Below are 72,089 nucleotides of genomic sequence, written 5' to 3' on the forward strand. Positions count from 1 at the left end.
ATGCCAGTGTGAAGACAGATTAGGTTAAAATCCATACCACATGCTGCAATAGATTTTTTTTAAGTTAGGTCATGTATGGATTATTTAAGGACCATTTTATTTTTCATTTCTCTTGAATTCATTTTTTTTCATTAAGGAAACATGTTCATGGTAACAGTACCATATTCATAAAGAATTTCCAATGTCACCCTGCTTGGCAGGAAATCTTACTACCTGAGGTGGGCCCAGTTTTTCAGTCATGGAAATATACTTCAGGACATCAAACTGAAGGGAAAGTATTTATGTATTTGAAAATATTTTTATACTAACTAACTAACATCACACCTAGTGGAAAATACAAAATATGGTTCTGACTAACCTGGAGAGAGAAAATGTTAATGGTGGTAAATTCAGGTTAAGAAAGTAAGAAATAATTTGTACTGAGTTCAAGCAGAAAAACTAAGAAAGAGGGCAGGTAGAAACATTCAGAGAGTGCAAGCTGTCCCTAACACCCATCTTTCCCCTTCTTTCAGACTACTCTACTTTTTAGCTGTGTATATGGATGGCCCCCTAGAATACACTACATTTCAAGAAGCTAGAGGTGGCTATGTGACCCTTATGCTCTACCCAATGAGACTGAAGTAGAAGTTCCTGTGACAGCTTTCAAGAATCTTCCTTAAGAAACTATTGGTATTATGGGGCACCTGGGTGGCTCAGTTGGTTAAGCATCTGACTTCAGCTCAGGTCAAGATCTCACGGTCCGTGAGTTCAGGCCCTGCATCGGGCTGATAGTTCAGATTCAGATTCTTTGTCTCCCTCTCTCTCTCCCCCTCCCCTTCTCTCTCTCTCTCTCTCAAAAACAAACATTAAAATGTTTTTAAAAAAAATAGAAACAACTGGTATTAGTTCCATCCTGCTGATGGTTAGTTCCATCCTGCTGATGGTTAGTACCATCCTGCTGATGGTTAGTACCATCCTGCTGATGGAATGCAGATGTAATGCTTTGATCTCCACTTCAAACTTTGAGGACAAGGAGCACAACCTCAGAACGGCAAAACAAAGGCTAGAGATCTCAGTCTTGAGGACTTTATGGAGCGGCACTGCCATACTAGCCATAGATTGCTGTACTCATTCCCTAAGGCTACCACCAACTGGGTGGTTTAGAACAACAAAAATTTATTCTCTCACGGCTCCAGAGGCCAGAAGTTGGAAATCCACATGTTAGCGAAGCATGCTCCTTCCTCCCAGAGCCTCTGGCTAGTTCTTCCTAGCTTTTGATAATTGCTCATACCGGGGAGATGTAATTAAAAACAAATTTTTTTCTCAAACCAGAAAACTTCTCCACAAAGGTAGAAGACAAAGGAAGAATTTTATTACTGAACAAGCACCAAACCAGAACGTGATGCACATCACAAGCTCCCTATGAGGCGGCAAAGACAAAGAAAGTGTACCCTTTCATGTAGCCAAGCAGACACAACTCATTCCATACATTGAGATCAACAGTGACTAGCTCTCAAGTAAGGGGACTTCACAACTCCATGTGTCACACGCAGCACACCCACCTGGGAGCTGAGGTGGCCATCTGTGTTTGCAAATTGTCTTTCTCCAAAGGAAAAATAAACTTCTCATATTTTTATGGCAGGAAGTGGTTTCAGAGGTGAGATGTCCATCTACCCAAGGAAACTGGGAAAAAGAGATGCTATCTTTCTTAATGATTGCATTTCAAAGAGATGGCACTCTAGTCTTTGGGAAAAACATTCCTGCCGGGCATAAAGCTGGCAAGAAGTTTATTTAGCTTTTACATACATTTAAAAGAGATAAAGAATTTATAATTAAAAGTTTTCTAGGGGCGCCTCGGTGGCTCAGTCGGTTAATCGTCCGACTTCAGCTCAGGTCATGATCTCACGGTTCGTGGGTTCGAGCCCCACATCAGGCTCTGTGCTGACAGCTAGTTCAGAGCCTGCGGCCTGCTTTGGATTCTGTGTCTTCCTCTCTCTCTGACCCTCCCCTGCTCATGCTGTCTCTCTCTCTCTCAAAAATAAATAAAATATTTTAAAAAAGTTTTCTAAAGTAAATACTGTACTATAAGAAAAAGGAGAAGGGGAAGTCTCTTATTTTCAAATGAGGCTTATTATTTTTAATTTATATCTTCCCTTACACTGGCAATCTTTGGCATTCCTTGGCTTGTAGACACATGGCTCCAATCTCTGTCTCCATCCTCACTTGGCATTTTCTTGTGTGTCTCTGTCTCCAAACTTCCCTCATCTCACAAGAACGTCAGTCATTGGACTGGGCACACCCTAATCTAGTGTGAACTCATCTTAACTTGGTCATATCCACAAAGACCATATTTCCAAGTAAGGTTACATTCACAGGTGCCAGGGGTTAGGACTTAAACATATCTTTTTGCGGGAGGTGGGGTGGGGGGGGAGAGATACAATTTAATGCATAATGATGGCCTAAAAAATTATATGTTGAAGAAATATTCTGACCTGGTTAAGGATAAGGTTGATTTGTGGTCTCTGTTACAGATAAATAGTTCTGGGTTCTGGAAGAATCTGGTGACAAAGTCAAGTCTCCCAGCATTCTCCACTAAAAACTAGGTCAGCTCCTCTCCCTTGGGATGCAGAGAACACTCTGGAGAAGAAGTCCTGGGCCATCTCTTGTGTCACTTATCCTTTACCATCCCAACCCCCACCCCAGTTACCCTTAAAGCACCAAATCAGTTGCAACCTTGATGTCTGCATTTCATCCCACCTAGCTGATACCTAAAATTAAGTGGAAAAATAAAACCTTTTCATTTCCTAATTAGCAGGAAAGCCCTAATAGACATATGCTAATGGTGGTAATGTTTTAAAGTGAATGAGCTTCGGTCAAAATGCAAGCAAGCTATCAATCAACAGATATCAATTACTGAAGTGAAAATCTTGGCACTTTTCCTGGGAAGAAGCAAGAATTGAGAGCAGGAAAGTTCTGTTTTCCAAAGGTCATATCCAGAATAATACGATTAAAGCAAAAAACATTTTTTAAAAGATAAAATGGAAAATAGATTTAAACTCCTAAAATATTTAAATATTTAAAATTTACTGCTAGACCAACTAGTGAAATCCTGAACATGCCTTAACTACCAAACAAAAAGCCCCTTTGTTTTGGTCCTGTGGTAATTCCAAATGGCCCGAGGCACACGTACTCTTCTTTGTTGCTCTAAGATTGCAGAACAAAATTCACGCCAGGGAAGAAAAGTGAAGAACTCAGAATGAAAGCAGAGCTGCAGAGGTAAAGCGTGTGCACAGATGATCCAGCAGGAGGGGGCCTACAGGACTGTGAGATGGAGCATCTGCACTGCTGGTCTGTTGCTCAAAGGCCCAAATGTTTAAAGAAAATGAATCTCAGAATTCTAGATTTGCACTGGATTAAGCATCACCTGGGAAAGGCCCAAAGTGGTACAAGTAATCCTTGAGAAATCGTTTATCCCAAATGCAAAGGGATGTGAGAGAGCAAGTGGCTGGTCATCAACTCATGAGCAATAATACAAAACATCATGACAGCAACAGTGAAACGACATACCCACCAAGTAATCTTTTATAAGTTTTTATTGAAATTCCAGTTAGTCAACATACAGTATAATATTAGTTTCAGTTGTATAATATAGTGATTCAGCACTTCCGTACAACACCCAGTGCTCATCCCAAGTACACTCCTTAATCCCCATCACCTATTTCACCCACCCCACCCCCATCCCAAGAATCTTCATTTTAACAAGCACCCTCAAGTAATCTGCTGCAAGGGACCAACAGACTATATTTAGAAAAACAATGCTTTAAACTTTAAAATGGAAAGGTTGTAGTTTATTTGTAACATGTAGGCCTCACATTGTGTCCCACAACCATCCCAGCATCCCAGCTGCCATTCACTTACCACCACTACCACTCTTACCTGCCCCCTCTCTGGTCAACACACACACATACACACACCAATGACTTTGAGTTCATCCAATAAATCAAACTCCTCCTTCCATTTGGAGCAATCTGCCATCTGGTGGTAGAGATAATCTGGTGATTTCTCTTCTCTAATAGACTTGCTATTTAATAAATGTCTGTAAGGAGCGCCTAAGTAGCTCAGTCACTTAGGCGTCCAATTCTTGATTTCAGCCCAGACTATGACCTCATGGTTCATAACATCAAGCCTCGGTTGGGCTCTGCACTGACAGTGCAGAGCTTGCTTGGAATTCTCCCTTTCCCCATTTTTCTGCCCCTCCCCTGTGCATACCTGTTTGCTCGCTCTCACTCTTTCTTTCTCTCTCTCTTTCAAAATAAATAAATAAAATTAAAAAAAATAAATATCCTTAAAATCTGTTCCACTTACTCCAGTAGCTTTGATTCAAAAATTTAACCAATAATTTGGCCAAATAGGTACCCATGTATAAAGTGGTCCAGTAGTACTCTAAGCCACAGAAACTCTTCGTGACAAACAACATTAGCAAATGAGCTCCAAGAGCTTTGAGATCCACACACTCCCTTTGAAATCTTTGAGCCCTGAGTTGGAACATTAATTAGAAATTAATTGTATGGGAGAGGAGGCAAGATGGCGGAGAAGTAGGGAGCTCCATACATTTCACCTGCACCCATCTCTCAAACAGAGAAGGCCCAAAGTCGTAGGACACTGAGCCACAGGAGTTTGGGAAGAGAAAGAGACAGAGTACACTGGGAAGGAAACCTCATAAGTGCGTGAGTGCGAACTGGGGAAGATAAAAGCGGGACGGGACCCAGAAATACAGAGGGAGGGGAGGGAACCCGGCTTGTGTGCAACTACGGTGAGTAATTAACCAGCAAGTGGTGGCAAGCTGCCGTGAGTCCAGGGGAAAGGAAGGAAAAGCTGAGATTGCTCGATTGCTCATAGAACTGTCCCTGGAGAAGAGGGGGAAAAAAACCTCGGCTTGGAAAGACAGTGTTTTTTAGCTCTGGCTGGGGTGCTAGCTTTAAACTACGTGCCCTGGTCCCAGAAGGCGCCAGGAGAAACTAAACTGCCATGCGCCCAGCACCATCCATGGCGGCAGCGGCCCAGTGAAGCGGCAGCAATGCCTGCGGCCGCAGCACCAGCACCCAGTGAAACGGCAGAGGCGGGCACGACAGCGGCCTGCTGAAGAGGCGGNAAGTTGCTATGTTCGCCTAACGCACTCAGGTTGTATCGCTGCTTGACCCCCGCGGATCTGAGGCTGTGGCACTTCCCCCGCCCCCCGCTCAACCCCTGGCAACAGGGGAGCAGTGACCTGCGGGACTGTTCAGAGCAGAATAACAAAGCCCACGGACTGGGACCTGGAAATGAGGAGGGGTGTGGGGCATAGAACTCAGCCCACCTTGGCCACATACTCAGCACAGGGAGATCAGACCGAAGAAGTGATTTGCAACGCTTGGTTGAGAAGGGACTGGGGTGACACCATTCTTCTCACCACAACCACCAAGGAGGGGCCTCAGGGAGGCCAGTGGATTAAGTGGAGACAAGACCTGCCTACATCAAACCACGCCCATCCCCTCCAGATAACTGTTTTGTTGTTGTTGTAGCTGTTTTTACCTGAGCCTGGGTTTGTGTGTTTATTGGTTTTGTCTGTGTGTTTGTGTACCTGTGTTCCCTCCGTGGTTGTCTGTTTTCTTTTTCCAGGGCTGCCTCAAGAAACAAGCCAAACTACACATGGTGGAGAGTGCCAAATACCACTACCAGTAGGGAAAGAAAATGACCAAACGTTCAACAAGAGAAACCAAGAGACACCACCAAAGAACACTTCCTGAACAGACAGGCCCTGAACAGTCAAAAGAGCGCTCTCTAGTACAGCAGAACTCGCAGGGGCCGAGAGTACAACAAGCTTTTAAAAGTAACAAGAGATAGAAAGCTAACCAAAATGACAAAACGGAAGAACTCTCCTCCAAAGAAACTCCAGGAAGAAATGACAGCTACAGAAGTGCTCAAAAACAGATATAAGCAACATAACTGAACAAGAATTTAGAACAATAATCATAAAATTAATCGCCGGGCTTGAAAAAAGCATGAAGGACATCAAAGAGACTATGGCTACAAACAATATGGAGCTTAAAAATAGTTATGGTGAATTAAAAAATGGGATAAATGAGATACATAATAAACTGGAGGCATCCAATGCACGGACTGAAGAGGCAGAAAGGAGAATAAGTGATTTAGAAGACACTATTATAGAAAAGAAACTGATGAAAAGAGAGATAAACTGATTCAGGAACATGAAAGGAGAGTTCGAGAGCTCAGTGATACAATCAAACGGAATAATATCCATATCATAGGAATTCCAGAAGAGGAAGAAGAGGGAGAGGTGCTGAAGGAGTCCTTGAACAAATTATAGCAGAGAACTTACCCAAACTGGAGAGGAAAGTAGAAGTTGAAATTCAAGAGGCACAGAGAACTCCCCTCAGACGTAAATTGAATCGATCATCTGCACGACATATCATAGTGAAACTGGTGAAATATAAGGACAAAGAGAGAATTTTGAAAGCAGCTAGGGAGAAAAGAGCCCNAAAGAAATTAATGGTGAAATTATTATAGATTTTTGATCAAAGGATCACCTTAGAAATCTGCAGAAATTGGAAATCAATTCCCAAACCGCCTTTGTGGTACCAAAATATAAAGTAAAGATACCGAAGGAAGCAGGTGGGAGAGTTTCCAGGTCAATGTTTTAAGCAAAACTACACTTACCCAATCAGTTATACTGAAAGAGGTTGACAACCAAATCAAAACCAAAAATACTACCAACTAGATTAACTTTTGGTATCAGAACATGAGAAAACCAACATGTGCTGAATTCCACAAAGGAATAAGGTATATGCAGAAGTTTCAATTCTTTAAAAACGGTATCCAAAACAACCAACTTCACTGAGCTTTTAAACTCTTAATTCATATTAGCTGGATGAACAAAATTGGGTTCCTACACATTTCTGTTGAGTAAAGTTCATAAGACCATTTTAAACATCTAATATGAAGTGGTAAAGTAATAGAATATCTAGAAATTTAATCCTTAAATCTATATATATTTAGACTGCATTAATCATAATCAAACACATTATTGCCAAAATATAGATTAAAAATCCTGCTCAGAGAGGGGCGCCTGGGTGGCTTAGCCGGTTAAGCGTCCGACTTTCGCTTAGGTCATGATCTCGCAGTTCGTGGGTTCGAGACCCGCGTCGGGCTGTGTGCTGACTGCCAGCTCAGAGCCTGAAGCCTGTTTCAGAGTCTGTATCTCCCTCTCTCTCTGACCCTCCCCTGCTCACGCTGTCTCTCTCTCTCTCTCCTAGAAGTAAATAAAACATTAAAAAAAAAATCCTGCTCAGAGAATGACTATGAAATATAAAAATAATACACAATAAATCTAAAGCTTCTAGCTTGATTTCAAACATCTTGATAATGCTGAGTAAGGTCCCAAAGACACTCCTGAAATACAAAATCCCTGAAATATAAAATAAGAATCCCTGCAATATAAATTAAGAATAAGGAATATGCAAGAATATGAATGAAATAACTTGGACACTTCTGCAACTTATAGAAAATATGTATGAAGGCACCAAAAAATGTTATCATGTAGAAAATAAAGTATATTTAAAAAGACAGGAAGGACTGCATGACCTCTATTCATGCTATTAAAATGTCTTCTGGTCTTCAGTTTATAGAATATCATTACTGGAAATCATGTTTATTTAAAGCATCTCTAAAATATGGATATCCATTTTAACAGAAAAGAGTACTAACATTCTATTGAACTCCTCATGCCATTTCTATTGCTACAAATATATAAACTGGAAAAAAGAAGAACTCTTATTACGAGAGACTATAGTACAGATAGTGAAAACACTGTGGAATGAATTCTCTCTTACCAAAACAGCAGGTGCTATTCTACATATGGCACAGGTAAACAGGCAAAAACCTTGTTAGAAATCTTTCAGTAGTATTCTCCTTTCTGGACCACAATACTTTTAATATAAACTTTGATTTACTCATTTTGGTGACCTCTCTTTGGATGTCTAAAGGTATGCTTATAACTCCAAGCCTTATAAAGAAAACAAAAGGATTGCTTGAGAATTACAGAACCCACACTACCGAATACCTTGTGAATATTTTCCAAATATTTGATACTTAAGCAAATACTGTAAAAGACAACAAAAGCAATATTTGCATATGCCTATTGAAGCCTGATGTTACTAATTCTTTATAGCTGGAATATCAATGGAATCCTCATAATAAAATAAGTAAAGAATGTCCTAGACCTGTTCAGAACTTCTTCTCACATGATCTAGGCCATTAACATCCTCAGAGGAGAGGTCAGTGGAAACACATTTGCCAAAACGAATAAGCAAAATATCAAAAACTGGAAAAGGAGCCAAAGAAACTGCAAGCTATAGAAACTAAGCCAAGTAAAGACAAAATAGTATCAGAAGGTCAAGTGTAGGGGAAACCGAAAGCCAGAGAAAGTAAGGTGGAGATTGGAGATGAAGACTAGCTGGTGGCAAACACGTGAATGGCAATCGTGTGGGTGGTATGTGTGGGTCAGCGTGTAGCACTGGAATAAAGCTTGACTCTCTAAGGAGCTAAACTTCCTCAGCCACCACCTTTGTCCTCAGACTTCCTACCACCATCCAAACTGCCACACAGACAACAGAAAGATGCTGATGCCTTCCAAAACTGTCTTGTAGTCCAGGGCTCATTTAAGTTCAGCCAGAGGCGACTCCCAGACATGCTTCTTCAGTCTGCATCTCTGTGGGCCCACAAGCCCAGCTGGACCAGTTCTCTCCAAACCACTGCTCCCAACCAGCCCATCTCTTAGATCCCTGAGGAACTCTGTGGCCAAGAGGCCATTGCCAGCCTCTCCAATTCTGGCTTCTCCACCCTGATGATGGGAGTGGATGGAGATGGGGCAAGAATCTGCTTGTTGGCCCTGGCTAAAGGCAAGAGAAATATGAATAGAGAAGCTGAAGATCATAAGCTGTAAGAATGACTCCTGGTTCTATGGGACCAAGTGCAAGAATTGTCCTCTCAACCACAAAGGGCAGGGGGATGGAGATATGAGGCAGAAAAAAACCCTAACCTGGCTCTACTCCCAATTAATTCCCTATTTTCCAGGATTGATGGCCAAGGCTTAATGCCAAAAATATTTCATGGAAATATGAATTTTTCCTAAGTTACCCTACTTTCCACTCTTTTTTTTCAATTATAAATTTAGGTATAACAATCAATAATGATGACAATCACAAACACTTGAACAAATCACAAGTCTCTGCTATAAGAACCCTCATGACTTTTGCACATTCTTAGCTTCACTTAACTTTTTTACTTCTTTCTTGGGTAGACAATAAGGAATACCATTTGCTTTATCTGATATGCAAAATAAAAAGGTTGGAAGAACATAAACTTTCCTATCACCTCTAGGTCATTTATTCATTCAACAAAGATTTATTGAGCACTAAAAATGCCCCAGGCAATGTGCTGTGCACTGGAGATTCAAGACATGAATAAGTAACAAATTTATGCTTGGGCAATATTTGGCAAAGCAGCTCATTATTTTCTGGGCAACATCAAGGCTATATGGCATCCTGCTGGTCATTATCCTGAAGGCTTTCAGTACCTGGCAGGCCCTCCCAACCTCTTCTTTCTATCAGCCTTCTTTCTTGATAGCTTTCATTTCCACCCATCCTCCCCCATTTCCTCCCTTGACCACTGCCAGGCACTCTGCCCTCGCCTAACCATACCCCAGCCACGAGTGGTTACATTTCGGTGCTCTTCTCTCTTATCTACCTTGTGTCACATTGTCTTATACTGCTGTGCTTATTCTTCAGTCTCGCTGAGCCCTCCAATACGGTTTATTCCTCCACTTTCCATTTGTCTTCTCTACTAACTATAACCATCACTTAAAACATACCTTTCTTTACTGAAACCCCAAATCCCTTGCCATTTGCTATTCCTTTTCGATTTTCTAGAAATACTCAAATTCTGGACCAATCCAGCTATTCATCTTCTTTCTTCCATATATAAATTGTTAAGTGCCATTAGATGAAAAGACTTCACAAATGAATTATGAGAGAATTTTAACACCTACATATTTATGATCTAGAAGCCTAGTTGGATTTTCAATGCTGACAGACAATTCTCTGTCCTTGAGAGGCTTTTTTCGTATTCTATTGAGGCTATTCCAGACCTTTATCAGTCTCAATATTCATTCCTGCTACAGATATCTCCCTTTCTTTCCTAGTTGATGGTCTTACCTACTTCTCAAAGAAAATAAGTCACTAACATCAGCTGTTGCCAATAGGTTTTCTGATTCTATCCAAGTCGATGCCTATGCACAAGCAAGACAGATTGGAGGAATATCCCAGTCCATGACTTTGCTCTGCATGGCCAGTGTTTGCAGTGAGAAAATTCAAATTCATTTCTCTACCTCTAGCCTATTTTTTCCCCTTCACTCTATATAACAATTGTCTTTCCTTCTGTTTATGATGAATCCCTCTGCTTTATTCTATATTCCCACCCCCTCTTTCCTCTTCAGGAGCCCTATCACCTCTAGACAATCTCATACTTCTCCCTCACCACTGCCTTTTTTTTTTTTCTCAGCCTATACCCACAAGTAAGGCCACTCTATGTTTAAGACTCTCCCCTTGACCCTAATCTCTCTCTAAGTACAGCCCATCTATTCCTTTCCCTTCTTAGACAAGTTCTAAAAAGAGAAACCAGGAAAAAATATTTATCATATTTTTACCCTAATAGTAAAAGTAATGTCTTCATTTTAGAAACTCTGGAAGCTAGAAGAAAATAAAAATCACTCTTAACCAACCACACAGAGAAAACAACATTTATTTAATAATTTTATGGGGTCCTCACCAGTTTTTTATATCTCTACATTCCCAACATGCAATCCTATGCCAGGTGCCCAAAGAATATTTGAAGAACAAATCAATAAATAAATGAATAAACTCTTTTTATTATTGAAAGCAAGTAGAGTAAGTCTGTATTGTTCAAAATTCATAACACATCCTCACGGTGGTTGATTGTCCTTCTGCTCAGTCGGAAAAACATGTCTTCAGTAGTCACAACAAAGACCACCCATGGGCCTGTTGCTGCCAGGAAAAAAAAAAAAAATCCTTGTACCTCCCCTTTCCCTCAGACTCTGCAAATGGTGGAAGATGAAGCAATCTGGAGTTTGAGGGCAGTTGAGGCCTCTTCAGAATGATAGAAGTAGGGTTGTCTTGGGAGTAGGACAGCAATTTATTTCCACAAAACTTCTAGAAGAGAGCCCTTCAGGCCCACTTGGTAGTTATATTCCTGTCCATGATGGCCCTCAAGAAGTAGAAAGTAGAGGTCATAGAATGAAAATGGAGAATTTTATGAAACAGGACATTGTCAAGAAACTTGACTGTCACAGAATGGTATTCACTCCACTGAGGAGAGTCACTCATCTTAAATTTCTTATCTTGCGTTGCCCAGAGTGATTGAGCAGCCACCTATTGAACACTAAGCATTACAAAATTCAAATGGACGGGCACCTGGGGGGCTCAGTCAGTTAGGCATCTGACTTCAGCTCAGGTCATGATGTCACTTATGAATTCAACCCCTACATTGGGCTCCCTGCTGTCAGCACAGAGCCCACTTTGGATCCTCTGCCTCCTTCTCTCTCTGCTCTTCCCTGACTCCCATCTCAGAAATAAATAAACATTTAAGAAAAATAATATAAATTTGGGACACCTGGGTGGCTTGGTTGGTTGAGCATCCAACTTCAGCTCTGGTCATGATCTCACAGTTCATGAGTTCAAGCCCCGCGTTGGGCTCTGTGCTGACAGCTCAGCCTAGAGTCTGCTTCGGATTCTAAGTCTCCTTCTCTCTCTGTTCCTCCCCAGCTCATTCTCTCTCTCTCTAAATAAATAAATAAATAAATCTCAATAAATAAATAAACCTTTTTAGAAAAGAAAATAATTTTTTTTAAAAATTCAAACGGAATAGGATTGCTTTCACCACACTAAACGTGATACCTGACATGGCATCTTCTGTCTTCCTTCCCAACGACTGCCCTGCATAAGCTGCTGGGGATAAAGAACTACAGTATAAAATGTTGCTTTCATACAACACAATGAGAGGTTTAGGAGAGGTATGCAAACCCATAAAATGGGGCTGCCCCCCTGCTGTTAGAGGAGATATAAAACATATGAGAGAGGAGTCAGGGAACTTTTAGAAGAGTGTCAGAAGTGTGAAGGGTTTGTCCCTGTTGCCACTAATCATCTCCACCCCACCCCCACTTCTGAAGCCGAGTGAGAGGTGAAGGGATTCAGAAAAGAGAGAAGTAGGCACAAGTCTATCTCCTTTGAAGTTTGGGGCTCCAAGGAACAAGGGGAGCATTATTCTAAAATAGCCCCCCAAGAGTTTCTCCCATAGTCAAATTTGGTGTACGGGAACCTGTGCATCTCTTGTGGGTCCAGAATTTACTGAGAATAAGCCAACAATACACCAGCAATCCCCTCAGCAAAGTGGTAGGCAGCCTAGTTTTTAAGGCTGGGGGGATCGGGAATGATGCATCAGTGGGAATTAACCTAACATATATCAGGAAACCACGCAGGGGTGCCAGACGAAACTCCCAGACCACCTAATGACCACCTGATGGAGCCTATATTGAACATCATAATCCACTTGAGAGATCCTAGCATATGGAGACACAAACAGTAGACAACAGCAGGAAAACAAACACAGACCAAACAAGTGATAAGCCTGTGAGACCAGATACCACCAATGTGTAGCCAGTCATGAAAGTGGGTTCCTGCTTAACATACATTCACACATGTACCCACACAAGCACACATAAATACACACCCACACCCACACCCACACAATCTCCATCAGACAACAGGCAGGACCAGGAAGACAGAAAGAACAGCCTCATTGATCCTATGAGTTGAAATGTAACTAGGAAAATAATCCTGAATTTCAGTGAAATAACTAAATTGGGCAGGATTTTTTTGGAAGAGTCTGAATAAGCTTCCCACAATTCAGGGAAACTTAGCTCAACATCTAGAAAAGTACATTCTACAATTTTTGTGCACAAGTTTAACACAGTACATAACTAATTTATATCCTTTAAATTTAAATTTATATCCTATTTTTTCCTTTAAACAGGAAAGTCATGTGTCAAATTTTAAATTTCTTACAAAGAAAACTGAGGAGATAAATCAAAACCTACCAGAATGGGATTTCAAATCATGAAGGCACAGCTCCTCGAGTACTTTACTATAAATCTAAGTATATTAAATTGGATTAACAATTAGATTACTAAAGATTTTTAAGCCAGTCATATTAAATGTGATCAAATTGTAAAAAGAAAACTTAATGGAACTAAAAAATCAATCTACCTACTTATCCAGCATATTTATTATGTTAGTTGACTATATTGTTCATTGACAGGGTGGACAAGACAAAGTCCCCAAATTCCAGTAGATTATATTTCACCTTATAGCACAAGCATGCACGGAAATTGCAAACAACACCACAATCTGCCAAAGTTAGGAATTATGGAAGAAATGCAGACAAGGGATACATTAATAAGGTCTAATTAGCAAGGCAAAACTTCATAAAGGACACAATAAACAGGCTGAATCTTGAAGGAGTAGCTTAGGATAGTTTTGGTACAGCTAACACACTACAGAGAAAAAATTAAAATTAAGGATCTCATTTTGCTGCTTTTAACTTTATCATGTGGGGCAATTTTTATGTAAATAGGTAAAAAATAATAAATAAAATACTATGGATATATTTGACATTTTAGCTCCTACCATGGTTCCATAGACGTTGAATAAAAAAGAAAAGAAAAAAGCAAAGAGAGAGAAAAGGAGGGTAGCTGCTCTGATTTCAAGACAGAAAAGCTCTAATTTCAAGAGCATTTATAGAAGGGAGCTTGTTTAATTTCAAGTCTTACAATAAGAAAATTCTTAAAATAGGAACCAAGTCAAAATATTACTATCTGTATCCATTTATAAATTTTTTGTATTAGGGGTTAAGTATATCTTGGAAAGGAAGATATGGGAAAAGAGGAGAATTTTCCTAAATGAAGCCTCTTACTCTGTATCATACCCCAAGGGACTATTATAAATGCTAGTGTTTGAAATATTTTAAAAAACCAAGATTATCACTGGCAAATGCATCGTGGGGGGCAACTCTAGCACTAGGGACAAGGATGAACCAGATGATCTAATGGCGGGTCTTTTCCTGTCCAAAAATGATAAGCCTATAAAGTGGGTTATTCATCTTTAAATGAACTTTTAAAAATAAAGTGGAAAAAAAAGTGGAGAAAGAAGAATGAAAGTAGATGTGTTGCATTTGAATGCCGCTGACTTTGAACTGTACACAGGGAGAATTATACTCCAATAAAGGCAAGGGGCCACAAGTATTTTTTTTTCTTTTTGTCTGAGAAAGAAAACATCCAAAAGTGGTCTGGTTTACATGCTGTCTGCTAAGATTTCCACTAGGATGGAGACAGGAAGGAGGCAGGTGTGGGGGAAGATCAAACCATGAAGAACATAGGAAATAAAAGAAAAATTCCAGGGATATTTTACTGTCAGTAACAGATAAGTGGATCTAACAGAAAGTGAAGTTGTAAGGCTTATTGTGCAGATGAATACAGTACAAGAAATGTAAGTTAGCCTTTCTGTATTTGAACCTGGTCCATATAACTATTCATGGTTGAAGTATTCTAAAGAGAGCATTCTAGCAACAGAAACCTTCCTAAAACAGAATGGGACAAGGGTCAGTGGGTACTGCAGCACTATGTTGAAAATGACTATAAGATCAGGGGTTTTTGGTTTGGTTTGGTTTTCCACTACTTGCCTTTTTCATAGAAATATGGTATAAAGTATGTGCAGCAATGTGACTTTTGAAGCATACTTCATCTGGAAATTGTACTCTGTCATATCTGATAGTTGATCATTTTATTACATGACCCTGAATTAGTTTCAGCTTCCCCACTTGAGTATTTAACATCCAGGCAGTACTAGCTATCTGTGCCCATGGACGCAGCTTGCCCTCCCAGGACTGAGGAGACCCGCCATTCCTTGCTTGAAGCTCATATAATGCTTCACTTCACATAGGGCAGATGTCCTCTTGCAAGGGGTGTCCATTCTTATCAAGACCCACCCCAACTATCCTTCATTCCCATTAGTCACGTAAGTAGGATCATATCTCATCATGTTCCAGGAAGAGAAAGACAAAGTTTGATCTAGAAGCAAATAGCTTTATATAACAAAGGAGTGCAAAATTTTACTAATCTACACACACACACCCACCCATACATATATATGCCTAAGATCAAAGAAAAGAGACTGATCTTGGATCAGTCTAAATATATTAACACGGATGCGCTTACCTAGGAGTTTGGGTTTAAGGCTGTAACTTACACAGCTGGAAGCAGTTCCAACAGCACACTATTGGCTAAAACCTTATTCTCCAGCACTCATAATCACAAGGTCAATCAAGTCAATTAAGGTCTGAGTCTAAGGCTTCTTCGTGGACAAAGTCTAATGCTTCTTCTGAATCACTTCTGATTACCACTCTTTTGCATAACACCATGGCTTACCTCTGCTCTTTATTATCTAAGATGATGATTTTAGCTTTTTAGCATCCTTAGGACAATAGGATTTCAAAGCATGGTGAAGATACTGGTTATATTTCCTGTTTATTTTTTCCTTAATTGATTTTCACATCAAGTGAAATTAAATAATCTTTTCTTAAATCCAGACAAGCTTTTGACAGGAAAGTGTTACCTAACTGTGTAATAATCCCCCATAAGACATGAAAACATCATAGAAAGCTCTTCTAGTTTTGAAAACTCTGTGACCTATTCGGAGATACTTGGCAATCTCTACTATTTCCCATTGCATTACCTACATCCATTCTTTGGCAAAAACAACTGTTTGTTTTACTGCTACATTATGGTATTATCTTCTTTCAATATGTTTTATGTGACAATTAAGGATCCAGATTTAAAGCCCAACCATGTGTGGAGATAATAATGGCATAACGGTGCTGAGGTGACAATCGTAAGAATTGATGACATCTTTGCTTAGCACAGTGCCTGCATATACAATGATAACTAGGTCATAAATTCTTATTCCCTGCAGACAACATTTCCCACATTGCATTCCAACTGCAGATAGAAGAAGAGGGCAATGCACATCTTACAACTATGGGAATTTGATATCAATATATATTTTTTAGTCTAGATACAATCTATTATGGCATTATTCTTCTACTTCCTTTCTCAGGAGACAGTCGTTTTTTATCTGCATACATAGATCTACATATTTTTGTTCTAAAAGGTATTTTATAAAATGTATTTTATTTACTTAACAATATCCAAATGTATGTTCACATGAAAGGTTTCTTTTATTGTTTTAATTACAAATAATGCCAAAATGAACATCCTCATACAAATACCATAATACAAATTCCTAGAACTGAAATTACTGGTTTCAAGGACCTGTTTTTTATATAAATTGGTACTGCCAATTTGCCTTCCAAAGGTGCTGTATTAATTTACTCTCCCTCCAAAAGTCTATGAGAGTATACATTTCTCCATATGCTTGCTCCATAGCTATTATCATCAATCTTTCAAATCTATCAAGCCAGTCTTTAAAATGGTTACAATGAGGCAAAAGATATTACCTCATTTTATTTTAATTTACACATTTTTCAAGTTTTTTAGCCACTTATATTTCATCTGAATTGTCTCTTATATCTTTCACCATTTTGCTATTACATGGATAGCCTCTTTCTTTCTTCAATATGGCATCTCTATATCTTTTGCATATTAAACCTTTGTTTTATATGTTGCAAATATACAAAGTTGAATTTCTGTCAATTATTTAACATTAATTATGGTATTATTTCCTATAGTGAAGTTTTAAATTTTATGTAATTAAATCAATCAATATTTTTATTTGTGGCTTTCACTTATATAGCTTTCATTAAGACTTCCTTATCCAAAAATTATAAAAACGTTCATATCCTACTAAATCCCTTTAAGACTGAAACATTTAGTGCTATTTGGGCAATATCTTATAGATTTTTCTGAGGTATTAAAGGGTCTAATTTTCGTAAAAAAAAAAAGGGACTAATTTTCATTTATTTCTAATGGATAATTATTTTAATCTTTATAGAACTCTTTAGTACAAATGGCATTTAAAACATATTTTTAAATTTCCAAATGTATACGTTGTTACTTAAAATCTTTTTACATTAGTTTTTATTTTCCTTTCCTGTGTTCAGAAGATGTAGGATGTATTATTTTTACTTAATGGAAATCACTGAAATTTTTGTGTGACTAATACACACTCAAATCTGTTCTCTGATAAAATTGCATTCTGTTTGTTCTGAGGCAAAATTTTTCAAAGTACTTTTTAATTTGTATTAAAAGATTTATAAAGGCTCATTCTTAGAGTCTTTCTATATTCCCAAGTTAATAATTAATTGCTGAAAGTCACATCAGCTATTTTGAGAAATCAGGTAAATCTAAAAAATATATATTTTATCACTGTATACCAAGTCATTTATATTACCAAATTTTGTCAAAATTTTATAATCCCTCTTTGCCTATCCCTTAGCAGTAGTTTTCATGAAACCATGTTATCCCATGGGGCAAGATTAGTACGGTCAGAAGAACAGCGTTTCAGCCCTCGTTTGCCACAAATATTGCATGGGCTTAGGCAAATAATTTCATCCCCTCACGTGATATGGGGGAAATACCCACAAAGAATGCTTTGGTGATGATCCATGAGAAACTGTATTATTGTATAATTTAATGTACATCATGACAGTAAATTAGTAACTGATTAATTCTAACTGATTAATAATAAGGACCACCGACTAGACTAGTAATCAAGACTCTTATTTAAGTGAACCCAGAGATGACTCCTACCTGATTTCTTCTGACTCCGCAAAGTGATATCCTGTCACTCCCTTAATACATTAGTTTACCAACTGATGATTAAGACAAATGAGGAATAAATCATGGGTGCCATTTTATATCATTCTTTTGGAATAATTTTTATGTGGGCAAGAAGTCATCAAAATTACCAATCTTTACCTAAATATTGCTTTGTATATGTTATTTGGTTCCTTGATATGTCACTAAATCTGTCTAATGAGGGATCAACACACTTCAAATGATGAACTAACCACGAAAACAAACTAGTGTCTTGCAGTCTTGTCTTCTTGAAATCTTTATCAGTAGTCTGCATGAACTCTACTGATTCCATACAAGTCCATTAAATTCAGGAACCATGTCTCACTGATTTTGTATTTCCATCCCTACGCAGAATGCTCAGTACATTATACAATCCATTGGGATTGAGCAGCACCATAGCAGCATTTAACTTACACAGGTTTCAAGCATATGGTCTTTGGGAAAAAAAGAAGGAGAAGGAGAAGGATGAGGAGAGAATTAACAACTAATAGTGGAGGTAATTCTTCCACCCACTCTAGCATATATCTACATCTATCTATCCATCAAAATAAAGAAAGACACAGAGGGGGCGCCTGGGTGGCTCAGTCAGTTAAGCGTCCAACTTCGGCTCAGGTCATGATCTAACACAAGCCCTGCTCCGGGCTCTGTGCTGACAGCTCAGACCCTGGATCCTGTTTCAGATTCTGTATCTCCCCCTCTCTCTCTACCCCTCCCCCACTTGTGTTGTCTCTGTCTCAAAAATAAATAAACTATTAAAAAAAATTTAAGAAAGACACAGAGAAAGAGACAGAGAGATTGAGATTTCTGAGTATGAGATGGAAGGTGTGAAATGCTTTTACTCCTGTTCTCAGTTTCTGGCAACGTTTCAAGGTATGAGTATGTCACTGAGCTGAGTGATTTTACCATTGAAGTATTCATATTTTTCATACAAGATGACCCTAGAGCAAAGCCAAATATATCATTATTTCTCAATCAAAAAAAGAATATTCTGTTCCAACACCAGAGGTAAAACTGGCTCTGCTCAACTTCATAAAAGATGTGAGCTCATCTCCCAAGTGGCATTTTCCCAAGAGCTTTGGATCTTCACAGCCTAGTCTTGCCTGTTTTATAATCTATACCAGTTGGCTGCTTTTTTGCTCCACTCTTGTGTCCATCCTACCCCCACTTTCTACTGTGTTCTGTATCTCAGGGAACTACAGCTTCCAAAGTCTCTTGCTCTCTGCCTTCCAGGTGTGTGTGGCCAATGGGACGTCCTGGAAGAAGACCAGAGTGCTGGCCAGTTTTCTACTTCTATTTCTATTTCCATTTCTCTCTCTCTCTCTCTCTCTGTCTGTCTGTCTTTGGTGGTGCCGCTGGCAGGGGCTGTGTTTCCAATGTTGTTCTAGCTCCCATGAGACCTTCCACTATGGTTCAGAAAACCCCAAATTTAAGGATATGGAAACACCACTTATTTCTCCCCATTCCTCTGACACAATCGGGGGAGCAGTGTGCTATTGTTGCTGTTCTCTGGATTGCCTCCCTCTCCTCTCTTTGGTGGCTGAATTCTTTCATCTCCTATGTGACCAAAGCCTTTGTTAAATTTCTTGTGCTGAAAAAACTAGATTGTCTTCTAGCTGGATTCTGACTGATTCAGGACCTAAGTCACACACAAAGTGAGACTACCCTGCAAATTTTATTCCTCATTATGATTATTTTTAAGTAACTAGGAAAGAATAGATGCTGAGCGGAAGAGTGAAGAAAAAAATGAACAATAACACAGCAGCAGGAGTGACTCTACCTTTTTACTTTTGAGCATCTTATAATTATTAAGAATCTCATCTGGGGATAGAGAAACCCATATTGAAACCAGCTTCTCTCTAAAAGTTGAGTGCCCATGTATGGAGACGTGCTATTCTCTTTAAAGTCACTCCTTTCATACTAGATGGTTAATTTAACTTGGACCAAAAAAGTACTATAGGCTTAACTTTCACTAAAAATTGCATCATTTTATTATTAAATAAAGTCATTTGGCTTCTCAGAGACTCAGTTTCCTCGGCTCTGTAAGCTAGGAAAATCAAGCTAGATCAGTGGTTCTTAAATATGGGGGGAATATCAACTCATTTGAGAATCTGATGAAACCCATGAACTCCTTTCCCTAATGAATGGGCTTAGCCACAGAACTCTGCATACCATGTCAAGAGCTTTGACTCTTCAAAGCTCATCAGTAGTTCTTCAAATGGCCCATGGACAAATATTTGGAGCTTGTGGACATGATCCTAGACATCTCCAAAGGTCCACTTAAACATTAGGTTTTGTTAAAACATAAATTTATTGTCATACATTCTGGATGCTAGCAGTCTTGAATCAAGATGTTAATAGGGCCATGTGCCCCCTGAAACCTATAAGGGAAACTTCCATGTGAGTTTCCGAATATCAGGTCAGGAAGTGAAGACTGAAGGAAAATGACTTGAGAAGGCTTCCAAGATTATCTTGGATGTTTCATAACAGGCTGAGCTTACAAAGATTTTCCCAGTCCTAAACACACTCTTTCCCAAGTGTCTGAGATGAGATCAGTTTCTTGGAGTTATCAACTTGTCTGGCACACAAAGCAGGAGTGCAGAGATGCAGGCTCACTGGGATCGACAGTGGAGCAAGGCTGCTAGCCGCTGCCTCCCTAGTCTGTTAAAAGGCAAGGATAAACCCCTAGGGAAAGTGCAGAATGCTAACAGTTCCACATTTCAGGACAGAAACAGGAACCATTAACGAAGCTCAGATTTGACTTAGCTGGTTCTACATCATTCATTTAGAAAGCTCTTTCTCTGTTCCCACTCCTCCACTCTCCTCACTCCAAACCATAGACCTCCTGGTCCCCATCTGTTCTTGAATTGCCTCAGCATGGACAGAGAATGCCAAAATCTAATGGCAACACTTCCCTTTCATGAAAAACAGGCATAGTTCTGATCAAAAAGAAAATGCTAACAATTCTAGAGAGTGTTATTCCGATAACAGAAAGAGCACTGGTTTTATATTTAAACTTGAAAAATATAGGCTTACCTCCTTTGTTTTGGCACAATAAAAGTAAATAATCTTAAAAGCTTTATTTTTAACTATCAGTTGAACAATAACAGTATACAGTTAACTCTGCTTGGCTTCAGAAGACATGACATGAGCTTTAAGTTTCAGGTCTGTCTTCCATTATTTGTGTGACATCAAATAACTTAAAGTCTCAAGATTGGGATAAATCATCTCTGAAGTATATTCCAGCTCTGAAAGTCCTACCACTCAGCTATAATTTCTATAAATATGTTCTGGGGAACATTGGTCCTCAGGATTTTTCTCCAAAATAAAACGTGTAAGTAGGTAAATAACTTTGGGAGACCCTGTAAATCTCTCCCTATCCCCATCTTATCTCTTAGAAATTCCCTGGATCAAGAAGATGTGGTTTATCTATACAATGGATAAATGGATAAATGTGATTTATCTCATACATGGCAATGAGAAAGAATGAAATCTGGCCATGTGTAGCAACATGGATGGAACTTGAGGGTGTTATGCTGAGCGAAATAAGCCAGGCAGAGAAGGACAGATACCATATGTTTGCACGTATAGGTGGATTAGAAGGAACTTAACAGAGGACCATGGGGGAGGAGAATGGGGAAAATAGTTGGGGAGAGGGAGGGAGGCAAACTATGAGAGACTCTTGAATACTGAGAACAAACTGAGGGCTGATGGGTGTGGGGAAGAGGGGAAGAAGGGTGATGGGCATGGAGGAGGGCACTTGTTGGTATGAGCACTGGGTGTTATATGGAAGCCAACCTGACAACAAACTATTTAAGGAAAAAAAAAAAAGAAATTGCCTATACATGTGAACATATAAAGACTATGCAAAGTCTCGTAAGGAAGGAAGGGAGAGAGAAGCAAGCTTGGCTTTGTCTAATTCACCATATCCCAAATGTACTTGGCCTCAGAAATCTTTCAGTAAATCATACCTTTTGACAGTTCAAGGAACACACTTTCAGAAATACTGCTCATTATATTATCAAAATATTGGTGTTTGAAACCTGTTCTCAAGAAAGTAGAGTTATTAAAAAGTGGAAGGAGATAGATATTTTAGATAATGTGTAAATAAAATGGGAAAAGATCTATCATTTTGTGATCCACCGTCAATGCTAATCAATAAAGGTCTTTAATCAGGGTTAAGCTTTTTTGAAACTGGAAGGATTGGCTGGGAGGGAGAAGCATTTCCAAGAACAACCATGCTACCTCCCACTTTGCAGTCAGCAGCTAACTGAACTCTAGTATGACTGACCCCCAACATGTAATACCTTAGACTACCCAGAGCCATTTGCAAGTGGGGGAGATTTTCTTAACTCAGAAGAGGGCTAGCAGGGATAGTTTTCTACAGCTAATATAACAAAATATCCTAGATTCCATGGATTAAAACAACAGAAATTTATTGTGTCCCAGTTCTGGATGCTAGAAGTCTGAAATCAAGGTGTTGACAGGGTCATGCTCCCTCTAAAACCTGTAGGGGAACCTTCCCTGCCACCACCTACCATCTGGTGGTCTGATGGCAATTTTTGGGGTTTCTTGGCTTGTAAACTCCATTACTCCCATCCTCCATCTTCATGACATTCTCCCTGTATCTTCAAATAGCTGTCTTCTTATAAGTACATCTGTTATACTGGATTGGGGACCCATTCTACTCCAGCATAAGCTCATCTTAACTAGTTATAGTCACAACAACTCTTATTTCCAAATGAGTACACATTCTAAGGTATTAGAGTTTAGAAATTCAACAGATCTCTTGAGGGGGCACAACTCAATCTATAACAGCAAGACTCTAGGACTTGCTCATAAAGGCCTTAGATGTTCTTATGGAAGGCTTTCTCAAAATTTTTATTTGTGGTATTTATGGTCTTCTCAGCCAATTTATACATAATTACATTGCAAGTATTGACTTTGGACTCTCAACTAGAATATTATACACCTTAAATACTACTGGTTATGAGGGCAACTAAGTTTATCACATTTTTGTTCACTTAACACCTTATATTTCTCTTATTGACTTTCTCCACCTAGGAATTTTGAAGAGGCATGAAAGGAGTAGTAAGAAAGGGCATGGAATACTTTTGCCATGCACCTAAATAGCCATCTTCTTAATTATATCCATTATATAATGGATGAAGTTTGTGCTGCAAAACCTCAATAAGGATCCAAACAGAACAAAAAATTCTAAACAGCCTTCTAAATTGATTTTATCCATAGTTACAGGATGTGGACATCTAGCCTACAAAAGCCAACATTACTAAAAGGAACCGTGTGGGGGCGCTTGGGTGGCTGAGTCAGTTAAGCATCCGACTCTTGATTTTGGCTCAGGTCATGATCTCACAATTTGTGGGTTTGAGCCCTGCTTGGGATTCTCTCTCCCTCCCTCTCTCTCTCTGCCCCTCCCCTACTTGCTCTGTCTCTCAAAATAAATAAACGCAATAAAAAAAAGGAACCATATGAGCACAAAGCATTAGGATATCATTACCACAAGGCACATGCAGAACTGCCATTGCTCTTTTACTCTGAATGCCCTTTTCCCATTTATATTAGTTTCCCATTTCTCCTCCACTAATATAGTTGGCTTAAAACAACAAAAATTTATTCTCTTATAGCTTCTGTAGCTCAGGAATCCAGGAATGTCATGACTATCTTCTTTGCTCAGGGTCTCACTAGGTTGAAATCAAGGTGTCATCCAAACATAACAGACTTAAATACAGAGAACAGAGGGTTGCTGGAGAGGTTGGGGTGGGGGATGGGCTAAATAGATAACAGGCATTAAGGAAGACACTTGTTGGGATGAGCACTGGGTGTTATACATAGAGGATGAATCACTGTAATCTACTCCTGAAATCATTATGGCACTATATGCTAACTTAGATGTAAATTCATAAATAAATAATAGGTAGGTAGGTAGATAGATAAATGAAACTTTTTAAAAAGAAAGAAAGAAATCAAGGTGTCATCCAAGCCTACAGTTCACACCTGGAGCACAGGATCCTCTTCTAAGCTCACTGGTTGTTGGAAGGATTCATTTCCTTATGGCTTTGCAACAAAGGACCCCAATTTCCTGATCACTGTCAGCCAGGGACCATTCCCAGCTCCTAGATGCCACCTTCAGTTTCTCACCACATGGCCAGCACAGGCAATTCACAACACAGACGCTAACTTTCTTTCAAACCATCCAGAACATGTCTGACTTCCTCTTCTTTAGCAGTCAAAGTAACCACTGTGCTTTTAAAGGGCTCACATGATTAGGTCAGACCCATTCAGGATAATCACCACTACAGCATAAAATAATCATGAGAGAGATATCTCACTGTAGCCAGAGCTTCCACTCACACGCAGAGGGGAAAGATTATACAAGAGGCATCTTAGAACTCTGTCTTCCACATCATTCAAGGCTTCTCTTTTGTGTGTCCTGGACACTTTTATGGCACTGGTAGGAATTTATTTTATAAATAGGAACAATGTGAAAGTGGCAGAAGCCACATATTCATCAGCAAGGAAGTGTTCAAAATGTTTCTAAAAAGAAAAATGTTTCAGCTGTTCAAAGTTACCTGGAAATCTATCATTAGGGTGGTGCAGTGTCTCTGTGGGTCTTACCAAAACATAATTTGGAAGGGAGTATATTCAGAGAAACAGGTTCTGTCACAGTCAAATTATATAACACAGCATAAAGGGGGTAGCAGGGTAGGAAGAAAATTATTTATCTTTTTTTTTTTAGTACAGAAAATACCAAGTTGTAGCTTGGGCATAAATTTAAATACAGGAGGATGAAAATCATCTTGAGACTAAGAACATTTAGAGCCACATAAAAAGAGTTTAAATGACAGGAAACAACATTTTATGCTTACACACATCATATATATTTCCTTATTCCTAGGAATAAACACTCATCATGCACAGTGAGCATCTATGCTGCCTCTTGTTCCATGAAACCCCACCACCAAAGTCCTTATCTCACCAGACTTCTTATTCTTCTAGTTCAAAATTCCATCTTCCAGACTCTAGGCTCCTTCATCCCACCCAAAGCCCCAACATTCACAAATTTTGAAAGTGGAAGCTTAGCAGTAATGGGACTCAAAACCCATGATTCCAAGCCCTGTAACAGGGACTTTGAAACAAACATCTCACATCAGATTGAGAAAAAGTATTAGGGGCTGTACCCCATCTTGTGAAAATGTGTCAGAGAAAAATATAATTACTCTGGAAAAGATAATGATACAAATACCTTTTACTACGTATTTGAACATTTCATTCTGTTTATTTCAGCAACTGCTATGTGACATAAACAAGGTTTTGGAACACCATTCCAACTTGCATCACTCCGAGACAGAAGCTCTAACATACTGCCCAAGGCATTTTCCCACAAAAGCAGTCCTACGTAGAGCACAATGGAGTATCCAAAGGAGAAGTGAAAATACAATGAAAATGCATTAGTTCGTACATTTGGATTTGTGATGACCAGCTGATGTTTTATTTGTGATAAAAACTTAGTAAACATATTAAATCAAGATGGAGATTGACAGAAACAGCCTTTAATTTACTTATTAGATAGACTTTGTTTCATCTGGGATATGTTTGGCTACAGGTAACAGAATTCACAATTCATGATGGTTTAAACCTAAGGATATTTACTGATATGTGACAAGAAGTCCAGAGGTAGGTGGTCTCAAAGTAGATTCAGCAAGTCAATGACACTGACTAAGACTCTGGTTCTTTCCACCCTCCCCATCTGTCATCCCCAGTATGACAACAGTATCTTTGCTCATGACTAGAGTGGCTGCAACAGATCTGAACATCACTCCTCAGCATCCCAAGTAGGAAGGAGGAGAGCAGGTGGAAAGAGGCTCTCTCTCACACTAGTCTTCTTATCTTCTGCAGAAAACCTCAGCAGGTCCCCTAAATCTCAATGGCCAAAAGTGGCTTCCTCTGCAACCAAACTGCTTCACTTTTATCCACTTTTAAATGTACTTCCTAGGGGCGCCTGGGTGGCTCAGTCGGTTTAGTGTCCAACTTTGGCTCAGGTCATGATCTCACAGTTCATCGGTTCGAGCTCCGCATCGGGCTCGTGCTGACAGCTCAGAGTCTGGAGCCTGCTTCACAATCTGTGTCTCCCTCTCTCTGACCCGCCCCCCCCCCCCCCCGCTCACGCTGTCTCTCTCTCTCTCTCTCTCAGAAATAAATGAAACATTTAAAAAAAATAAATGTACTTCCTAAATATCCTTTGGGAAACTAAAAACAGATGGAGAACGTTTTGTTACTAAGTGCCACTGCCAAATTGAAGCTTTAAGTTCCTAATGGGGCTCCCATCTTCCTGAATGATTTACTTTTCACAGAATGAAAACAAACTGGCTTCTTAAATTTGCTCCCAAATATATGATTCTTTCCCTTCAAACATCTTTTAAGGAGGGCAAGGCTATGGGAGGAGAAATTGCAAGACAGCTCTGCTCCTGGCCAAGCATTGATCCAGAACAAGCTACTGGCTCCCTCCTCCAAAATCAACTCTAGAACAACTAGATGCTGGAGGTGAATGCAAGGTTGTAGCAATTAATTTAAAAAAAAACAAAATGATAAGAAAACCCCAGAGACTGAAGCCTGCCATGAACTGGTCTGTGGGAGAGCTGAGTGGCTGAAGCCCAGGAGCCAGCAGTGAGGGAATGGGCTAGAGGAAAGCCTTTTAATTCTGCTCTTGCCTTGGCCTACTCCTTTAGTCTTGAGATACTCCTTTCCTAACTCTGTAGCACAGGAATCGGTAGGCCATGTGTGACCACAAGAATGAAATATCAGAGAAGTGCACAAATACAGTTGGGGTGAAGAGGTTTAGAAAACAGATGGTGATCGACCACCCACCCTAAGCTCTCTCAGGGCTTAGGGTTATAATTTGGGAGGCTGTCTCCTCCAATGCTGCTTCTCCCCAAGGGCTCCAAGATAAGTTCCTGACCAGAAAGTGGGAGAGAGGAATTACCAACAAGGTTCTGTGACTCCTGGTTTTCTCTCCAACCTATTCCCTAATGTGCTGGTACTGACACTCACTAGTGACTGGTTCTCATCTCCTCCCCAACGTTCATTACCAGACAGAGCCCCAGAGAAAAAAGAAATCACAGGCTCAGGTAGCAGACGAGACATGTGAGGAGTATAACATCTATTTTTTTAAGTGAAAAAACTGGAAAGCATATACCATTTGAAGCAGAATTACTGGAAATCAAGATTTTAAATTAAGCATAATAGGTATCCTTTAGGAAATAAGTAGAGAATAAAATGAAACAAAGACATATATTTTTTAAATAGTCCAGTGCAAATATCAGACATAAACATAAAACAGTCAAAATAAAGAACATAAAGGACTGAGAATATTAGAGGGCAGATACTTTAAAGGAACTGTAAGAAGACTGGGTTAAGCAATCCCCCAAACAGCAGCAAAAAGAATAAAGTAAGAAACAGAGCTATCAAGGGCAAAAGCAGAAGTAGCAACATCCATATAATGAAAGTCCTAAAAGGAGACAAAATATATAGACGTGAATACATGCAGCAATACAGGAACAAATAAAGGAGATATATGTCTTAGTATTAAAGAAAGGTGAAAGATCTCATATTCAAAGCATCAATTCTGTGCCAAACAGAAAAAAAAATAGATGTTATTTCTTAAAGTATTAAGGAAGCAAAAGACCTGAACCTGGAATTTTACATCCAGTCAAAATATCATTCAAAATATTTTAGTATCAGCTTCACAGAGCTAGAACAAACAATCCTAAAATTTGTATGGAACCAGAAAAGACCCTGAATAGCCAATGCAATCTTGAAAAAGAAAACAAAAGCAGGAGGCATCACAATCCCAGACTTCAAGCTGTATTACAAAGCTATAATCATCAAGACAGTATGGTACTGGCACAAAAACAGACACCCAGATCAATGAAACAGAATAGAGAACCCAGAAATGGATCTACAAATGTATAGCTAACTAATCTTTGATGAAACAGGAAAGAATATCCCATGGAAAAAGGATAGTCTTTTCAGCAAACGGTGCTGGGAAAACTGGACAGTGCCACGCAGAAAAATAAACCTGGAGCACTCTCTTATACCACACACAAAAATAAACTCCAAATGGATGAAAGACTTAACGTACGACAGGAAGCCATCAAAATCCTAGAGAAGAAAGCAAGCAAAAACCTCTTTGACCTTGGCCACAGCAACTTCTTACTCAACACATCTTCAGAGGCAAGGGAAACAAAAGCAAACATGAACTATTGGGACCTCATCAAATAAAAAGCTTCTGCACAGCGAAGGAAACAATCAGCAAAACTAAAAGGCAACTAACAGAATGGGAGAAGATATTTGCAAACAACATATCAGATAAAGGGTTAGTATCCAAAATCTATAAAGAACTTCTCAAACTCAACACCCAAAAAACAAATAATCCAGTGAAGAAATGGGCAAAAGACATGAATAGACATTTCTCCAAAGAAGACATCCAGATGGCCAACTGACACATGAAAAAATGTTCAGCATCCCTCATCATCAGGAAAATACAAATCAAAACCACAATGCGATACCACCTCAGATATGTCACAATGGCTAACATTAACTGAGCCAACAACAGATGGTGGCAAGGATGCGTAGAAAGAGAGTATCTTTTGCACTGCTGGTGGGAATGCAAACTGGTACAGCCTCTCTGGAAAAGAGTACAGAGATTCCTCAAAAAAATAACAATAGAAATACCCTATGACTCAGCAATTTCACTACTAGGTAGTTATCTAAGGGATACAGGTGTGCTGTTTCAAAGGGACACGTGCACCCCAGTGTTTATAGCCAACAATAGCCAAAGTATGGAAAGAGCCCAGATGTCTATCGATGGATAAATGGATAAAGAAGATGTGGTATCCTCATGTCAGTCAGAGTGGCTAAAATGAGCAAATCAGAGAACTCTAGATGCTGACAAGGATGTGGAGAAACTGGCGCCCTCCTACACTGTTGGTGGGAATGTAAACTGGTGCAGCCCCTCTGGAAAACAGTGTGGAGGTTCCTCAAAAAATTAACACTAGAACTCCCCTATGACCCAGCAATAGCACTGCTAGGAATTTACNCTCCTGAAATCATTGATTATATGCTAACTTGGATGTAAATTTAATAAATAAATAAATAAATAAATAAATAAATAAATAAATAAATAAAATGTAAAAAAAATATTTTAGTATCAGCGCTCCTGTTTCAGCATCAGCATCGTAGGTGTACCGGATGTCCCTCCTTTTCATCTCTCCTTTTATCAACTAATTTTGCACCTGTCCTCAAATAAAAGTCTCTCCCTGGTCATTGTGGGATCCAGCATCATACTCCAAGGGACCAGAAGTAGTCTCTCCCACCTGCGCATTAGGTAATAGGCAGGCCAACCCCAGTTGAGGGCGCAGAACCAGAAGTAGCTTACAAATTGGCCACAGCCCCTCTCAGCTGCAGCTGGGGAAAACCAACAGAGTGTTGACTTGGGTAGACACCTATGGATGAGAAAGCCTTTATAGAAATCCAGCCTTCTCAAGGAGGGATAACAGCATTCTGATGGAGAAAAAATATATATGAGTTTGGACTCACTGGAGAGGGAAAGGGGAACTTTGCCAGCACTTGCCCCTCCTCCAAGACAGTATGGTACAGGGCTGAATTAGCCAGAGGCACCCTATTCTACAGGGGAAAGAGAGAGGGGTGAGTGAATGCCCAGCTCCCCAGCTCTGTAGGACACAAGTGGAAAACCCTGTATCTTTCCAGCACCCTGAGTATTTATGTGTGAACTCCACAATTGGGGAGAGGAAGGTCAGGAAAGAGAAGGACAAGAATTTAAAGAACATTAAAGGGACAAACTTCCTGCTAACTTTCAGGACTCCTGCAGAAAGCCTGTCCACAAGCCACTGGGATAACCTCACCGGAAGATCCCCTGACCTGTCCAATGGGCACCCGCAATGCCCTAAGAGCTAAACCCATACCTCCCCCACTATTCAGCCAGCCCCTTGTGTGTGCTCCCAAGTAAATAGGGAGTCCCCTTATAAAAACAGGCCACAATCTAGGGGCAAGGAAGAACCTACAACCTTCAGTGACACTTTCTGAAAAAGAGAGAGACAGAGAGATTCCCAGCACCATCCTGATGAGTTTTAAGAACCAGAAAACATATACAAGCTTAAAAATTCTGCAACAAGCAGGAGAATTACAGAGCAAGTATATCCATACAAAGTTGGAGATGATCTCAGATATAAATGGGACCAATGAAAAATATCTTTCACCCAAAAATGTTAAGAAAAGATTTGAGGAGTTGTCTAGTACTTAAAATAAGAAAACTTTGGGGTGCCTGGGTGGCTCAGTGGGTTAAGTGTCCAACTTTGGCTCAGGTCATGATCTCACAGTTCGGGAGTTTGAGCCCCACATCAGGCTCTGTGCTAACAGCTCAGAGCCTGGAGTCTGTCTCAGATTCTGTNTTCGTTAATTTAAGGAGAATGTCAGAAAATGTAAATACCAATAACCATTCATAGATGTAGGCAAATCATACAACTATGGTGCTTGATTTGATGGGCACTGAAATGACCTTACATAACAAATATCTTGGGGCGCCTGGGTGGCTCAGTTGGTTGACCATCCAACTTCGGCTCAGGTCACAATCTCACAGTTCGTAAGTTCGCGTCAGGCTCTGTACGTGCAGACAGTTCAGAGCCTGGAACCTGCTTCAGATTCTGTGTCTCACTCTCTCTCTGCTCCTCCCCCACTCACATTCTCTCTGTCTCTCTCTCTCACTTTTTCTTTCTCTCTCTCTCTCTCAAAAATAAACATTAAAAAAATTATTAAAATTGGGGTGGCCTGGGTGGCTCAGTCAGCTAAGCATCTGACTTTGTCTCAGGTCATGATCTCACAGTTTGTGGATTCTAGCTCCTCATGGGGCTCTGTGCTGATAGCTCAGAGCCTGGAGCCTGCTTCAGATTTTGTGTGTTCCTTTCTTTCTGCCCCTCCCTCCTTGTTCTCTCTCTCTCTCTCAAAAATAAACATTTAAAAAACATTTAAAATATTTTTAAAAAATTATTTAAAAATATAAGAAATATCTCCCCACCAACTTTGAAATTCTAGATAAATGCAATAATTGACAAGGCATTTTATTTCATAAAACTACAGCTAACATATCACATATAACATATATCACCCCTAATATATATGAGTGAAAAGAATGGTTTATTACATTCATTTCACTTATTTGAATACCATCCACTTTCTATTATGTAAGATCCAGAGAAACAAAATATAGAAGGGAAGTTGGTAGGTGTAGGCTTTGTTCCCAGCAAGACCGGATGCGGCAGGCAGGTCAGCAGGCCTGGACCAGGTCCTGGAGTGAGAGCTGCTGACTGACCCTGCTTACATTCCGGGAGTGTTAAGACATTAGAACGTGTTCATCACCTCTACCAAACATGGCTGCTAGGGGCCAGGGAGTGCTTACATGTCAGGACTGACTTTTTATTTTTCATCCTGGTCCGAGTTATTCTAGTTTTTAAAGACGCAAGAAAGCAGTTTTCTAAGAAGTTATTCCATAACAAAGAAGCAGTATGAGTCCTATCCCTGTGTCCAGAAAAAAGTGGAGCATGTACTTAAATATCAGACCACATCCTGTGTCATGTAGAGTGGGTATGGAGCAACACCTGGGCGCTGGCACCAAGTGGTAACTCTTTGGAAATAATATTCATTTATCCTTTTTTCAGGGGTAATTACTTTAAAATCTTAATGAAGCTAATTCTTCAAGAAAGAAGTCCAAACCAATCTAGCCTGCCAGGCAAACAAAGATGAATTCCTCAGCCTCTTTCCACCCTCCCTCTAAACACACCACACACACACACACACACACACACACACACACACACACACACACACACACACACACACACCCCAGACCAGCATCACACACCAGACCAAGATACCAAGGAAGCTGTAACAGAGCATGCTTCTGGCACAACACAGAATACAGAAGGCACCAAGATTTGGGGATGCCAAACCACAACTCAGGATTTTCTTAGCTTACCCTCCAGTTTCTTTCTGCCTTTCAGGTGGAGGCCAGAGGAAGAACAATCTTAGTTCAGTGATGTTTCCAGCTAGGTGTACTGTTACCAGGGTGAATCAACCCTACCCCTCACCTAAGTAGAAAAAAAACTTCTTCCCTTAAAGCTTAAAGGGAGTTTGTAGTCCCTTGTAAAAAGATGAGGCAAGAACTAGAAAATCCTGATTAAAAACAAATCAATGGCACTCTTAGGCCATTTAATATCAATTTCATTCTCATTTTCTCAAATTTGTTTTTACAAAGACCACTTTTACATAAATCATAAAATCCACAGGGTTGTATGACAGGAAGAAGTCCAAATCAGGTCATTTTATAAATAAAGAAGCTGCAGAAAGACTCAAAAAATCCCCTGGCTTTGGGGACAGGACCAGGACTTGAGTCCACATGTTCTGACCATCAGTCCAGAATTTTTTCCACCCTACAATTTGCTTTTCTGATAATGATGCATGTACCTATTTTTAAGATAAACTTTAAAGGAAATCCCATTGAAGTTATCATGTTTTAATTCACAAGTTATTTTACTGAACAATTAAAACACATGTGTCTCCCTACGAAACCATCAATGGTATTTACAGCTTTACTTAAATAAACACAGCAGGAATAGATGAAAATTAACCAATCCAATATTCCTTCCTGGGATTTATACCATACTGACCAATTATTTTTTCATTGATTTGGAGAAAAATCACCTCAATGCTTATTAACATTTAGAAACATAAGAAGATACAAAAATTCATTTTCTTTAATGGTTAATGTAATATGTATGTTACAGAGAAAATAGGAAGATTTAGTATCTAATAAAAGTGACTTACACCTGCCCAGAGACCCTCCATGTAAGTTAAACACGACACTTGTCATCCCGCTGTCACAATCCACAATGATACTGCTGTACGTGCTTTTTCAACTACTCCATTCATTAAGCATTGTCATTATTTTGTTTATTCATTTGTGGTAGATTTTAAAAGGGGAAGAGGGGTATACTATCTGCATCTATAAGTGAAGCATTGCCCTCTGCTATCGTCTACTTCCAATTCTTCTGTTAACCCACTTACCAAACCTAGTGTCACTGCCAAGATCATAAACAGATAAAACTAAAAGCAATGGCCTGAGGCTAGAAAGGAGAGCAACAGCAATGTATTCTTAGACTTAGAGGCAAGAGTTCTGATTTTAAAAAATGATTTAAAAAAAAAATCTTCAAGTTTGCCTCCAAGTTTCTCAGTCTGCTTAAACTAGCCAACGTATGTCATCAACTAGGTCCTAAATTAAAGGAAAATTCCTGTATTGACTAGACAGCTGTCTGTTCAGTAATGAAAGCTGTTGGAAATTGTTTGCTATCTCAAATTCCTTCTAAGCTCTTCCTATAAATGACTGAGCTGTAATCAGTTCATCAATTAACATGCTTCACAATGGCTTAAAAGAATGTCCTATTTTTTTTCTAAAGATATGTTTGAACATGCTTGTTTATACACACACTTTAAGACTCTGATCCTTCTTATTTCCTCTTACATCAAGCTCACAGAACTTCAGAAGTCCCTTGAGACCACTCAATTATGCCACCTGACAGATGAAAAACTTGAGATAAAGAGACTCTTACACCCCGTCTGCTTTTGGTTCCCTGATATTATATTGCTTTTACCCAATCTCATTACTAACCACAATAATTTGTGGTTATCTAGCAGTAACATAATAGGTACTATAATAAAAACATCTCAAGTTTCATTATCCCTCAGAAAGGTATACTTAAGCAGTTTCAATTCTTATCCAAATGGTCCGATTTTAAAGAAATATTTGACCATAAAATCTTAAATCAAAATACTTGGATGTCTCCTTATAAATAACTGGGATTACATTTTATTTATTTATTTATTTATTTTATATTCAATTACCACTTTTTGAGTACCAGATACTGTTTTAGGAGTTACAAACAAGGTAAATCACTGAGATGTGAGGTAAATTTATAAAGGAATTTGTATTATTTCAACTAGTGACAAGGACTGTATAGAAATCAATCAGCAATGCAACAGAAAGTAACTGCCTTGGCAAGGTGGAAGATGGGATAACCTTGGATTGAGTGCACAGCAAAAGCCTTTCAGAAAAATGACATCTGAGCCCAGACCTGAATGACCAGATGCAGAAGGAGTGTTTACTAGATACAGATGGGTATGGTTTCACCTGTGAGATGGCACACATGTCCTTCCCTCAAAGTATTTCTAGGCCTACTTCTGGGCACTGGATGGAGGCAAAATTTGTCCTGGGAATCTGAAAGCCTCCTACCCATCTTTTTGTTCCCTCTCTACCCTTTATGCCAAAGCTTGTATCATATGGGCCCGGATGTGCCTGATCTGTGCTGTATGCTACAAGGCAGATATGGAAAATAGAAGTTGTAGGTCAGGCTCTGGAGAAATGTAGAGTCTCACTAAGAAGAATCAGTGCACAAATAACCATCAGAGAATCATCAAAAAGATGTGCACTAAGCATGTGGTGGATACTAACCACATGGTTAAGTCACATTAATATGAGTTCCTGGGGCGCCTGGATGGCTCAGTCAGTTAAGTGTCTGACTCAGTCTCAGTTCAGGTCATGATCCCACAGTTTGTGAGTTTGAGCCCCATATCAGGCTACACGCTGACAGTGCAGAGCCTGCTTGGGACTCTCTCTCTCCCTCTTCTCTGTTCCTCCCCAACTTGCTCGCCCTCTGTCTCTCTCTCTCTCTCTCTCTCAAAATAAATAAGTGAACTTTAATATATATATGAGTTCCTAAAAAGGAACCATTGCCATGGATAATGGATGTATTAATCTAGGTATATTATTCTGGACATGTGTTTTGCAATGCTGCCTTCTTTCCTCAAAGATGAGAATCACATCTCATATTTCTGTATAACTTTAATCCCTTCTCAGAGTTTTCAACATCCTGGAGGCTCTTATTTCATATTAACTAAATAATTTTGTGTAACACTCTAACTTGCCGTATTAACAAGTTATCCAAAAGCTTCACCAGTTTCACATAAGAGCCATACTTGATCTTAAATAATGAGGAAGAAGGAATGACAGCATTGGGGCATAATATATTCACGCTAGCATCTGTTTAAAAAGTACTCGCATATAATTACCTGATTAATCTTTAAGATCCTCCTTGGGAGTCATTATTATCCCATTTTACAGAAAGGGAAGTTGAGGCTTAGAGAAACTGTGATTGTCCAAGAAAAAGGCAGACTCAGGCCTTCTAAGTGTGCTCTATCCACTAAGCTGAACCATGACTTACTACAACTTATCTTAGGGGTACAATATACATAGAGTTTGTATAACATCCTAAAACCTTAAAAAGCAGCTGTTAAGGGTGGACAGGAAAAACGCATTATAAGACTTAACCAAGAGGAGTTAGGATGAAACCTCAGAGGCACAGAGTCAGAGTCACAGGGACTGGCAGACAGCACACACAGTTCCTAACACAGACTAAGGAGGCAGATTTTATAATTCTCCAAATAAAGTATCATTGATACTATCAGCTGCATGAATTGAAAAGTACTAAATATAGCTGTGGAGAGTAAGTGACCATGGGCAAGACCCTTAACTGCCCCCAAAGTGTTTTATGATCAAATGAGTGAAGTGAGTTCACTGAATTCAATTTTAGCTCCACAATTTTATGATGAATAAATATAGCACCCCTGAGTGGAAGAATGTTCCCTTTGGAAAGGAGGGTTTTTTAAAAAAGTTGGAAACTGTGTTTTTTATGTTTTTGTTTTTTTGTTTTTGTTTTTGTTTTTTTTTTGTTTTTGTTTTTATTTCTAGGAGAGAGAGAGACAGCGTGAGCAGGGGAGGGTCAGAGAGAGAGGGAGTCACAGACTGAAACAGGCTCCAGGCTCTGAGCTGGCAGTCAGCACAGAGCCCGACGCGGGGCTCGAACCCACGAACCGCGAGATCATGACCTGAGCGAAAGTCGGACGCTCAACCTACTAAGCCACCCGGGCGCCCCTTTTAAATGCACTCAATGTACCAGAACTTGACAAACCAACAGGTGAGTCATAAACACTATGGATGCTGGCATTACACAAGATCTACTTTTCCTTCTCTTCCTATCCTTTCTCCTCATCATTTTCTTTATATATTTTAATAATGTGCATTTATTACTTTTATATCACAAAACACCTTTTTAAAAAATGAAGATTTAATTGATGAGTATGTGTGGCAATAATGGTAAGACCCTCAAGATTGGCTGTTCTTTGTGCCTCACGAAAGCCCAGAGTTATCAGAGGTGCCCATTTCCACCAGGAAGGCCATTTGCCTCAAATCCAACTTTCACTCACACGTTCAAGACCAGCTTGCTCCTTGGTCTTCACTACCTTCTGATGGAGAACGGCAGGAATTCTCTGTCCTCACAAAAGGGGCTTTTTGGGTTCTGCCTGATCAAGACTGATGCCTCAGCTCCATGGCTTGCTCTGAAAACCAAGTAGCAGAGGCCCCTCTCCATTTTTTATTTTATGACTACAACCACTACAACTACTACTGTCATCACCATCTTGATTAACATTTTGTAATAGAAATAAAGTTTGTACTTGGGAGTTCAAACACATGCTTGCAGCATTTCTAAGCTATTTGCAGTATTTCTCCTAAAATAAATATACTGGAAAATGCAAAAAGTAATAAACATGGTGATAAGCTGTTTACAGGGAGAGCATTAAGTGGAACTCTCACCAGCAGTTGGTTGAGGAGGGAGTTTAGGAAGAGAAGCTGACCGAGGAGTCTATTCCCCCTGGGAGAAGTCAAGGGCCTTGGAACTCAACTGCCCAAATGCAAACCTGCAAACCACGCACTCCAAGCAGAACATTTAAACGTGTTTACAACTGCCTGGTAAGGAACTGAACTTTTGAAAGAGACTTTGATGAAGCTTGGCTTGGTTTTCTCACGTCTATGAGAGTGGCATCTGGGGCTTGTTTAGGCAGAGTGGGATAAGGAGCTATTTACATTTCAAATACATATTTGCTTTTAAAAGAATCAACTTCAGATGGTTTGGAGGTTTTACTTGGAGACTCAGCCAAAGGAGCACTACCATCCTCCAATGTTGATTGTCACAAGACAGTGAGTGGTGTTTCCATAGGCTTCTAGTGTTTCAAAGTCACCCAAGGAGCCAAATAACATGCAAGAGATAGACACACACAACCAAGAATTGTCCCACCCAACATACCAGTCCAAAAAAGAAAGACACTTATGACTCCACCAGATAAGTTAAATTCATAGAGATGGAAAGTAGAATGGCGATCGCCAGGGGGTGGGAATAAGAAAGAATAAGTAGTTATTATTTACGTATTATTTACCTGAAGCAGTTTCAGTTTCACAAGATGAAGAGTTCTGGAGATGGAGAGCGGGACCGTTGCACAACAATGTAAAGGTATTTAATGCCACTGAACCGTACACTTAGAAATGGTTAACATGGCAAACCTATGTGTATTTTACCACAATTAATTTTTTAAATGTAAAAAATTACAGTTGGCACCTCCAACTGGGATACACTGAATCCCAGCCCAATCCTGATTGCCACATTGAACATAAGCACCAAAGGACAGGCTCTGTTCTCTTGATCACTTAGCACTAACCAGGGGTAGAGTTCTAGCAATTAGCTGTCACATAATGCCTGGAGCCAAACAGGCTAAAGTCCCATAAAATATAAACAATAATAAGTTAGCACAATTCAAATCCTTGTGAGATACATGAAGAGACTTCATTCCGTTTGAGTCTAAGAACTCAGAAAACACCTCATTTGGTACCACATACGATTATGTGTATAAAAGTTCCTTTCAAACTGTAAAACTGTAAATAAGGTACCATACTTTTTATTCAATACAGATTCTCCATCCTGTTCCTTGAAATTAAGAAATTCTACCACAAGCAGAATTGGAAGAGCTTTATCTGCCCTAAGTTTCTCAGAACACAACAGTTACTATTTATTAGGGAGAAAACACACATTAGTTTTGCATGATAACATGCACTATCAGATTTGGTGTTTACACTCTTACAAATCAGTAAGGCAAATACGACATGCCTATAGGAAAATGGGAAGGAACTTGAACAAGTAATTTTCAAAAGTTATACAAAGCAGACAAATGTATGGAAAAGTACTCCATTTCATTAGTAATCTGAAAAGTGCTAATTTAATAATTAAGATATTTAAGCTGTTTGGGAAGACTGGAGATGATGTAATTAGACTGGCAGCTCTCCTCTTGTCTTCCTCCAGGTGAAAACAGACGAGAACAAACTTCTACTAAGAAACAGCCTTGCTAGGACTGTCATTTCACAGACTGCCCTTGTATACGCAAAGAGACAGAAAAGAGAGTCAGATCGTTTCTTACTCCTTCAGGCCCCAAGGCGCCTGATCTGAAAACAGGAATACTAAGAATACTATCCTGCACAGAAAAGGAGAAATAGCTTGCAAATAATAAGACAAGAAAACAATTTCTTCTTTAGGAGTTTAGACTATTCAGCGCCTGAGAAGGAAAACTTTACCTTGGGAGATATGTGAGTACCTTCAGGGTTTCAAAACGAGTGATGGTTAACAAAATAAATAAACACGCCTGCAGCTCGCTTACCACCCACATAAAGGATAGACAAGCTAGGGGAAAAAAGGGTCCTCACTTACCCAGAACCCACTGAGAAACTTGTGCTCCAAATTCTCTTGGGAAGAAGGACTTCTTTCTTAACACCTCGTGAGGCAGACAAAATAGGGAAGCGCTGGGTATTTGCGGGAGGAAGAAAACTGGAGGAACTGAGTCTGACACCAGACAGAGAGTTTGTGGCGATTAAGCAAACTCGCAACAGTTCTGACTTGCCGTGGCCGTGGCCGCAAGCAGCTTGTAGCCGGGGCCTAAACCCCCGCATGCCACAAAGACCCAGTTAGCGTGAAATCAGACTGCGCCTGTGCATAGCCGCTAACCTAGAGTACGTTATGTTAGGCAGTGTTCCTAGAAATCCTCCGCTACTCCCCAGAACCTTGCCTGAGTACTTTGTACCCCAGCTATAACCACCCATACAAATCAGAGCCCCACATCCACCGAGTGTAACTCAGATCCTCTTTTTTAGCACCCCCTCGCGCCCGCATGAAATGCGTACTCTTGCTCTGCCATAAAGCTTCTATACTTCTGGTCCTTGAATTTCTTCTCCCCGCAAAATGAAGAATCTGGCACTTGCTGGTTGTTGGGGTCGCAGGGCCTGAGAATCCCCCCGTCTCTGGTATCACTTGCCTTTTGGACTTAAGAGAAAAATCTTACAAAGTACATTACTTTCTTCTTCCTTTGTTCAAATTCCCTTTTTAAAAGATTGTCTGGGCCCTTAAATAAAGAAAATTGAAAACACCTGAACGACTAGCCTAGTGGTTTTGGGGAGACTGGGGCACAGGATATACACGAAGAGTCTCCACTGAAGCCTGTGGTGTAGGGAAGGGGTCAGCCACCTATCAAACAGATCAAAACAGAACAGATCAAACAGAACAAAACTCCATTGCAAGTTTTCTATTGGTAGGGACTAGATATCCATTTTTTGTATCTTGTTCAGCATTAGACCCAATGCCTTTATCCATAAGCAACGCTCAGTTGTTCCTAGATCCACTTTGGTGGTAACTATAGAGAGGCATTTTCCTTTAAATAACACAAAAACGGGCTCCTGTTTTCTTCCAGATGTTTCCCTTCTAACTGGAGTTTAATGAATCATTTTATTAGTTAAAATATCTCAGTGATGGGTTACAAATGGCCCTGGGGACAGGAGTAGGAAAGTCCCCTGAAACAAAAACATCCCATCCCCATTTCTTCTGTGGTGAATTGCAGTTTTGGTCAGGACACCCTTACATCACTTACGGATTGTAAGGCTGTGTTTCATTAGGAGATGGCTGGGAATTTATGTTGATCTGGATTCTAGTCAGGTCATAGAAGCCAAGTGCTGACAGTGGGTGAGACACTATATGCCCAGCTCTCCTGGAATGAAAGAAAACAGCTGTGTTTGTAGAAAACAGGTGGACATCATTAACATGTTGGCCAACTATTCATTGGATAAAAAGCAATTTCTCTCCATTTACAGGAGGCAAAAAAGATGAGTTTATCGGAGAATGCTCTTTAAATTAGGGCCTAGAAATTTGGAGAAATTCTCTTCATCACTACCACCTCTCTAGAGTCCATAAGACTTTTTAATAATGATATATCTAGTGGCTTTGGTGCCATTTGGTTTTGAGAAATAAGTGGAATTCCCTGATGTAATACTTTCCTTATTTAAAATGTTAGCCATTTGTCAAGAGCATTGTCTTAGCACCAGATGTCTAAAACTATCTTCAGGATGGATTGTATCTCAGGCCAGGAGGGCATCTTTCAACTACTTGAGAGGAGAAAACAGACACACATTCCAATGCTGTACATCAGAATAACTCAAGGCATGCTAAGAATCTTCCATGACATCTGTTACAACCACTCCACTAATAAATGTTGCCTAATAAATGTTTTCCCTTTGGCCCCTTAGGCAACGCACCCTTGTCAAGAGCCATAAAGGCAGAGAGAATGGAATGGGGAGTATTCCTGAGTCCACAGTCAGGACTGCTTTGCGGATTTTGTATCCCACTGACGCTGTCACCTATTCCTTTTAACTCTTGGAAATATCTCGGGAAATATGCCCTTTGTCCTTGACACTTCCTGGCTTACTTTACTGGAGTAGCCTCTGCAAAGCCCTACAGCCACTCCACATAGACCCTTTTGTCTACTCCAAAGCAATCCATATACCATATTCACCTTAATTTTTAAAGAAAAGATTATAACAGTTCATTTTGACACTCTCCAACTCAATAACAAATAATTCGTTAATTAATTAAATATATAACAGTAATTAAAACATTGCTTATAAAGTCCAAATGCATCACCACAACATCCAGCTGAGCCCTACCCTTCCTATCTTCAATGCCGACCACAGGTTATTAGTATTAGATCGCTAGACAGAGCTCACCTCAGTGTCACTACACACAAAGTTTGGTCTGACTGCTTCAAATGCAATTGGATCTCTTTAGCCATTGGTGAGCTATCAGAGCCTCAACAAAGCGGGGTCACCAAAAAGGCTGGCCTTAAGTAAAATTGAGGGGCAAATGGGGAGCAACATGAGTAGAGCTGTGAACAGCCCGCCAAGGGCACAGGGCTTCACACTTGAATCAAAGGGTGAATGAAATATAGGGGTAGATTGAGCCAAATGACAGGTGAGCTCTCCCAGGCAGCCTCAGGACACCTGCGGAGCTTAACCTTGAATTTGTGCATCTGTGAGAACGGCAGTGGGAAAGGGGAACAGTCCCATAGGCATCCCAACAGAAGTAGGGATATACTAAGTCAGAATGGGGTAAGGATTCAGTCATGGGTAAAACAGATCCTTCCCTGGTCTTTTAGCATGCTGTTTCTCAGCCGAGCCTGCAAGACAGCTGAGTTCCACACGGCTGCCACTGTGCTATTGGTTAGTCTCAAGGTTCTAGATGTAACTTGTTAGTACTAGGACTAGGTAAGCAATGCTAGACTGGTTGCACAAAATTTTATTTTGCATTTCCAAGAAGAGAGCTGTAGCATGACCAACATTAGAGTTTGTTGATATGTCTACAGTCCCCCACAGTCTAAAGCTATCAAGCAGGTTCTGAATTTAAGCACGCATGAGAAAGAAGCTTTCCCAAAAGGCAGATTCTACATGCCTAAGCAATTCCACACAAAGAGGTAGTGGAAACAGCTACTGGGACACAGGGGCAAAATAGTTGCACATCAGCGGCACCTGGGTGGCTCAGTCGGTTAAGTGTCCAACTTCGGCTCAGGTCATGATCTCACAGTTCGTGAGTTTGAGCCCCACATTGGGCTCTGTGCTGACAGCTCAGGGCCTGGAGCCTGCTTCAGATTCTGTGTCTCCCTCTCTCTCTGACCCTCCCCTGCTCACGCTGCCTCTCTCTCTCTCTCTCACAGAAATAAATAAAACATTAAAAAAATAGGCTTTAAAAAAATAGCTGCACATCAGAGAGAGGGCTGCCACACTGCAAATTTCTAAATTTTTCAAGAAGACAACAATGTCTTGAGTACCATTTTCTAAGAGTGGGGAAAAGATGGATTTTTCCCCCAAACAAAACTGTTGAGAAATCTCTCCCAACTGACTTTTAAGTCATTGTGGTTTCTGGACAACTGGCATTAGTTGGCATCCTGGAAAAACTAAAATCAGGTTTTTCTTAGTGTTGGTTTGTTTCTTTGGTTGTTTGTTTGTTTGGTTGGTTGGTTGCTATTGCTTTGTTTTGTCTACATTCTTTGCCTCAGATACTACTGGGTTTCTTACACGATCTATGGCAACACTGCATACTGGATACTGGAAATATAATTTTGCCTAGGCTATTCACTAACATTGTTGGGCATAGGATTAGGCCCTATTGACCCATTTGACCCTTTTTAAAAAGGAAGTTTGTCAGAGAGTTGGCATCAAGACTTCTGAAACCCATAACCAACTATACTCATCCATGTGAATGACACATAGGTCTAAATGTCTACACAGAGACCAAGTTCCACCTTCCTCTATCAAAGCGAGCAAGATGCAGTGACTTACGGTGATGACCAAATTCAGGAGCATGCTCAGCTTAGCCCTTTCCTTCTTTTTGGGGTAAGCTGCCTAATGACATCATCCTCTGTGTTACTCCTCCTGAAGTCAATTAGCAGGGCTTTTGGCTTTTACACTAAACTAAAACCTCATATTTAGACTTCATCTGAAATCAAGATGTTGATATCATGGTTTCTCACCTGCTACACCTTTGTTTTATTTCTGTCTGCTCAGCATGAGGGAGAGAAGGGGTAGCACTATTTATTGAGACTCTGCCTATTCCTCTAACATCACCTGCTAAAGCCATGCCCACTGTTCATTCTAAGCTTTTTATTAAGCAGGTCCACTTGCCTCAAAGTATTTCCTTCTCATTTTCCAATTCTTCAAGACTCAACAACTCCATAAATCTTCTCAAACGTTCCTGCACCCAGTACTCCACCTAATTTCCACTCTAGCATTCATGTTAATGCAGAGCCATTTAACATGGTTTTATCTTCCCAGATGTCTGGTTCCTGAGCAACTGATACTTTGCTTACATATATTTGTAATTCCTCTATCTTTGTGGCACCTAACATGACCTATTCATGTTGAATGTACTTGATTATTTTTTAATACATGAGTACCTTTCTCTGCATTTCTCTAACATTTAAAATATGCTGAGAGGTTTCCTTTCTCTTAATGATAATAATGTCATACATTTGAATGCTTGGACTACAAAAGGCAAAATTCTTAGGAATGTATCACTTTTTTGCAATGTGTATAAATTGTGTATGAGAACTCAATTATGTTTTTCTACAAACTGAACCTTAGAAAAATTTTGCCATTTATTTTATATTTGTCCACTGAGCACCTACCATACACCTAGCCCCATTCTAGCAAAGGGGATACAAAGAAAAAACTTGGAGCATGGCTCTCAGGAAGATGACTCTTGACATGAGTGAGATTTCAAAGTGTGGCCCAAAGACTATATCATCAGAATCACCAGCCATTAAACATTCAGACCCCCTAGTCCCAAGACTGACTGAATCAGAACCTCTGGGAGGGGTCAGTAATCTCTTCTTAGGTGAGGTCTCTGGGTGATTTTAAGCACACTTATAACCACTGCTGAAGAGCCATAAGGAGACAAGTAAATGCTGTAATTGAGTTATGAACCTGACCCTAAAGGAGCACAAGGAGAAGCACCTGAGCTGGACTGCTTTTGGGAAAAGCAGAGAATCTTCTGGAAGAAAGCATTGCCTGAGAAGAGGTTGATGATGGATAGAGAGCTAACCAAATGACAAAAGGGGTAAAGTAGTTCCCACAAGCAATGAAGTTTGTTTTGTTTTGTTTTGTTTTTTATTTTAATCTGCAATGGTTCTTACTCGAAATAAATTCACCCAACAGGATGCTGCTTCAGTGATTGCTGATTGTTGTTAACACCTCCTATTGGGATAATGCATGATTCCATTCAATTCTCACAACCTTCCAAGACAAGCAGAGCTAATATTTTTAAACCTATTTTATAGATGTAGAAACTAAGGTGAATACTTTATCTAATGTCATACACTTGGCAAATGCCAAAGCCAGGATCAGAAGAACTAGTTTTCTTACTCCAATATTTGTGCCTTCTATTTCACCATGACATGCCATCTCATAAAGGATTTATACGAAGTTTAAAATACATTCTACCAACCAATCTCTCTCTTCCAATTAGGAATTCACAAAAGATTTGTGCATTCTAGATTACCTTTACTGTCCACCCAAGCACCAAAATTCCATAGATCTGTGAAAAATTTTAAACTTTGTTAAAATAAGAGCTAAGAACACCAATAATAGACTCTTTCATGAGACACTGCCCTTAGTTTCCAAGTATGTGTTTATTTTCAGGCAAAAACCATGGTAAAACTGGGAAATGCCAGATGGAAAAAATATCAAAAATTAATGTTATTATTCAAGTAAGAATGCAAAGATAAAAGAAAAAGACCACCATTACTGAATATTGTGACATGACATGATGTCATATGAAGATTATTTAAATACCAGTAAATTCTTAAAAGGAAAATGTTTAGCTGCTTGTCAAATTGGTTCTGATTTTGGAATCATTTATTGGACTTAAGACACAGCCTTTATTATTTTGACCTCTTTCAATCTGATAAATGAATAGTGCAAAACACATACCCAGGCCCATTTTCCTTAAAAGGAAAATGTTTAGCTGCTTGTCAAATTGGTTCTGATTTTGGAATCATTTATTGGACTTAAGACACAGCCTTTATTATTTTGACCTCTTTCAATCTGATAAATGAATAGTGCAAAACACATCCAAAGAGCATTGGTATTTCCTTCAGGTGTGAATATTTTTAATTTTTAATTTGTGTTCATTCTTAATAACTTAATTTGATTCAATAAAGTGGTTTTTCAGATTGAAGGGTGGGAGGAAAAGAGCAGGATAAAGCATATCATTCAATATGCTTTTAACTTAAGTAACTGAAAACTTTGCTTCAATTGATTATACCAATGAGGAATTTATTATCTCACATAATAAGAAGTCAAAATACAGGACTGATTGATTTCACAGCTCACTGGCATTATTAAGTGATCAGATTCTTTCCCCTTTTTTTTTTGTTCAGCTGTCCTCAACAAATCACCTCATTCACAACCAATTGGAAACTAGTTTGTAGACACTATGCTTTCATGAGAATGATCAGACACAGACCATCAGCTGTTCCTTCTCATTTTATCAGTGTGTGAAAATCTTCCCAGAAGTACCCCAGCAGACTTTCTCTAGTCGTATTGGTCAGATTTGTGTTAGATCCCCATGTCTAGCTACCCGAGTCATTGGCAAGGGGAAAGGGGCCCCTGCAATCGCTCGAGACTGATGATTCTCGTGTGGGACCACTATGCCCCAACCCCTCAGCATGCCCTCTTACCCTCTCCCCTGCTCACATGGAGCATCTAGAAATGCTTTGGAGCATTTTTAGTTGTCACAGTAATGGGAAATGCTTTGGAATTTAAACAATGAAGATCAGGGATGTTAAATGTCCTGCAATGCATGAGTTAGTCCAAACAACAAAGAATTAACCTACCAAAAATACCTAAAATCTGCTCCTTCCAACTTCGAAAATTACCAGCATTGGCCCCTGGGGCTGGATATGGAGGTTGCCTTCCATGAAACACACAGGCCTGTGGAGGGCAGGTCTGGAAAGAAGTCAGGATTCTGCTGGATATGCAGCACCATCAGTATCTGCTATGAAGTACAAGCTAGTAAGTCCATTAAGAGAGTGAGAATACTGGAAGTTAATTGAAGGTGTCCTTTTTCCTAAGCTCTTAGGGTTATACTTCATGACTTACACAGTTTTTGCATGGTTTTACAACAATGAGCACTCCAAACATGACATATGTAGAAAAGACAATGTTCTAATTTGATGAAAGGATCATCATAGTGACCTTCACACTTTGTCCCTACAATTTCTACAAGACTGATAATTACCAGTGCCCTGCTTATTTGTGAAATAGCAAGTTATGCTCATCCCTAAATTGCAACAAAGAAAGTATATATTTTATTTATCCACAAGTGCCAACTTTTTGCTGTCAAAAGCAACAAAGCACTGTTGGCTATGGTATTTGGAATCCACCTGCACTAGGCTGATTGACAATAGGGGCTGCACAGAACGCAGGGAGATGGGGAAGTTACACCTGGCTGGTAGAAGGAGCAAATCTTGTTCTGACTTATGGCATGGGAGACTAGGGCCTGATCTCTGCCAGTTCTCCTTGTTTACCCTTTCCGCATCTGTTCTGCCTCTTGAATTGAGCCTAGGGTTATAGTGCTGAAAGATCCCAGTTTATAAAAATTAAATCATACTGTGTTTAAATATTCGAAAGCTGATCATGTGGAAGAGAGAGAACACATTTCTCTATGGCTCTGATGGGTGGGACCAGGAAAAACAGGAGATGATTTTCTAGCAGTCAGAGCTTTCTAAAGATGGAATGATAAGCCTTAGTAAGAATAAGGATCTAATTTGGCAATCTTTGTAAGAGAAAGAGAATTTTGGACTAGATAAACCTGAAGGTGCTGGGGGCTTTCTATTCTAGCCCAGCGATTAAGTGGGCTAAATGAAAACTTGCTTTGGGAAACCAATTTCTATGCCTCACTTCCTGGTCCCATATTCCACTGTGAATTTCATCAAACCTCTTCAGTCAAAATCCAAAAGATAGTGCTAATGCATATCACTTTAAAGAACTAGTACATTGTACTAGAACTGAAAAGTTTAGCTATATAGAGAGAAGGGGCCTGGCTAGAATGTTTTGCTCATATTAACTGGTAAATTCAAGCAATTTTTACTATTACATGGTAAATGCATAATTGTATATAATAAGAAAGGTTTTCACAAATCAAATCCAAATTTGTTCAAATATTCTGCCTAACACTGACTTTGGGAACCCATCCAAAAATCTTATGAATTGCATATAGTTCTAACGTGTCCATCTTTTATATATGGCCTTCAGTGATTTTTTTTTTTTACTTCTCTGCTCTGTTATTAAAAGCATCACCTCACATATTTGAAACATTCCCTTAGAAAGTTAGATATTTCACATTCCAATATACCTGTCAGTCTTACGCATAGATAAGTAGATATACATGGTATTTCTTTAAAAGTAACTAAGTGACTTTTCAGTGTTCCATTTAGAAAAATGTAACATAAAATTCATGTTTATCTGGAATACATTTACTAGCTACTTATATTTAAAAGGCATAGATCTTAGGGGCACTTGAGTAGTTTGGTCGGTTAAGCATCCAACTTTGGCTCAGGTCATGATCTCCCAGTTCATGAGTTCAAGCCCTGGATTGGGCTCTGCACTGGTAGTGAGGAGCCTGCTTGATTTTCTCTGTCTCTGCCTCTCCCCTGCTTGTGCTCTCACTCACTCTCTCTCTCTCTCTCTCAAAATAAATAAATAAACTTTAGAAAAGAAAGGCATAGATCTTAAATGATATTCTCTTTTCTAAGTACTCATATAATTCCAGAAGAAAAAATGAGTGTGTTCAGCAAAAGCAGATGCAATTCATAAGCTACCAAAACCAAGCATTTATTAGTTAATGAAACTGACAAATATTCAGACACNCAGACACCAAATTCTTGATCAACACCCTTAACTATAAAAGATTATCTTGAAGTTTGTTTTATTTATAAAATGGCATTTGTCCAAAAAGTTTTATCAACTTTAATAAAAATCCATTACATAATGCTTACAAAAATACTCTTACTGAATTCATGATTTAAAAAGAATACTAAAGAAGCCAGTTACAAAAGGACAAAAACATATGATTTCACTTATATGAGGTACTTAGAGAAGTCACATTTGTAGAGACTGAAAGCAGAATGGTGGCTGCAAGTGACTGGGGAAATAGGACAAAATGAGGAAGTGTCATTTAAAGAGTAGAGAGTTTTAGTTTTGCAAGATGAAAAGGGTTCTGGAGATCAGTTGCACAACAATGTGAATGTACTCAACATTACCATACACTTAAAAATGCTTAAAATGATAAATCTTATGTGTATTTACCACAATTCGTAATTTTTAAACTTTAAAAATGAAGGAAATCAGGGCACCTGGGTGGCTCAGTCAGTTAAGCCTCTGACTTCAGCTCAGGTCATGATCTTGCGGTCCGTGAGTTGAAGCCCCACGTCAGGGTCTGTGCTGACAACTCAGAGCCTGGAGCCTGCTCCAGATTCTGCCCCCTCGCTCTTTGCCCCCTCCCTCTCACTCTCTGTCTCTCAAAAATGAATAAACATTTAAAAAATTTTAAACAAAACACACAGAAAATATTCCAAATTAAGGGAGAAGAGGGAGATATGACATGTACTAAAGGACAATATTGGCACAATTGGCAAATTTTGAATGAAGACTATATTTACATAAATTGTTTTGATTTTAAATTTTCTGAATGTAATCATCATAACCTATTTTGGTAGGAACTAATGTTGATTTCTGAGTTAATGTGATGTTTTGATTTTTGCATACATTATGAAATGATTATCACAATCAAGCTAATTAACATATTCATCATCTCACATAGTTACCTTTTTTGTGTATATGATGAGAACCCTTGAGCTCTACTTGCTTAGTATGTTTCAAGCATACAATAATACATTTTGTTCTGAACTTTTTTTAATCTGATATTTAACAGAGAAAAAGCAAAATAATAAACAATTAACAAAAACACCTGCTTCTCTCTCTCTCTCTTTTTCTTTCTTGTTTTTTGTTGTTGTTTTGTTTTTGATCAGTTATCTACATCATGGGTTCCTCCAGTGGTGATTACGGTTATATAAGAGAATTCCTTATTCTTAGGAGGCCAAAAAAATAAGTAAGCATAAAACATATGTATACACATACATATTAACAGTAGACAGAAAATGGGGCAAAATTTTAACAGTTGGTTAATTTAGTTGAAGGGTATAAACCAATTCATTGCTCTATCTTGCCAGGTTTAAAATTTTTTCAAAATCAAAAGGTTAAAAGTATAAAATCTGAAAACAAAGTCACATGTCTTAATGTAAGACTCAATATTCTCATTTGTAAAATCTGAATGATTTCAAAATCAAATACATCTTTAGATGAACTTTCTAAAACCATTTTAAAAACATGATCACCACTTTTTGCTACCTTTTAAATATTAAAAATCCACCTTGAAAAAACTAACATTATTGGTTATAGCAAATATTCTATAATCTTTAGGCTATCCTTCCATATAAAATTCAAACTTTTCTAGCACTAGTTTTGTGGGACCCCAGTAATACCTGTGACATGAGCTATTTAATGATCACTTACTACATTCATGTTTTATATTTCAGGATATATGATTAAAACAAAATAAGTATAAAGAGCTACTATTAACATCAAATGTCCTGAAAACTTAACTTCAAAGCACACTCTATAAAATAACTACACCTGATGTCATGGGTCTCAAAAGAAAATACAAATAATTACCCAAGTCCTTCAAAGAAAATACAAATAATTACCCCTGAGCACAGGGGAGTCACATACTTAGTTCATGCTCTTCCAAGGACTAACCCTTCCTTGGAACACAATATGTGTACACCAGGGTTTCTCTACCTCAGCACTGTGGACATTTGGTGCCAGATAATTCTTTGTTGTAGATGACTGTTCCATACATTGTAGGATGTTTAACAGTATCCTTGGTCTCTACTCACATGGAGAATAGCTACTAGATGAAGTAGCATCTTTCCCAGTCATAAGAGGGGTCACCACAGGGTGCCCGGGTGGCTCAGTTGGTTAAGTGTCCAACTTCAGCTCAGGTCATGATTTCAAGGCTCAAGAATTCGAGCTCCATATTAGGCTCTGTGCTGACAGCTCAGAGCCTGGAGCCTGCTTCTGATTCTGTGTCTCCCACTTCCTCTGTCCCTCCCCTGCTCATTTTCTCTCTCTCTTCTCTCTGTCTCTCTCTCCAAAACAAATAAAAGTTTAAAGATTTAAAAAAAAGAAATGAGGGGTAACTAAATGCCCTTTGGACAGGGAGGCCAAAACACTCTCTATTTGAAAACTAATTGTTTAGACTGACTGAAAGAAAAAGAAAAGAAAAAGAAAGATATTTGCTAATTTGCTACTTTTTTTGTTTTACCTGTTAAATATCCTGATTTTTATTAAAATTTCAGAACATAATGTATTGTAGACTTGAAGTTTGCCAAAAGAGTAAATCTCAAGTTATCACACCACTAAAAAAAGGAAACTATGTGATGTAATGCATATGTTAATTAACTTTATTATGGTAATTGTTTCACCAAGTGTATATATATATCAAATCATTACCTTAAATATATGCAACTGTACATCTGAAGTATACACACTTACACACCTTAAATATGCACATTTTTATTTGTCAATCATAGTTCAATAAAGCTGAGGGAAAATTTTCAGAAAAAACGCCAGGTCTCTACAGCTATTCAAAGTGAAATGAATTTGTACAGTGAATTAAACAAAAACCATTTGAAGCTTTATCAATTTTCCTAAGGCCCAGCCTTCATTCTATATTTCCTTTACTCAAAAGTCAACAATATTTCTTACCAAATAAGTTCGAATTCCTAGTCTTGCATTTGAGATTCAATACAATTGCATACCAATCTTCCTTTCTAGGCTTATCTTAAAAACCTCCTGCTTGGATCAAAGCACCCTCAAAGGTACACAGAGGACCATATTCCAATCCCAAATCACCAAACAGTAACTTGCAGAGTGAAATGGTAATTCTTGGTTGTGTGGGTAGCCTTGCAATTCCAGTAAAAGATAAAGATAATTATAGAGATAATGAAGAAATAAATCAATTACAAAGTAATTATTGGGGGTGTTCATAAATTTTGTAATAATTGTATTATTTGTGTTATTTTATTTTTTAGAGATTTTTAGAAACACTAAACATGAACTGATACACCAGTATATGAAATTCATAAACCTGATTTATAATATTTATAAGATACTTATAAATAAGCTTATAGTATAGATTGTGCATTTTAAAAGTATATGTTATACATAGAAGTGTAAAAGTAGCATGTTATGTAAAAGTATATATACTGTAGTATGCAAATAAAAGAAATATTCTCATATTAAGCACTCAAGAAATTTTTCTAATGATTATATAATACTTGATACCTAAAAATAGAGATTCATGTTGTTATTTTCAGTTTTCCCTATATGTCACAGCCCAGGTTTTCAGTATCAATAATTACACTACAAGCATGTAATTGAAAATGTCAGTTCTGTACTAAAACCACATCCAATCAATCTAAAAAACTAGTGGGCATCATTTCCTAGAGATGTATCAAACCCATTTCATGGAAGGTAGATGATTTGCATGAAGATATCTGCCAAGTTTAGCACTCAATCAGAATTTACAGTTTTTATTTTTGAACGAAGCTTAATTCTTTGATGTTATAGTTTGGCAGCCCTTGACTAAGTCAAGACTTTCTAACTTATGAATCAGACTCCAAAATGGTCAAATTTAAATAATCAGGAAGAAGCCCATCATTCTTGGATCAAATAGCTTGGAAAAAGTAACCTTTGAAATTTTAAGTGTAAATTAAACCCCTGCCAGCTCTAAGATTTTATGATACGTGAATGAAAAATATAGGGATTCCATTTCTCCTTTAGAAGAAAGAGGATTTGTTTAGAACTGTGGGTTTTATCTCAGCTTAAAACATTTGAAAAATTGAACTAATCTTCTAGAATCTGGGTTCATCACCAAACCATTGTGGCATGTGCTACTTAGAAGGGGATAGCTCACTTGGGAAGTGAACTAAAAGTCTCCCTATCCTATATAATAGAGATGGAAAGATCTTCTCTAAAAGTGGAAGACATTCTCGAATTTTGACTTATTTTACTATAGAGTTCCTCATAACTGAAATGTGTGTAGTCTTTCTATTCTTTACTTTTTCCACATAAGAAACTAGAGAAACTTTACAAATTAGATGAATAATAAAATCAAAATTAATGTGCTCCAGGCAAAAATTTTATTTTACTTGTATGAAGCACTAATTTCGTTTCCAGTGGTCCAATTATTCGGAATAATTTACAATATTTCCCACTCTGATATCATTCACAAGCTCTGGGGATTAAAGAAGCCAAATATAAATTTGACAAAGAATCTTTCCTGGAACTTAAAAAAACATATATTCAGTACAATAAAAAGAGACCTAGCTGGAAAAGAATAAGTCCAATTTAAGAGATGTAGCATATGAGAAATTTCAGATGACTTTAAGATAACATAACATATTCTTTCATTTAAGAAACATGTATATGATTTCTTCTTTAATTATTCTGATATAACTAATTTTGCTCATTTGGAACATTTATTTTATTTATTTTGGTTAGTACCCTAAGCTACATAGAAAGTGACATGTATATTATAGAAATTGCTCCTTATAAAAATTTTAAATAATGGAATATAGAATTTGGAACACATGCACTTCATTATGTGTGCCTTGATAATAGTTTAAACATCTTTATTCTCTCCTTAATATATGCAATTAGGAGATACATTATTTCTCTCTAGAAGAAACCTGTAAAAGTAATATACTTTAATATAATTACTATGGAATTGCAACCATGTCAAAGGAAACTTTAAAAAATAAATATTCTATTTCTTGCTAATCAAAGGCTAATTCAAAGGCTAATCTTATGATCTTGGTTGAATAGATCTTCTATATTCTGTTGTAATATTAAGGAGTCTACATGGCTTAAGATAGGGCCATCTCTATGGGTATGAACTCACCAAGCCCTTCACTGATCTGCGACATCTCATACTTTTATCCAAGGCAAAATAAACACTTAAGGTAGATTTGAAGGGAAAAGTAATCATAAGGAGAAGCATAAGAGAAGTGTAGAATTGGAAAGAAAGAGCCCCACCTATTGTCTTGAAGAATGTTTAATGGCCTATGTTTTACCAATACCTAGAAGAACCCACTGCTTCAGTGAACCTCTACCTTGTCACTTCCCCTCACCACACCACTTTGATACTACTCACTAATGCATTTTATGGAGCACTTTATCCTAGATACTACTACTGCAGGTTCCAACTATAAAGGAAACAAACCTTCATCTAAGCCTCTCTGTCACACCAACTCTCTTGGGATGTCACTCTTGGCTGGCCAAACACTACTGTTATTGAAGTATTTCTGATTGCACATGGAATACATAACCTTCCTTATTCATATCCTATTCCAACTTCTGGTCATGTCCTGATTATAAGGTACGATGATAAATTTCTTATCCCCTCTTATAATTTCCGTTGCAGCAGCCTTAATGGAAATGAAGACTAACTGTTCCCCTGTCGCATTCACATCACCTTGAAAATCCAGGAGTCCACCCAGTCCACTAAGCAGATACCTGTTGGTTGGTAGTAGGTGGAAGGAAGAAAGGACAATAGAGTCAATGGACTACACAAGTCCAAATAAAAGTCACAAGTAAGAATGTGAAAAGCATTTGAGCCAGGAATTTAGAGGTAGAAATACCAATGACAATCCTAGATTCAAAAACAAAATCTGAACAATACACATAAGCCTAAAGCTGAGATCTCCAGAGCACCCTAAGACTGATTATGAAGGGCAATGGCAGCTAATTCACATCAGTTCTGCGTTCCATGTGTTGTCATTCATGCAGATCACACAGGTGTCTTTACTTAGCTAGAATTCACCATAAAGGAATTGTTTGGTATTCTGATATTATCCATCCTCCTCACATTTCTTGCTCTTAAAAGTCAACTTTCTATGATTGTTATTTCTACTAGCTGAAGTTCTTGGTTCATAGATTCATTGTTGGAAACTATAAGGCCAGTCTCTTCTCCTTCAGAAAACATCCCAAAAACAACTAGGAGAATAAGAAACATAAAGCTAAGCTCTAGTTTTAATAAATTTAGACACTTTTATAATTTCAAAACATAATATGTGAAGATAGGCTTCCAAATGCATTGAAGGTCAAACAGAGGTGTGGGAAGATATCCAGAGAGGACGTATTTAGGTAACAATCTCAAACAAAATTATTAGAATACAGGTCCCTAAGGGCCAGTAGGACAATCTGATATAGTCTATATCAAGGAGGAACAGGGAAGGTAGGGGACCGGGAATCACTCATACACACCACATTTTTGAAGAGCTTTCAAAAAGTAAGGGAGGATACAGTACATTATGGGCGGTGCTGTGGCTTTTAATCACAGGTGGCTGTAAAGAAATAAAAGCTAAAAGAATTTATCCACATGACCTTATATCATAAGGAATTTTACTTGTAATAAAAATTTTCTATAAGCTTGAAAAACTCTCCTCTTTCATATGACCCTCACAAAACAGTGCAGAAAGAACTGTACTCATTATGAAGTTAAAAAGGAATAATTAAACTTCCTAAAATTCCACCAAAAAGCATGTGTGAGAGAGAAAGAGAGACAGAGAGGAGGCTGGGGGGGAAATGGCAAAGAATAATCACAAGAAAAATTTTCATGGAGCAGATAAAAGCAAATTTTAAAACTTAACAAACTAATTACTTCTGTAAAATAGAAGCTCAAAGCAAAGATGCAAAAGTTGAAGCAAAATAGTCTTTATCAAAATCCCAATGACTTTTTTTTGCAGAAATATAAAAATCCATCCTAAAATTCAAATGGATTCTCAAAGGACCCTGAATAGCCAAAAACAACCTTGAAAAAGGAGAACAAAACTGGAGGTCTCACACTTCTTAATTTCAAAATTTATTCAAAGCCCTGGTACTAGAATAAAGACAGAAATATAGACAAATAGAGTAGAACAGAGAGCCCAGAAATAAACCTTCACATATATGGTCAACTGATTTTCAACAAATGTGCCAAGGCTTACAATGAGGAAAGGAATCTTTTCAGCAACTGGTGTTAGGGAAACTGGACACTCACATGCAAAAGAATGAAGTTGGACTCTTACCTTACACCATATACAAAAATTCCCTCAAAATGGATCAAAGATTTAAATGTAACACCTAAAACTCTTAGAAGAAGATATAAGTGAAAAGCTTCATGTCATTGTATTTAGCAGTGATGTCTTGGACACGACAGTAAAACCACAGACAACAAAAGCAAAGTCAAGAAGACGGACTACACCAAAATTTAAAACTGTGCCTCAAATGACACTATAGAGAATGTGAAAGGCAACACACAGAATGGGAAAATATTTGCAAGCCATATAACTGATAATGGATCTAGAACATATAAAGAACCCCTACAACTCAACAAGAACAAAGAAGAACAATTAAAAAGTGGATATTTGAATAGACATTTCTCCAAAGATATACAAATGGCCAATAAGCACATGAAAAGATGTTCAATAGCACTAGTCCTTAGGAAAATAAAAATCAAAATCACAGTGTGATATAACTTTACACCCATTTTGATAGCTATTATCAAATAACAGAAAATAACACGTGCTGTCAAGGAGTGGAGAAATTGGAAACTTTGGGGGCTTTTTGATGGGAATGCAAAATGGTGAAGACACTATGGGCAATAATAAGGTAATTTTTCAAAAATTTAAACATTGAATTCTCATATGACCCAGCAATTCCACTTCTGGGTGTATACCAAAAGAATATAAAGCAAGGACTCAAACAGGTATTTGTATACCAATGTTCATTTTTATAGGAGTATCAATCACAATAGCCAAAATGTGGAAGCAATTCAAGTGTCCATTGATGGCTGAATGGATAAGCAAAAATGCACCATATACAGTAAAACCTTGGATTGTGACCAACTTGCTCTGTGACTGTTCCAAAAGATGAGCAAACATTTCTAATAAATTTTAACTTGATAAATGAGCAATGTCTTGTAATATGAGAGTATGTGATGCCAAATGTCACATGACCACCACTGAGACAACTATTCTTGAAATTTGCTTTGATATACAAATGCTTTGGATTATAAGCATGTTTCTAGAATGAATTACGCTCACAAACCAAGGTTTTACTGTACATTTAACTAAATACTATTTAGCCTTAGAGGGGAAAGAAATTCTGACACATGGTACAACATGGGTGAACCTTGAAGACATTATGTTAAGTGAAATAAGGCAGTCACAAAAAGACAAACACTGATGATTACACTTACGTGAGTTATCTACAGTAGTCAAATTCACAGAGACAGAAAGTAGATCTGCAGTTAGGAGAAGAGGAAAACAGGGAGTTATTGTTTAATGGGTCAGAGTTTCAGTTTAAGAAGATGAAAAAGTCCTGGAGATGAATGGTGGCAATGATTGCCCAATAGTATAAATGTACTTAATGTCATTGAAATACACATTATAAAAATGAATGAAATGGCAAATTTTATGTTTTATATGTTTTACTACAATAAAAATGTGACTAATTATAAATGATAAGAAGCTCAATAATTAAGCAAAAAGAGAAGTCTATCAATGCCAAGGGCAGAATTACAAAAATCTTAGGGAACGGATGAGAAAAGGTGGTGACTAGAACACTAAAGAGAACTAAAAATTTCTATTTCTCATCTCTGCCATTCTCTAGCATCACTGAAGTCCTGGTTTATATTCTCTTTTGTATGGGATGACATCCAACTGTCTAGAATCTCTTGGTCTCAGAGATTTGAGAAGGGACATATCTGCCCACCTTACCCAATCAGCTCTGAAGGCAAAGACATGTTTGGTGAATTTGGCTTCTCCCAACATAATTACTTGAATGGGAGGTGAGAGATAGGCAGCAGCGACAAGTGATGGAAGGTTACCAAAAAAGGGAAAATCACTTTGATCTGGGAGGGCAATTGCATGAATATCAACCACAAGTCCGTACATATTTAGATTTTCCCACTTTTTCAAATTCCTCATTTTCTCACCCTTTTCCCCCCTTTCTCCCCCTTTCTCCTTACCGCCACCCACTTTCTACAAGGCTTTCACTGGGCTACCCATACGTACCTAAAGTACAATGTCTGCACCGGAGATGAATTTACCTATCCCTGAACCTCATTTGAGTGTTCTGCCCCACTCTCTGGAACTTGAAGGAACTCAGTTGGCTAATGCAACACCTGTAAGTTAATACATGGTCATCCTGGAATGAGCCTATATGCATTTTCAGAGAATTTTCATAGATAATACTTTATTTCTCTATGGCATTAACAAACATTGTAAGGCAGACACTTTTCTATGCTCCTCAGATCATGCCATATGGACAAAGTGGCATTGGACAGGGAGTTTGGATCATTTATGTTTGACAAACCATTTATAAGGATAATTTAGGACCAAAAGATTATCAATTTAAAATTATATATCCATATATATCATTTTTCCTCAAAATATCCATCATAGTGCTATATAAATTCCAGTATTGTAGTGAAAAAGCAAGACTTCAAAGTAGTAAAACATGTATTATTAAATTAACTACAAAAAATGGTTTCCATAGGAAAAGAAACTAAAGCAATACAAATCTCATAGAGAAAAGACTTTGAGCAAATCAAAGCCAGATGATGAAAGTTGAATACTAAAGAAAGAAAGAATAGTACACAGATGGTTCAAGACCAGAACAGAATCAGCAAAACAAAATTTTGCTGATGAACAGAGAGACCAAGGCTACTGCTCCAGTTTTTCAGGAAAGCTCATTAGCAAGATGTCTATCCTGAACTACAAAACAGCCAGGACACCAATATAACTCAGTGGTTAAGAACGTGGGTGCTAGAGTCATAGCATTGAGTTCTGATCTCACTTCTGCTTTTTAAGAGCAGACACTTTACAACACTGAGAAATTTTTCAATAACCTTAAACTCATCTGTAAACTAGGGACAATAGTATTTACTCCAATTAGTCACTGGGTAGATTAAGAGGCAATACATGTAAAGCATTTGTTTTACACCTAGTTAAGTACTAAATAATTCAATAAACACTAGCTGTGTCATTTGAAAATAATATTTGTGAGTTGAACATAGAGAGTGACTTTCCAAGTCACATTATTCTTGAGTTGATATTGGAATGATTTTATCATTAATCTCTAGTTTTTACTTCAGATTGTTCTCCCCAAACGAGAGTAACATCCATGTATGTAATCACACGGGAACCTAAGGAATTGTGGATAAAAGCTCCAAGATTTAATCAAGGTCCATACGGTTTCATGGAAGTCAGGTGAATGCTACTGAGCGACAGGATGGTGTCATGGTTAGAAGCACACACTCTGGAACCAGAATGCTAGGATTTGAGTGCAGGCTTTCCACCTACTCTTATGGAATACATTTATCGTCATTTTGTCAGTGTCTTCATCTGTAATATTGCACCTATCTTATGAGGCATTTGGAAGGATTATTCGATATAACACATGTTAAGAACTTAGAACAATGCCAGGAAGGCATATAGTAAATAAGCAATCAATCTGTTGTCACAAATGACACATGATGGCCATAGAGAGCTGTCATATAGGAGAGAGAACAGCATGGATATTATGGAAGAGACACTGACAATACCATATGATTATTTTCCTTCTTACGGGAACACAGGGGTTCAGTAATATGTGTTACTAAGTAATTGTCATCAACACCTTGGCGTTCGTTGCATTTCCCATGAAATGAACTGCACTGAGGAGAAAATGGAACACCTGGATCTCCCGGCCCAATGCCCCGTTGCTCGGAATTGAGAGGACTCCCTACTTTCGAGCCTAATTAACGACAGAAAGGACTTTGCCCTTCATTGTATTGGAGGAAGGAAGAGAGTAATGATTCCGAGTACCCTGGCCCATTATTTCTTTCCCAAGGTGGTAAAATAAAAGGAATCACACACACACACACACACACACACACACACACACACACACTCCCCTAAAGCCCTTATCTTGTCACAACCTCAGGGTCTGGCTATGAAGGTCCAGGAGAAACATCTGCATCTGTCCCTTCAACCAATGAGCCACATGGCTCAACATCCCAGAGTCCTTGAAAGAATTCCACCTTCAACACAAAGCAGAAAGCCATGTAATTAGTATCTAATATTGCTTAGCACTGCCTTGGGTGGAAAATAAAGAATTATTTAGAAACCTTTTGGGACTTGTCTCTGTCTCTTGGTACCCTGAAGCCTCTATCTGAGTGCAGAGTATGACCTGTCCAAAAAAGTGGAAACATCCCCATGAGGGGCAGTGTCTCAACAACTTGGACTCAGGAAACCTGAGCTTTAGCCCCTGTCCTAATCCTATGACTTTAGGAATGCCACTTAACCTCTCAGAACCAGTTTTTGGATTACTCACCTGAAAATGGTTGGGTAAAGAGCCATTTCTGAGTTGATAATAAACATAGATAAATAACTTACTTGATCTTCTCATCCTAGTGATTAATGGATTTGAAAGAAACCTGTCTAGGGAGAAGCTTGGAGGGCAGCTCTCTGTAGCATTTGTGTGGGAAGAAATGCCCACGGCCCCCTTTCCACATGCCTATTCTGGGTGTCTGAGAGGACTCCATCACCCTGCAAGGTGACAACGCACAGGGCTCTTGCAGAGGTTGAGGACTAGGCTTAGTGACCCTGACACTCAAATTCCTGCTTTGATGTCTCGTCTATTTATTAAAACTATCATTTCTACACTGGCCTCACAGGAAGGCATGGTTCTCACCCTACAGTTTAAACTCTTTTTTCAATTCCCTTCAGCGCAACTAAAATAAGGCCAAAACATTGAGAAATCACTTACATCTGAAAGTTAACAGGAAGAGAATAAATGGGCAATTGGATAATCCAATTTACACAGTATAATTCATTCATCTGTAGCCTCCTCCCTTGTCTCTTAGGCTTCCTTTGTATGGGAGAGGCCATCTCAGTTCCCTCCTGAGAGCATGCTCAGGCATGTCTAAATACCCCCACGTCCGGACCCAAGAGTGCACTGCCCAGGGAAGGACAAGAACTCCTCTTCCACTCCTGTTTTCCATCTTCCTGTCTGAGGACCCACTGGGATCTTCGTCAGCAGAGCTGTATGACAAACAAGCAGTCACTTTAGGGAAGGGAAGAAGAGAGCAGGTGGGCCCTGTGGAGGGGAGGTCCCTTCAGTGTAGAATCAAACCCAATAAGGCTCTTTCCTATTAGAAAATTTCTAGATAATTCTCCCAGATGAGAGGGGCTTCCCGGATTGTCATGAAACATCTTTATTCGGATAAGCTTTTAGTTCACAATGAGAAAAAAACATGTGGGAGTCTGGTGCTGTAAGTGAAGATGGGATTGGAGAGAAGCTCACCAGACAACCAATCCTCCACTAACAAGTCCATTTTGCTATCTTTTTTGTTATATTTGTTCCTTTCTAGCTGTGCTTATGAAAGGAGACGCACTGAGAGGAGAAAAAGTACTTCGGGCGCACAGCAGAAGTCAGCAGAGAAAGGTAGTAATAAATATATGATAGAGGATTCATGGAGACTCTTTGATTCTATCAAGAGATTAAAATTCCACAAAGTAGGTCAAACCTGGCTTGCCATAACTTATCCCCTAGCCAAAACAACCTAGAAGAATTATAGTAGAATATGGCAATAGTATCTCCTTCTAAATTTCCAAAGGTTAATGACCTCTTGGGTTTTTTAAGTCAGGATTTGCTTTCATAAAGTCAAAAGGCAGCTCCCACTCTGGATATGTTTTTTACTCAAAAAATAACAAATTGGTATATATAAATTATATGCCAAAGAACAAAATGCATCCTAAAAAGTATATGGTAATAGGAGCAAGCAGAAAATCTTAATAAGTTTATTATCCTTGCACAAAAAAGAGAATACATTCTCTGATCCCATTTCATTTTTAGTTCACAACAGGATTTTTAAAGTTTATTTCTTTGTTTGTTTGTTTGTTTGTTTGTTTGTTTTTGAGAGAGAGAGCATGAGCCAGAGAGGTGCAGAGGGAAAGGGGGACAGAGGATCTGAAGCGGCCTCTGCGTGGACAGCATAGATCATGACCTGAGCCTAAGGCAGATGCCCAACCAACAGAGCGACCCAGGTGCCCCCTCACAACAGGAATTTTTAAATCACACAGCAAGTTGGGTTTTCTTTGTCCCAATCCTCTTCTGCCCCCTAGTGGCAGCATATTTTATCTGTTTTTTTCCAGGTTTTTGAAGCATAGACAAAAATTATGTATATTTAAGATGTACAACAGGATGATTTGATTTGATATATATATAGATTGTGAAATGTTTACCACAATTAAGTTAATTAGCACATCCAACCATCACCTCACATAGTAACTTTTTTTGGTTTTTTGGTCTTCTGTGTGGGGGAAGCACTTAAGATCTACTCTCCTACCAAATTTCAAGTATACGATACACTATTATTAACTATAGCCAATATTTCAGTGCATTAGTTCCCCAGAACTTATTCATCTCATAACTGAAAGGTTTCCCTTTAACTAACACCTCTCCATTTTCCCCACCGCCAGCCCCTGGGAACCACCATACCACTCTCTGGTTCTGTGAGTTTGACTTTTTTTCCATTAGGAACATTTGGTTGTTACACTTCTACCATTAAGTTAACTTTATATTTTATACCTATTATAAACCTTAAAATCAACTTCATAAACACACTGGACTGTGTGATAAAACTTCATGATCATTTTAGAACTTGGTATGTATATTAATAATTCACAACAGCTTTACCCAAAATATTTTCCCTGAAAAACTCTCAGAGGGAAATATTCTCAGACATGTATGTGCTTGTCTGAAAGTTTGGCAAGCAGAGAATGTCATATCCTTCTCTTAGAATTCAAAACACACATTATCCCATTAAAGATAAATCCTACAACTCTGATACTTTTTGTGATTTCCTAAACTTTGCCATTAAGCACTCTTTCCACATTAGGCCTGATGGCATGCGATAAAATACACCTTGGGAAGTGTTGGCATATAGGCATTGTTGCCGGCTATCTTTTCCTGAGCATGGCTAAGAATTTCCTTCTTTGTGATTCTTCTTCCTTTGTCACACTTATTAATCCCTATTGTATCAACTTGAGTTCAGTTGAATACTTTCCATCAAGTTGGCAAGGCAATGTATACCATAGTTCCATACCTAGAACTCCCACACACTCTAAAAATCAAATTTTGAAATACTACTCAACAGTAAAAGGGAATGAGCATTGATACATGCAATCACTTGGATGATCTTAAGGGCATGAGGCTGAAAAGGAGGGAAAACTCAAAAGGCTACATACTATATGATTTTATTTATATAACATTCTCCAAATTAAAGAGACACAGAGCAGATAAGTGTTTGCCAGGAATTAAGGAAGGAGAGGAAGGTATGAGTATAAAGCTATATGAAGCAGTTCCTTTGTGGTGATGTAATGGGTCTATATTTTGGTTGTAATAGTGTTTATTCACATTTATGAGTCCTAGTCCATTCAAGCTGCTCTAACAAAATACCATAGGTTGGGTAGCTTATAAACAACAAACATTTATTTTTCACAGTTCTAGAGGCTGGAAAGTCCAAGATCAAGGCACCAACATATTCGGTGTCTGGTAAAGACACTTGGTTATTCCTGGTTCACACATGGCTATTTTTCCCCTCTGCAGCCTCAAACAGCTGAAGAGATTAAGGGATTAAGAGATATGGGCACTGATCTCATTCATACGGGCTCTGCTCTCATGACCTAATCATCTCCGAAAGGCCCCCACCTCCTAAAACTATCACCTTGAGGGGAAGGTTTCAACATAATAAATTTTGGGGAGACACATTCAGACCACAGCATTATAAAATGTCCTAGAATTCTACCTAAAGACATATAAGAAAATAAATAATGTAAAAAGATTATGAAATGAAGTAAGGTCTGTAGTCTAATTATACTGTGTTGATCAATGTCCTTGTTTCAATAGTACACTATAGTTAGGATGTCACCATTGGGGAAGTTGAATGAAGGACATATAAGACCCCTGTGTACTATTTTACAACTTGTGAGTCTGTACTTATCTCAAAATAAAAAGTTTTTTTAAATCAAATCCTATGGTTCATAGCAGTGTTTGCTATATGAATTCTTTTGGATTTTTCTAAATTCCTCTAGATTACAAAAAAAAGTTGATTATTTTATAGGAATAATTAGGTAATTCGATGTTACTTTTCTTTAGACTGCCAGTGTTAAAAGATAAATTGAGGNATTATAAAATGTCCTAGAATTCTACCTAAAGACATATAAGAAAATAAATGAATGTAAAAAGATTATGAAATGAAGTAAGGTCTGTAGTCTAACTAATTATACTGTGTTGATCAATGTCCTTGTTTCAATAGTACACTATAGTTAGGATGTCACCATTGGGGAAGTTGAATGAAGGACATATAAGACCCCTGTGTACTATTTTACAACTTGTGAGTCTGTACTTATCTCAAAATAAAAAGTTTTTTTAAATCAAATCCTATGGTTCATAGCAGTGTTTGCTATATGAATTCTTTTGGATTTTTCTAAATTCCTCTAGATTACAAAAAAAAGTTGATTATTTTATAGGAATAATTAGGTAATTCGATGTTACTTTTCTTTAGACTGCCAGTGTTAAAAGATAAATTGAGGTGTATGTTAAAATTTTAACAATTTATTTGCACAAAAAATAAATTCAAATTGAGCAGCATCCAATCCAGCAGAGAGAAAGGAGCTCAGAAGAGACTTTTATAGTCAAGAGAGAGTGGGAACAAAGAAATTCTACTAGATAAAAAAGCAGGCTGATTATTGCAAGGTTATTTTTCTTTAGGGGATAGAAGGGTTGTATCAGGTAGATTATCTAACCAGTGCTGACCAGCTAATTCCCGACTGACTAGTTTAAGAGTCCATTCCTTGGAGAGTCAAAGCTGTAATTAAGTCTCAGTTTGGTGACATGAGGCTTAACATAAGCAACTCCATTTGGGGCCTGTGTGTCTTGATTTTAATAGCAGACTGCCGGATGGTCATAACTATATGTCATTCCTCTTCACTGGGAATGGAATTAGACATGATGACCCAAAATGGAATCTGTAATGTCTAAATTTGGTGTCTCTCCTGAGCTGATGGGGGCCCCCAAATGTGGGAAGTCAGTGGCTAGAGACGTGAAAGAATCCACCTGAGGCAGAACAAAGGAGATAGAGGTTTACTGAATACACTGCAAGGGAGCCTGGGCAGGAGAGCAGATGATAGGCTGTCTGCTAGGTGAGTGCTGTTTTTAAAGAGGTAAGGTGAAGAGGTATGAGGGTCATATGGAATTTACCCTGTTTTAGTAACTGCATCTAGCTGTAAGTAGTCCATTGGTCAGTTAGGGCCTGTGGATATTCTGAGGTGGGTCACCTGATGGGCCAGTCTGTATTCAGCCAAGTACTTGCTGTGGGCCCTTTCTATATTCCATTGCTCGTCTCTACAGAATCTTTAATACACACACACACACACACACACACACACACACACTCAAGTGCTCTTTCTCTTTCTCCAGTCTTTCTTTTTCATCTCAGTAAATGCCTCTGCTCCCTAACCCTCCCCGCCCCCCCATCACCTAGTTGCTAAGGCCAGATTTTTTTAACTCCTCTTTTCCTCACTCCATACATCCAATCTAATACCAAAGTCTTTCTGATAATACTTCCAAAATAACCTCAAGTCTGAATTTTAAAAATATACAAGTGGAAATGAGAATTCAAAGGAGACTAAGACAATGCATCTGACAGATGGGAGAGAAACCAGGAGAGTGTGCAGACATGACAGGCGAAGGAAAAAGAAGATCCAGGAAAGAGAGTGGCCCACGCTGTCAGATGTTACTCAGATGTCAAGAAGACAAGGAAGGAAAATGTTCACTAGATGCAGAGGAAGAAGAGAGCTGATCAGTTTATTTTTAGTATCTTCCATACTGTAAATCCAGGTTTCAGTGGTTTGAAGAATGGATATGAAATTACAAAGTATAGATAATAAATACAGAAAATTCTACTAAAAAGTTTGACTGTACATAGACCAATAGAATAGAATAGAGAACTCAGAATTGGACCCACAAATGCATGACCAACTAATCTTTGACAAAGCAGGAAAGAGTATCCAATGGAAAAAACACAGCCTCTTTAACAGATGGTGCTGGGAAAACTGGACAGCAACATGCAGAAGAATGAAACTAGATCATTTTCTCACACCATACACAAAAATAAACTCAAAATGGATAAAGAACCTGAATGTGAGACAGGAAACCATCAAAACCCTAAAGGACAAAGCAGGAAACAACCTCCTTGACCTCCACTGCAGCAATTTCTTACTTGACACATCCCCAAAGGCAAGGGAATCAAGAGCAAAAATGAACTATTGGGACCTCATCAAGATAAAAAAACTTCTACATGGCAAGGGAAACAATCAATAAAACTAACAGGCAACTGACAGAATGGGAAAAGATAGTTGCAAATGACCTATCAGATAAAGGGTTAATATCCAGAATATATAAGGAACTCATCAAACTACACGCCCGAAACACAAACAACCCAGTGAAGAAATGGGCAGAAGATATGAACAGACACTTCTCCAAAGAGGACATCCAGATGGCCAACAGACACATGAAACGATGTTCAGCATCCCTCCTCATCAGGGAAATACAAATCAAAACCACCCTGAGAAACTATCTCACGCCAGTCAGAGTGGCTAAAATGAGCAAATCAGAGAACTCTAGATGCTGGCGAGAATGTGGAAAAACGGGCACCCTCCTACACTGTTGGTGAGAATGTAAACTGGTGCAGCACCTCTGGAAAACAGTGTGGAGGTTCCTCAAAAAATTAACAGTAGAACTCCCCTATGACCCAGCAATAGCACTGCTAGGAATTTACCCAAGGGATACAGGAGTGCTGATGCATAGGGGCACATGTACCCCAATGTTCATAGCAGCACTCTCAACAATAGCCAAATCATGGAAAGAGCCTAAGTGTCCATCAACAGACAAATGGATCAAGAATATGTGGTTTATCTATACGATGGAATACTACATGGCAATGAGAAAGAATGAAATCTGACCATGTGTAGCAACATGGATGGAACTTGAGGGTTTTATGCTGAGCAAAATAAATCTGGCAGAGAAAGACAGATACCATATATAGGTGGATTAGGAGGAACCTAACGGAGGACCATGGGGGAGAAGAAGAGGAAAAATAGTTGGGGAGAGGGAGGGAGGCAAACTATGAGAGACTCTTGAATCCTGAGAACAAACTGAGGGCTAATGGGAGTGGGGGAGGGGGAAGGAGGGTGATGGGCATGGAGGAGGGCACTTGTTGGGATGAGCACTGGGTGTTATATGTAAACCAACTTGACAATAAACTATGAAGGGGAAAAAAAGAAGTTTGGCTGTGACAGGAGAAGAGAGAGTCATCGCTGACAGAGACACAGAGTTTTTAATATGTGAAAGCCTCGAGATTTTTAAAATTCTCCTAATAAGGTGCCATGTTATTATTATTTCATATATCTTATTACTCCATAAGCATATTCAGTAATACATAACTATGATATTCATTACTGAAATTAGTTAAAATTAAGAAGAATCAAAACCTTCTTCCTCCTGCAGACTTAAGGTTAACTCTTTACTCAGCACTTACAACACATGACTTCAATATCTATAGTGTTTGGGAATCAGCTGAAATTCCCCAAATCCCCATAACTGAAATTTATTAAGTCAAATAATGCTTATGCTTCTCCATCTTCTGTATTTCTTTCTACCTTCTTCCCTCTTTATTTCCTCTTTCTCTTTTCCTGTATCTTTTATTTTTTCATGTGGAAAAGTTCTTAATTGTAGGTACTTCAAATTCTATTTTTCAGTTAAATATTTCTGACAGTGTTAAAGGTAGTGTTAGGTGCTCTGAGAGATAAAGTATGAGTGTGATATTATACTGTTCCTTATCATTAGTAACTGCGATATTGTCACTTATAAGAAAAATATGTTTGGTCATCTGAATAACCAAACATGTATTTTTCAAATTAATATGATCTTTGTCCAGTTTCTGACTCACAGCTCCTGAAGCCCTTGGAATTCCTTAAGTGTTGAGAGTGAAAAAGGTGTCTTCTGTTACGTTAATGAAATGCCCTTTGGTGCACCTAGTGATGGGGCTGGTGGCCAGTGGAATCAGCCACTGATTAGAGAACTGGGGGAGATGAGAAGGGGCTAGAGATTGAGTTCAATCACCAATGGCCAATGATGTAATCAATCGTGCCTATGTAATAAAACCGTCATAAAAACCCAAGGGGACACAGTTCTGAGAGCCCCCAGGTTGGGGAACACATGCAGGTACTGGAGAACGGCATGCCTGCTACACACTGTTTACCTGCATCTCTTCCTTCAGGCTGTTCCCGAGTTTTATTATCAACCTTCTATAACAGACCTGCCATCTTGTAAGTAAACAGCTTTCTTGAGTTAGGCGAGCCTCTCTAACTAATTAAGCCCAGAAGGGGGATATGGGAGCCTCCAATCTGTAGCCTCTCAGAAGCACAGGTAGCAGCCTAAGCTTAGACTGGCTACTGGCATCTGAAGGGTGGGGACAGTCCTGTGGGACTGAACCCATAACATGGAATCTGATGCCATTTCTGGGTAGACAGTGTCAGAATTGAATTGAGTTCTGGACACCCAGCTAGTGTCTCAGAATTGCTTGGTGGTGTGGAGAAACCCCTGACACACCCGTTAGAACTGGTGAGCAGAACACTTAGTATGTAAAATTCACTGCGATCCTGGAGAAAGTCAGGCAATAAATGGGCCTAAAAAATAAGTCATACTGTCTTTATTCCCCAAAAATGTTAACTTTGGGTATCTATTATTTGCCAAACTACATAAATGCTGAAAATTTAAAACCTAAGTAAGGCATAATCCCTGCTTTATCAAGGAACTTGCTTCTCATTACTTCTGATATGTGGAGTAAAGAAAAGATTAAGACATAGAGTTGATATTAGAAATGAGCATAGGACTTTCTGAAGGTACTGAGAAAAACGCCACAAACATAGTTTAAATTTCCCAAGAAGAGAGGAAAAAAATCCTTTCCAGTATGGTTCCTTAAAATAAAAGCAAAAAATTAAAACTTTCAAACCATGAGCTTTTACTTGTCTAATTTACCAAATTACCAAATATGCCTAAATAACTCCTCCTGTTCTCTAATATCTGTTAACCAGTTCCTAAGAAAACAAAGTGCATAACTTGCAGAGAAAAAAAAAATACTAAAACTGGAAAATCAAAGCCTTTAAGAAAAAAATAAATTGTCCATTTTCACTTGTTTGGAATGCCAGGACCCTTAGTGCATACTATTATTATTTTGTTTTTGTTGCTGTTGTTATTTATAAATCTACAGTTATACCCTACCGAGTACACCGAGTACATCAGAGAGCATTTATTGTAAACATGGTGATGGAGATAGATGACAGAGCTATCATATATACATAGAGAGACTATGGTAGGAATAAATTAAGGTTTACAGTGCAGTAAGTGAACCAAGTCCAACACCAATAAAACCAATTAGTTTATAGTGCAGGACAATATAATTGTTAAATTGTGCAGTGCATACCCTAAATCAGGAATGGCAAATTTCCAGCTCATGTGCCACCACCTGGCCCTGCCTTCTCCATGTTGATGTTTGCAGCCAATGCTAGGTCTTATTCCCATGGGGTTCAGAAGTGGCCTCAATAATCCCTGATAGAATCCCTCCAGGCAGTCATTTCCCAACAATTGCAGCTGGTATTCATAAGGAAATCTACTGGCCATCTCCGCTATAAGGGTTTATAAAGAAAACAGTAAGTTAGCCTAGAATGGATGGCAATTCCAGTCCTCCCACCTGTGAGTGAAAGCATAGAGGGAGGAATGACAAGAGCAGAGTATAAATAAAGGGGGCTTAACCGTCAGCACTGAGCCCACACGACAGGGAGCAAGAGCTGGGAAAGCCATCAACATGGCAGAATCCAAACTCAAGGCAAAGGGGTGGGTTAATTCATCCCACAATACTGATTTAGTGCCTGCCACTCACCAGGCAGAAGTCCCAATTTCGCTCTTAAGAAATTGTGGAGGGGAAAAGAAAAGCTGTAGAACGTGTGTAAGCCAGTTAATTAACTTCCCTGGGTCTCCATAAAATTGGGCAGCCATATCAGTCTAAGACTGCTGTAATGAAGTATCACGAACTGGGTGGCTTAAAACAATACAAATTTATTGTCTCACAGTTCTGGACACTGGAAGTCTGAAATTGAGGTGTCAGCAGAGAGCCATGCCCACCTGACATCCTTCTCTGCCCCTTTCTGGCTTCTAATCGTTTGCTGGTAATCTTGGGCATTCCTTGGCTTGCAGCTGCATAAGTCCAATCTCTGCCTTTGTCGTCATCACATGGCATTCTCCAGGGTGTCTCTGTCTTCACTTGATCATCTTACTGGCTTATAAAGACACCAGTCATACTGGCATAGGAGCTCTCCCTAATCTAGTGTGACCTCATCTTCACTAATTAAAACTGCTGTAATCCTGTTTCTAAATAAGGTCACATTTGGAGGTACTGAGGGTTAGGACTTCAAAAATTCATTCTGTAACAGCAGCAAACCTAGAAACCTCTTAACTCTTGCCATTTTATTTTTTTTTAATGTTTTATTTATTTCTAGGAGAGAGAGCGAGAGACAGTGTGAGCAGGGGAGGGTCAGAGAGAGAGGGAGTCACAGACTCTGAAACAGGCTCCAGGCTCTGAGCTGGCAGTCAGCACAGAGCCCGACGCGGGGCTTGAACCCACGAACCGCGAGATCATGACCTAAGCGAAAGTCGGACGCTTAACCGACTAAGCCACCCAGGCACCCCTAATTCTTGCCATTTTAAACACTCGAAACAAAAAAAATGGTGACTGTACATTTTAAAAAGTGTCAGCCATTAGTGATTGTCAGGCTCTGCCAAACCCCCTTCGGAACCATGTAGTCACCACCTTCTGAAATAAAGATGTTCTCTTTAATTCCTCCTGCTAATGTACGAAAACCTACCCACTTGTAACAATTCTGCAGTGTGAGCTTGCAGGTGACAGCCTTTAAGATATTTATTTCACAGCTGAGCACCCTCACACCCTGTGATCTTTCATCCTGACACCATGAGGGTCACTTTAGGACTCCAAGTGGTCTTACTTTCTTAAACTGTGACCTTAGTACAGGCACAATACCCGGAAATATGCAGGCTACCCTAGAACGAACACCTCCCTAGTTGAGCAACTGAGGCATTGGCTCTCTCGTCACTGACTCATACTTTGCCTCACCATCAAGTCTTGTTCGTGTGTTCTGCCACTTAAAGTCTCCCTCATCCTGAATCCATGCAGTTGGCTGACCTTTTAGATCACTGGGATAACATGGATGAGAATGAAAGCCAACTACCAATCAGAGTGGAGAATCATCCAAAGGGTTTTCATCACCCCTCCACTCAAGGGACATGACCCAGCGTCAGAACAGGCAGAGAAGAGAAAGCTTTGGCTTGCCATTCACATGAGACCAAGAGAAAACTGAGGGCAGAAAGGAAAGCTTAGTATTTGCAGAGTTCCAAGAGGGAAAGTGAAGATGTGGGAGCTTTAGGATGGAAAACAGAGACATAAGCAGGAGGGAGGGGAGGGAAAGGGCCTAGAGAAAGTTGTGGGAATCCACCCACTGCTCTCTGCTGGCATGGGAAATGTCCTTGTGGGGACACTGCAAAAGTCTAGTGCCTGTGCAGCATGACAGATTCAAGGGGCACAACACCCATCCTCGAACTCCTTAATCCGGATTTATCACTAGTGACCTCAAATAAACTGTCACTTGAAACTTCTTCAAGCTCCATTTGTAGATTACCTAAGTAGAAACGAAGACCAAAGCAGAAGCAGGAAGGTAAAGAGAATCTAATCACCCCCAAGCTGAGCACCGCGTCTGGTCCATTGTGCAAATCAGAGATAGTATCAGAATCAAAGGGACCCACCCAGAAACAACAAGTAAGCTATACCACAATCCAGGACTCCATTTTCCTGGGTACACAAACTGTATTCTATATTCCTACATTACTTCCACAAGGTGAATGAGTCTTCACCTCCCATTTTTTTATTGGCGTATATCACTTACCACTCCACAGACCCCACTCCAGCCCGAAAGCCAGCGTCAGGAAGGAGGTGCAGCAGGCTGGTGGTGGTTCCCATCACCTCTCTCACGTCAAACTCCTGTAACACAATAAGCCCACTCCCCGACATCCCACTTCTCACAGTTAGCATGTTTAAGTAAAGGAGATGTGATATAGACATGATTTAAAATAAAACAAAAAGAAAACTGATAACAAATAGATGGGAATTTTTATTGATAGACCATGATTTCCTACTGAATACATAATAGAATACAATTAATAATAGCGTAACATTCTAACATTTAAAATTTAAACCTTTAGAATCACTTTGATCAACATATAATGCTTTAACTTCTGGAAAATAATGTTTTCTTTCAAAAGTATTCTTCTCATATGCAAAAGAACATATTAAAATAGGGGTTTATGAATAAAACTGTATAAGTTTCCTGTGTAGAAAACAGTCCTGTGGGCTCTACCACATCAGTTGCACTCTACTAAAAATCCAAAACAGAAAGTCTTGAAGGGCCAAAATAGAGCCACATTCTACTGAAGCTACCAAAGATAAATCTTAAAGATCTATAAATGGAACATGACACCACCCTCTACCATTAATTGAATACAATAGGCAGAAAAATGATAAATCGTAGCCTCATGAAAACATGAGATAAAATTATTCTTAAAACATGAAACAACGTGTGTGTTAATATCACTCATCCCTACTCCAAAGATACCCACATATCAATGTGTAAGTGTCCTTTGAAAGGAAAAGCTCAGAAATCATCTATATAATATCTATTTTCCTGGGTTACAATAACTGAAATGAAAACAGCATTTTATGGAATGATGCAATGTGGCACTGTCTTTTGATGAGGCATACAAAAACACAACTCACAGCCTAGAAATAGTTTTGAAACAAGCCTACTCTCACCAATACATTTACTTAAAAGTATATATTTCCTGGGGTACCTGGCTGGCTCAGTTGGTACA

This window comes from Crocuta crocuta, unplaced genomic scaffold (assembly GCF_008692635.1).
Source record: "Crocuta crocuta isolate KB4526 unplaced genomic scaffold, BGI_CrCroc_1.0 scaffold270, whole genome shotgun sequence".
NCBI lineage: Eukaryota > Metazoa > Chordata > Mammalia > Carnivora > Hyaenidae > Crocuta > Crocuta crocuta.